The following is a 61,916-nucleotide window of genomic DNA, read 5'->3' as shown; positions in this document are numbered from 1 at the left end:
ACCTCAGTTATTCATTTATTTGATACCTATATGTTGAGGACTTATTTTGAATCAATTACCATCCTAGGAGCAAGAGATTCAACAGTGAGCAACAGAATCCTTGCCCTTATGAAGCTCTTGTTCTAGTGGGGGCTGACAATCCTGCCCTGGACTGAGACATGTCCTGCTTGAGTGCATTATGAGGGCTGCTCTGTGCTCCAAAGTCATGACCATCATTTGGTCTGCCTTATTCTGCTGATTCAGTGCAGGGACTGACCTTTAGGAGCTTCTTAACACTCCAGCTATGTTACCTAGTTTTCTTGGATCTCCTCTGGTGGGTCCAGAGGTCCTGGTCATCTTTTCTGATTGCTTGGTGCCCAGCAAAGCCAGATGCCTGCAAATCCTTCTTCCTGGGCAAATCCTTTGTTCTACCCAATTAAGTTTGCATTCTAATTCCTAACTGTGCCAATAACAGAGATGTTGAAAAAAAATCTCTGTATTATATCAGCTAGAAATATTTGGTTACAATTGCTCTGTTAGACCAGCAGAAGTTGAGACAATATTAAGCAACCCACTGTGTGTGTGTGTGTTAATCACTCAGTTGTGTCCTACTCTTTGCCACTTCATGGACTGCAGCCTGCCAGGCTCCTGTGTCCCTGGAATTCTCGTTAAGTATTGCAATTCTCCAATATACTCCAAAGTATAATGTTGTGGTAACTATTCCCTTCTCCAGGGGATCTCCCGCTTCAGGGATCAGACCCAGGTCTCCTGCATTGCAGGCAGATTCTTTACCATCTGAGCCATTATGGAAGCACCATGAGTAATAAAATTGACATAAGAGAAATTATTTACCTACAGAGTCTATATATTATGTAATGGCCATCAGTGAAATGGGAACAGCAGTAAAAGTTTTTAATGGTCCCACGTGTCAACTCTTAGCTCAGAAAAGTGACAATTGAACCCAAAAAAAGATTTTGATTTCTCAAATTAAAAATAATCTGGAAATCTAATACAACAACATCCGTGAACAAACAGGGCTTTGTCTGTCTCTCTGTGGCTGCTTCTAACAGGCCCCATCTTAGCTCCACTCTGCTGATAATGTCTGAGACTTCTTCTCTTGCAAAAACACTGGCCCCACAGTGTGCCCTCACCCCATCTACCCCCCACACCCGCCCCGCCACAGGGCTGAGTGCTGACTGACTCAGTGGGCAGATGCTGCGCTTCCCCAGCCTGCAAGCACTTCATCTCTCTCTTCTTCTCTCTCTCCACACACCTGGGCTGAGCATTCCTCCAGGTCAGTGTCTGTGCTGAGTACAGGGGTACAGGAAGGGGATGATACCTCAGCCCCAGGAAGCTCACAGCACACTGTATGAGGGAAGAATGCCCAGATAACCAGGTCCAATTTAAGGGCACAAGTCAAATATCAGCTCCCTTTGCTTAGAGGCCATCCTTGAGGCTGATCAGTCTGTCTGGGAATGTCAGTTTTAAGCAAAGTCCTGTGTTCCACAGAATCAAGCCAGTTGGCCCACTCTACCTGACATAACTCCCCATGCATCAGGTGAGCTTTTTTTCCTGTGACATGACACCATCTTAGATTCCTATCTGTTGTCTCCACACACAGTGGACCCACAGGGCTGACCCATCAGACTGATGTCTGCACTCCTAGGCAAGCTCAGGTCCTGGCAGGGAGGGTGGGATTGAGGAATAGGCAGGGAAGCATCTGGAAGCCTGTGAGAACAGCTGAAGGTGCTCAGCCTGGGGAACTGGGAGACTCAGGAAGGAACAGCTGTTGTCTTCTAAGGGCAGGGCTGCCAGGACAGCCTGAGATCTCCCTAAGGAGGGGGTGTCTGACAGACGCGTGGATACCAGCACAGGGCCTGGGAGGAGTGAGCTCCCAGGAGTGGGTGAGGGGTCAAGACCTGAGAGGTTAGCTGGCTTTTCCCTGGGAACCATGTGATTGTTACACAATAAGACTTTGTCCTGTGGGGTTGCTGACCATAACCATGCTCTAAGAAACTGGGCCATTCCTGCCCTCCCAGCCCTCTGTCTTCCCCCACCTCCTATCAACCTCCTGGTTGTGTCTGTGGCTAATTAACAACCCTTTAAGCACATTTTTATAATCACATTGCAATGACTGGTTAGTTGCTCAAAGCTTTTCTGACTCTTTTTGACCCCACGGACTGTAATCCACTAGGCCTCTCTGTCCATAGAATTTTCCAGCCAAGAATACTGGAGTCAGTTGCTATGCCCTCTTCCAGATGATCTTCCTGACCCAGGGATCAAACCTGGGTCTCCTGCATTGCAGATAAATCTTCATTGTCTGAGCCATCAGGGAAGCCCTATGATCACATTGGAATGATTGGTTTTGCAATATCAATACATAATTACTTCTCCTTTCAAATACTTGAGATTGTCAATGAAATTTTATCCTTGATCTTAATTATGATATTTTCCTACTATTAGTTTACTTTGAGCTGCACCAGAAAATGTGCTCACCTTGGACTACACACCTCACTTTCCATCAGCCATAGAGGATGCTACAGCAGTTTCAGTCCTACTTCACTGAAGTACTACACTTGTAGCAGGAGTAGTTCTAGTAATTCGCTTTATACGATGATAGAAAACAGTTATTTAATTAATGATTTTACAGTCTGCTTGGGAACCTTTAATACAGTTTGTTGCAATGTTTTCTTAAACAAAAAAAAATGATATTTTAAAACTTGCTGCTTTCTTCTGAGAAAACTTTAGCTAGACTCACTAAAAAAAAAAAAAGTTAGAATTGATACTACAGAAATACAAGGTACATAAGAGAATACTATGAACAATTACATGCCAACAAATTTGATGACCTAGAAGAAATGGTAAATTTCTAAAATCATTCAACCTACTAAGTCTGAAACATGGCGAAAAGAGAAAATTTAAACTTACTGATTACTAGTAAGGAGATTGAATAAATAATCAAAAACCTTCAATAAACAAATTTTCTAGGACCAGACAACTTCACTGGTGAGTTCTACTAAACCTTTGAAGAAGAATTCATACTGATCCTTTTGAAACTCTTCTTCTCAAAATAAATATGTGAAAACACTTCCAAACCCTTTGTACAAGGCCAGTATTACCCTTGTAACAAAACCAAATAAGGATATCTCAAGAAAAGAAAATTACAGGCCAATATCTGATGGACATAGATACAAGCATCTTCAACAAAATATTAGCAAACTGAATTCAATAATAACTTAAAAGGTGGAAGCATGAAAGTCCCTACATACCCAAAGCAATCTTGAGAAAATGAACAAATCTGGAGGTATGCTCCCAAACTTCAGCCTATACTACAAACTTGTAGTAATCAAAACAATACAGCATTGTTATAAAAATGGACACATAGATCATTGACATAGAACAGAGATCCCAGAAATAAACCCACACATATATGGTTGGTTAATTCATGACAAAGGAGTCAAGAATATACAATGGGAAAAAGGCAATCTCTTTAATAAGTGGTGTTGGGAAAACTGGACAGTAACATGCAAAACAATGATGCTGAACCACTATCTTACATTTAACTGAAAGTAGACTAGAGACTTGAACATAAGCTCAGAAGATCCTAAAATTCCTTAGAAGAAAACATAGGTAATAACCTCCTTGACATCAATCTTGGCAATGATTTTTTGGATTTGACACCAAAAGCAAAATAACCAAGTGGGATATAACATACAGGTCAAACTGAAAAGCTCCTGCACAGCAAAGAAAGTGATCAACAGAATAAAGAGGCAACCTACCAGATGGGAGAAAATATTTGCAATTCATATATCTGATAAAGGCTTGGTATACAAAATAGATAAAGAGCTCATAAAATTAGTAGCAGAATTATATATTTGATTAGAAATGGGTGGAGGACCTGGATAGGCATTTTTCGAAAGAAAACATATAGATGGCCCACAGATACATGAAAGATACTCAATATCAGTAATCATCAGGGAAATGCAAGTCAAACTACAATGAATGATCCCTTCACAACTGTTAAAATGCTTATTACCAAAAAGAGAAGAAATGTGTTAGCAAGGATATTGAGAAAAGGGAACTATAGTGCACTATGTGTGGCAATGTAACTTGGTGAAACCACTATGGAAAACAGTATGTTATTTATAACGGTCAAGATTCAGAAACAATCTAAGTGTTGATGGATGGATGAATAAAGAAAATGTTTATAAATGGATAAAACATATTTATACATATATATAACATGTTTTATCCATTTATAGACTATATATATACATATATATATATATAGAGAGAGAGAGGGAGGCTTCCCTAGTGTCTCAGCGGTAAAGAATTTGCCTGCAACGCAGGAGCCGCAGGAGATGTGGGTTCGATCCCTGAGCTGGGAAGATCCCCCAGAGGAGGGCATGGAAACCCACTCCAGTATTCTTGTCTGGAGAATCCCCATGGACAGAGGAGACTGGTAGGCTACAGTGTATAGGGTCCCAAGGAGTCAAACACAACTGAAGCAACAGAGCATATATAAACATATGCATATATACATACGTATGTATATATATAACTGAAATGTTATTCAGACATAAAAAAGAATGGAAATCTGGCTACTTGTGACAACATGGATGAAACTTAAGGGCATTATGCTAACTAAAATAAGTCAGGCCAAGAAAGACATCATCTCATTTAAATGTCTAATCCAAAATAAAATAAAACAACTGGACTTAGAAAAAAATGGAGGTTGCCAGAGGTGGGAGTGGGAGTTAGGCAAAATGGGTTGAGTCAAAATGTTCAAACTGTCAGTTGTAAAATAAGTAAATACTAGGGTGTAGGAGATGCAGTAGATTCTGGTTCAATTCCTGGGTTGAGAAGATCCTCTGGAAGAAGAAATGGCGACCCACTCCAGTGGGTTAAATTATGCTTTGTATCCTTTATTTATAATTTAAATAATGAGCAGAATCTGCAAAAAATAGGGTGATCATTTAAAACTCTGCCTATATGTTTGCTAAATATTGGAAGTCTAGCACTAACAGACATACCATTCCTGACAGGCTTCTATATTTAAAAAGGGCAACAGAATTAAGGTCGATCTTTTGAAAGTTTTTTATATTAAATAGGTGAAATCATCTTAATCAAAACAATACACTAGCTCTACTCCAAAATGGGTTTGTTAAGGTAGCAAAGCCTGGTAATTGTATAACACTTAAACCTTTCTATTCAGAGGGGCAATTCTTCTTAACAATATGTTCATTAGTAATGACATGTTATTAGCTGTCTGTGTGCTCCAGCGTGCCAGGTCACTCAGTCATGACCACCTCTTTGCAACCCCATGGACTATAGCCCTCCAGGCTCCTCTGTCCATGGGATTTTCCAGGCAAGAATACTGGAGTGGGTTGCCATTTCCTCCTCCAGGGATCTTCCCGACCAACAGATCAAACTTGTTTCGGGCCATCTCCTGCACTGGCAGGCAAATTCTTTACCACTGCACCACCTGGGAAGCCCTGTGACTCGCTATTCCTATTTAATTAGCCATAGCATTCCTAATATTAATGGTACAAAAAGTTTTTGGGTGTGCATAACTTCACAAACGATCTAGTTTATTGTCTTCTATGGAATACCAATACTAATTGCCAAAGCTATAAATTATTAAAGAATCCTTATACCCATGAGCTTCCTCTGTATTAATAATTATCATTGCATCAGTTCATTGCTTTCCATAATATTAACAAATTGAATTCTTCTACCCATACCACTTCCACTAATTAATATAAAGTTTAGGATGTGATTTCTTCTACCAACAATAAGTTAGCTCTGTACTTCCTCCTAAGGTCAGGATGAGCTTCAAATTGTAAATATGCCTACAACAGCTAGGGGGAGGGGGGGTGGTGCTGGGAAGGGAATGAATTCACCCTAGAGATTCCAAGGAGAGTATGGCCCTGACAATATCTTGATTTTGGCCCAGTGACATTGATTTCAAAATATAACCCCAAGAATTATAGCACAATAAATTTATACTGTTTTAAGTCACCAAGTTTCTGGTAAATTGCTACAGTTCTCCCACAAAATTAATAAAGGTAGGATGGTAATCCTTTCTCTGAATACCTCACACAATTATTCATTCATTCGTAGTCATTCATTCACTCAAAAATTAATATCTTTTGAGTTCACGGTTTAGTGCCTTAAGACAGAAAAATGAATTAATAAAATATGATAAAGGATGTACTGAAGGAATGAATAGTATGCTTGGGCCACCTAGGGAAGGAGAAAATTAAAAAATAAAAAGATCTGGAGGATGGATTGGAGAACACCAGTTGGCGACACTAGGAAAATTTTCCAAGTATTGGCAAATCCATGGATGTCATACAAGAAAAAGCAAGGGGTAAGGACATCATCTTCAACTCAACATGCCTCTCACTTTTCCCATGATTATCTCCTTCCAGGTCATCTTCATCTCAACATGGCTCTCACTTTTCCTATGATTATCTCCTTCCAGGTCATATCCAAGGCCCATAACACAGAAAGTAAAACACCATACATTTCAGGAAGAATTCTTTGGAAAGCTTTCCCAAAGGGGCCCCATTTCCTACGGACGTGCTCTTTTGAACTATTTAACCTGTTACTCCCGACACCCTCTTTCTTTGCCCATCCTCATGACAGGGGATTTATTACACAACCCGTGAGGTCAGAGTTCTTTTCTTTGTCCCCTAAATCCTGAGCTCTGTCCAAACTCCAGGGCATGTAACTGCTTACACTCATTCCTCTCCACTTTCACCTCATTCTTTGGTTGCCTCCCATCCCCCTCTCTGCCCCACACAAGGACTCTTGGACCCTGACTCTTTCCCTCACTTGGCTCAGCACTAGCTTTTCTCCACAGCATAGGGGCAATAAGGGAAAGAACTCTGAAGTGGGAGAAGCTGGATTTGAATTCTGGTTGTTACCCTTGCCCCCCGCAGTCCTTGGCTTCTATAGAGCTGGGCTCAAATGCGTAATAATAGCTAACGTTAGTGAGCTCCTACGTTCTAGGCACTAAACAAAGAACATTATATATGTTATCCCACAACGATCCTACAACGCAGATTAAAAAAACTCCCCAAGTCTAGACAAGAAAACGAAGGCACTAAGAGGCTGGTTGCTTGCCCAGGGTTACTCTGTTGGTAAGAGGTAGAACCAGGATTCAAACCCAGGCAGTCTGGCTCCAGGTGCTTTGCTGTTAACCATGAGCCTAAAAAGATAATGAGTGGGTTGAGCTGCTGTCCATACATGAATGCAGCCTAATTTTCCAAGGGCGTTTCTGTTTGATCTGTTTTCCAGTGTTCCAAGTAGCAGGAGAGTCTTTCAGGTTATCAACTTCATGTACTGGTGTAAACGCAGCCTCACTCCTCAGAGCTGCCTTTGTGAGAAAGTGTTGGCAAACTCTGTGGTTAGTTGTAGCAATCACTGAAAATGATGTTTATGGAGAATTTTCAATGAGCTTATTACAAAATGAGGCTATTCAACTGTAGAGTATGTGCTAAACTCTAAAAATACTTTGTCAGCTGTGGTTAATATTTATTAACCAGTAAATATTTTCCCCATTCATTTGGTTCCCACTTAACCCAACCAAGGACTCCTTGAAAGTTGTCACTAAGCATTCTATGTCCTTATAATTTCCATAACATGGACCAGAAGACAGTACCTACTGATGGTCCTCAATAAATACTTACTGATCCTCAATAAATAAATGAATGAAAGAGGAATGAAATGTAACTTTGGACTTGTTAAATCATCATCTTCAACAGACTGGGGTCAGGTTTTAGTGCCATATTTTAACAAGGAACTTAATATTTTTATTTCAGGATGCTTCCTGGTTCAGGTTATAGGCAGTAGAAAGGCGAAGAGAGAATGTAGTCAGTTCTCAAGACAGCCACTTGAAGCGATTACTGCTATGGGGAGGTCATAGGCACTTCTTGTTCTCTGCATTTGAGAAAGTTGGATTTGGTGCTGGTGCAAGTTATCATATCTTGTTTATTTTTGTGCTCATATAAAGACAGAAACTTCCAGGAAAAGTCTTTCAAGCCTATATATCTGCTTGCTTTCCCCATGCAGTGGAAGTCACAGAACAATTCTGTTTATTTAGCCTGGGGTCATATATACCACCCCCATTGGAGCTGGATTAAAACTCAGCATTCAAAAACGAAGATCATGGCATCTGGTTCCATCTCTTCATGGCAAATATATGGGGAAACAAAGGAAACAGCAACAGACTTTATTTTGGGGGGCTCCAAAATCACTGTGGGTGGTGACTGCAGCCATGAAATTAAAAGACACTTGCTCCTTGGAAGAAAAGCTATGACAAGCCTAGACAGTATGTTAAAAAGTAGAGACAGTACTTTGCCAACATCTGTCTGTAAAGTCAAAGCCATGGTTTTTCCAGTAGTCATTTTTGGATGTGACAGTTGGACCATAAAGAAAGCTGAGTATCAAAGAACTGATGTTTTGAACTGTGGTGTTAGAGAAGACACTTGAGGGTCCCTTGGACTGCAAGGAGATCAAACCAGTCAATCATAAAGGAAATCAGTCATTGAATGGACTAATGCTGAAGCTGAAGCTCCAGTACTTTGGCCACCTGATGTGAAGGACTGACTCCTTGGAAAAGATCCTGATGCTGGGAAAGATTGAAGGCAGGAGGATAAAGGGATGATAGAGGATGATATGGTTGGATGGCATCACTGATTCAATGGGCATGAGTTTGAGCAAGCTCCAGGAGATGCTGAAGGGCGGGTGAGCCTGATGTGCTGCAATCCATGGGGTCTCAAAGAGTCAGATATGACTGTGTGACTGAACAACAACAAATCTATATCACCACTTTCTGCCTGGAATGAGATACATAAATGATTCTGAGAAAGCGAGTTATCCTTACTCCTGCACAATGTAATCCTGTTCCCTGCACGATGCTGGCAGTAAAAGCAGTAAAGGTTTCAAAGCTCTCTCTTCAATGTTTACATAGCGCTTATACTTTCGAAAGCACAATCAGAACTACTCCTCAATTTACCAGGTGTTATTAACCTTGTTTTATGGACAAGAAAACAGGAATAGTGCACTTTTCAAGACACAAATGAAGTAAGTGTCAGAATTAAGACCATCACCTTAAATTTCTAACTCCAACTTTGCTAATATCTGACTCTCATTCGTTTTGTATCAGCTTGCTATGTGCTGGCATGGTGCCAGCTGTTTTCTCTGTCATCCTTTCTATACTCTCTGTCCTAGAACATACACCACCTTCTGGACAATCTCTCCAAACTTAAATCTCTCCAAGGCCACTGCCCCATCTAGTGGTAACTCCTGGGAGACACCACAATTTTTCCTACTCCAGACACTGCTTGCTGTTCCCTCTACCTGGAATGCTCTTCCCTTACTCTTCACAGGGTCAGCTCCGTTATCATCCTTCAGTTTGACCTTGAATGTCCTCTCCAACAAGACCCCATCCTGGATCCCCCTATTGAGCAGGGCCTCCGTGTTAGTCTCTCTCCCAGCACTGTGCTTATTTCCTTCTTAGTACTCACTGCAGTCTGTAGTCATTTTACTTCATTGTTTGCTTGTTTGTTATCAGTCTTTCCCTCACAGAATGAATGGGAAAGACCATGTTTATCTTATTCCCCAAGACATCTAGACAGTGCTCTGCATATAATAGGTCCTCAATAAAAATGTGTCTCATGACCTAACACAATTGAGACCAAGGTGGTTTCTGTATTGAACAATAAGCTGGAATTTTCTTTCTAATGAAAAACTTTGATGCTGAAAGAAAATCTCTTTCCGACTGCAGTGGAGATGGAGAATGTTGGCAGGTACCAGATGGAACTAGGTTGGCTAGTTTGGGATCTCTGAGCTCACCCAGGGGCAATAAGAGGCTGACTTGGATTTAGAGCAGTGGCTATGGGGCTGGAGGGGCGACTGAGCTCAAAGATGTGTAGGACTGTGACTGGCTGAGAGAGGTGAGAAGGAGGAAGGAGGGGTGCTCTTAGCATCTTCCCAGGCAGCCTCCTCTTTTCCCTGCTGACTTCACTGGTGACACTGTGTTCCTGAGTGGCCAGGCCTTCTGTTGCTCTTTCAGATCCAGCATACCAAGAGGTTGAACAAGGTACTGTCCTGGGCCCACCAGTTCCCCTACCTCCACCCACTCTGGTTTGGAGAGTTCCTTGGCTTCCTGAACATCTATGACCCTAACTATGCCCAAGCTGTATACCCTCGAGGAGGTGAAGGTTCCTAGGAAAGTTGAAGCTTCATGAGAGAAAAGGGCTCAGGGTGCCATGTGGGGAGGGGTCCTGGGCCTGCACCCAAAGTCTGGCCAGGTGGGGACCCACCCTATTTATCACCTGGCTTCCTCAGGGAATCCCTCAGTCCCTGCCTGACTCAGTCTTCTCTGTCTCCTGAAGATCCTAAGGCCCAGATATACATGACTTCTTCTTCCAGTGAACTGGTGAGTGAGCACCTGCCTTCCCTGCCCTTCCCACTCCCCTTTGGTGCTGTTTGAGAAGGACCTTTGCCTGGCCTGTCTCTCCCTACCCTGTTCCCACTCAATCAGTTACCTGATCCATCAGACTGCCTGGTCCCCATGTTCCTTTCTTAAGCCCAGCTGCTCAGCTTCCTAGTGGGATGACAGAGAAGGAGGCAGGAGAACTCATGGCTGGGCAGAGAAGCAGCACTCAGGCACCTTCTCCTGCTGTGTTTGTCTTTTGCTCTGTGTGGACATCTATTCTGCTAGTTCTGTTTCTCTGTTAGAACTCAGGCTAACTCGGATTTTGCTACCCATAATGTTGAAGAGGAGCAAAATCTTAGGGATGAGTTTCCTGAGTGGGCTTCTATGTGGAACTGGTTCTCTAATAGAAGCAGTTGGAAAGACACTAACGAGCATGTGGTCAGTGGTAAAGAAGACACAGGTGGTCTAGAGCATGAGGTAGCAATGTTGTTGTCGTTCCATTGCTAAGTTGAGTCTGACTCTTTGTTACCCCATGGACTGCAGCACGCCAGGCTTCCCTGTCCTCCACTTTCTCCTGGAGTTTGCTCAAATTCATGTCCATTGAATTGGTGATGCTATCCAACCATCTCATCCTCTGCCACCCTCTTCTCTGCCTGCACTCAATATTTCCCAGCATCAGGATCTTTTCCAATGAGTGTTCTTCACATTAGGTAATGGTACTACAGGAGCTTCAGCTTCAGCATCAGTCCTTCCAGTGAATATTCAGGGTTGATTTCCTTAAGGATTGACTGACTTGATCTCCTTACCATCCAAGGGACTCTCAGGAGTCTTCTCCAGCACCACAATTTGAAAGCAACAATTCTTCGGCACTCAGCCTTCTTTAAAGTCCAACTTTCACATTTGCACACACTGGAAAAACCGTAGCTTTGACTATATGGATATTTGTTGGCAAAATAATGTCATTGCTTTTTAATCTGCTATCTAGGTTTATCATTGCTTTCCTTCCAAAGAGCAAGCAAGCATCTTCTAATTTCATCACTGCAGTCACCATCCACAGTGATTTTGGAGCCCAAGAAAATAAAATCTGTCACTGCTTCCACTTTTTTCACTTCTGTTTGCCATGAAATGTTGCAATCAGATGCCATGATCTTAGTATTTTGAACACTGAGTTTCAAGCCAGTGTTTTCACTCTTTTTTTTCACTCTTATCAAGAGGCTTTTTAGATCCTCTTCACTTTCTGCCGTTAGAGTGGTATCATCTGCATATCTGAAGTTGTTATTTCTCCTGGTAATCTTGTTTCCAATTTGTGAGTCATCCAGCCCAACATTTCGCATGATATACTCTGCATATAAACTCAGTAAATAGGGTGACAATATACAGCCTTGACGTACTCCTTTCCAACTTGGAACCAGCCCATTGTTTCATGTCCAGTTCTAACTGTTGTTTCTTGACCTGCATACAGGTTTCTCAGGAGACAGGTAAGATGGTCTGGTACTCTCATCTCTTGAAGGATTTTCCAGTTTGTTGTGATCCACACAGTCAAATGCTTTAGCGTAGTCAATGAAGCAGAAGTAGATGTTTTTCTGAAATTCCCTTGCTTTCTTTATGACCCAGTGAATGTTGATAATTTTATCTCTGATTCCTCTTCTTTTTCTAAACCCAGCCTGTACATCTGGAAATTCTTAATTCATATACTGCTGAATCCAACTTGAATCCAACTTGAGCATAATCTTAAAGTGAGCATGATGGTATGTAGTTTGAGCATTCTTTAGCATTACCCTTCATCAGGATTGGAATGAAAACTAAGCTTTTCCAGTCCTGTGGCCACTGCTGAGTTTTCCAAATTTGCTGCATATTGAATGCAGTCCTTTTTAAAATTTTTTATTTATTTATTTTAATTGGAGGCTAATTACTTTACAATACTGTAGTGGTTTTTTCCATACATTGACATGAATCAGCCATGGGTGTACTTGTGTTCCCCATCCTGAAATCCCCTCCCACCTCCCTCCCCATCCCATCCCTCAGGGTCATCTCAGTGCACCAGCCCTGAGTACCCTGTCTCGTGCATCCAACCTGGACTGGCTATCTATTTCACATATGATAATATACATGTTTCAATGCTATTCTCTCAAGTCATCCCACCCTTGTCTTCTCCCAGAGTCCAAAAGTCTGTTCTTTACATTTGTATCTCTTTTGCTGTCTTGCACAAAGGGTCATTGTTACCATCTTTCTAAATTCCGTATATATGCCTTAATATACTGTATTGGTGTTTTTCTTTCTGACTTACTTCACTCTGTATAATAGGCTCCAGTTTCATCCACCTCATTAGAACTGATTCAAATGCATTCTTTTTAATAGCTGAGTAATATTCCATTGTGTATATGCACCACAGCTTTCTTATCCATTCGTCTGCAAATGGACTTAGAGGTTGCTTCCATGTCCTATCTATTGTAAACAGTTCTGTGATGAACATTGGGGTACATGTGTCTCTTTCAATTCTGGTTTCCTTGGTGTGTATACCCAGGAGTGGGATTGCTGGGTAGTATGGCAGTTTTGTTTCCAGTTTTTTAAGGAATCTCCACACAGTTCTCCATTGTGGCTGTACTAGTTTGCATTCCCACCAACAGTGTAAGAGGGTTCCCTTTTCTCTCCAGCATTTATTGTTTGTAGACTTTTTGATAGCAGCCATTCTGACTGGTGTGAGATGGTACCTCCTTGTGGTTTTGATTTGCATTTCTATGATAATGAGTGATGTTGAGCATCTTTTCATGTGTTTGCTAGCCATCTGTATGTCTTCTTCAGAGAAATATCTGTTTAGTTCTTTGGCCCATTTTTTGATTGGGTCATTTATTTTTCTGGAATTGAGCTGCAGGCACTGCTTGTATATTTAGATTAATTCCTTGTCAGTTGCTTTATTTGCTATTATTTTCTCCCAATCTGAGGGCTGTCTTTTCACCTTGCTCATAGTTTCCTTCCTTGTGCAAAAGACTTTTAGTTTAATTAGGTCCCATTTTTTTTATTTTTGCTTTTATTTCCATTACTCTGGGAGATGGGTCATAGAGGATCCTGCTGTGATTTATGTCGGAGAGTGTTTTGCCTATGTTTTCCTCTAGAAGTTTATAGTTCCTGGTCTTACATTTAGATCTTTAATCCATTTTGAGTTTATTTTTGTGTATGGTGTTAGAAAGTGTTCTAGTTTCATTCTTTTACAAGTGGTTGACCAGTTTTCCCAACACCACTTGTTAAAGAGATTGTCTTTTCTCCACTGTATAGTCTTGCCTCCTTTGTCAAAGATTAGGTGTCCATAGGTGCGTGGGTTTATCTCTGGGCTTTCTATTTTGTTCCATTGATCTATATTTCTGTCTTTGTGCCAGTACCACACTGTCTTGATGACTGTAGCTTTGTAGTATAATCTGAAATCAAGCAGGTTAATTCCTCCAATTCCATTCTTCTTTCTCAAGATTACTTTGGCTATTCAAGGTTTTTGTATTTCCATACTAATTGTGAAGTTATTTGTTCTAGTTCTCTGAAAAATACTGTTGGTACCTTGATAGGGATTGCATTGAATCTATTTATTGCTTTGGGTAGTATGATCGTTTTCACTATATTGATTCTTCTGATCCATGAACATGGTATATATCTCCATCTATTTGTCTCATCTTTGATTTCTTCCATCAGTGTTTTATAGTTTTCTATATATAGGTCTTTTGTTTCTTTAGGTAGATTTATTCCTAAGTATTTTATTCTTTTTGTTGCAGTGGTGAATGGAATTGTTTCCTTAATTTCTCTTTCTGTTTTCTCATTGTGAATGCAAGGGATTTCTTTGTGTTAATTTTACATCCTGCAACTTTACTATATTCATTGATTAGCTCTAGAAATTTTCTGGTGGAGTCTTTAGGGTTTTCTATGTGAGGATCACGTCATCTGCAAACAGTGAGAGTTTTACTTCTTCTTTTCCAATCTGGATTCCTTTTATTTCTATTTCTTCTCTGGTTACTATTCAAAACTATATTGAATAGTAGTGGTGAGAGTGGGCACTCTTGTCTTGTTCCTGACTTTAGGGGAAATGCTTCTAATTTTTCACCATTGAGGATAATGATTGTTGTGAGTTTATCATATATGGCTTTTGTTATGTTGAGGTATGTTCCTTCTATGCCTGCTTTCTGGAGTGTTTTTATCATAAATGGATGTTGAGTTTTGTCAAAGCCTGTCTCTGCATTTATTGAGATAATCATATGATTTTTATCTTTCAATTTGTTTATGTGGTGTATCACATTGATTGATTTGCTAATGTTAAAGAATCCTTGCATCCCTCTATGATCTTTTTAATATGTTGTTGGATTCTGTTTGCTAGAATTTTTTTAAGGATTTTTGCATCTATGTTCATCAGTGATATTGGCCTGTAATTTTCTGTTTTGCAGCATCTTTGTCTGGTTTTGGTATTGGGGTGATGGTGGCCTCATAGAATGAGTTTGGAAGTTTACCTTCCTCTGCAATTTTCTAGAAGAGTTTGAATAGGATAGGTGTTATCTCTTCTCTAAATTTTTGGTAGAATTCAGTTGTGAAGCCGTCTGGTCCTGGGCTTTTGTTTGTTGAAAGATTTCTGATTACAGTTTCAGTTTAAGTGCTTGTGATGGGTCTGTTAAGATTTTCTATTTCTTCCTAGTTCAGTTATGGAAAGTTATACTTTTCTAAGAACTCGTCCATTTCTTCCATTTGAATACTTTATTGGCATCTAGCTGCTGATAATAGTCTCTTATGATCCTTTGAATTTCTGTGTTGTCTGTTGTGATTTCTCCATCTTCATTTCTAATTTTGTTGATTTGATTCTTCTCCCTTTTTTTCTTGATGAGTCTAGCTAATGGTTTGTCTATTTTATTTATCTTCTCAAAGAACCCGCTTTTAGCTTTGTTGATTTTTGCTATGGTCTCCTTTGTCTCTTTTTCATTTATTTCTGCCCTAATTTTTATGACTTCTTTCCTTCTACTAACTGTGGGGTTCTTCATTTCTTCTTTTTCTAGTTGCTTTAGGTGTAGAGCTAGGTTATTTATTTGATTTTTCTCTTGTTTCTTGAGGTAAGCTTGTATTGTTATGACCCTTCTTCTTACCACTGGTTTTACTGAATCCCATAGGTTTTGGGTTGTTGTGTTCTCATTTTCATTGATTTCTATGCATATTTTGATTGTTTTTTTAATTTCTTCTATGATTTGTTGGTTATTCAGAAGCATGATATTTAGCCTCCTTATGTTTGTGTTTTTAATAGTTTTTTTTTTTTTTCCTGTAGTTGACATCTAATCTTACCACTTTGTGATCAGAAAAGATGCTTGGAATGATTTCAATTTTTTTTAATTTACCAAGGCTAGATTTATGGCCCAGGATGTGATCTATCCTGGAGAAGTTACCGTGTGCACTTGAAAAAAAGTGAAATTCATTGTTTTGGGGGTGAAATGTCCTGTAGATATCAATTAGGTCTAACTGGACCATTGTATCATTAAGTTTTTGTTTCTTTACTAATTTTCTGTTTAGTTGATCCTTCCATAGGTGTGAGTGGGGCATTAAAGTCTCCCACTATTGCTGTGTTACTGGTAATTTCCCCTTCCATACTTGTTAGCATTTGCCTTACATATTGTGGTGCTCCTATGTTGGGTGCATATACATTTATAATTGTTATATCTTCTTCTTGGATTCATCCTTTGATCATTATATAGTGTCCTTCTTTGTCTCTTTTCACAGCCTTTGTTTCAAAGTCTATTTTATCTGATATGAGTATTGCTACTACTGCTTTCTTTTGATCTCCATTTGCATGAAATATATTTTTCCAGCCCTTCACTTTCAGTCTGTATGTGTCCCTTATTTTGAGGTGGGTCTCTTGTAGACAGCATATATAGGGGTCTTGTTTTTGTATCCATCCAGCCAGTCTTTGTCTTTTGGTTGGGGCATTCAACCCATTTACATTTAGGGTAATTATTGATAAGTATGATCCCATTGCCATCTACTTTGTTGTTTTGGGTTTGAGTTTATACAACCTTTTCTGTGTTTCCTATCTAGAGAAGATCCTTTAGCATTTGTTGAAGAGCTGGTTTGGTGATGCTGAATTCTCTCAAATTTTGGTTGTCTGTAAAGCTTTTGATTTCTCCTTCATATTTGAATGAGATCTTTGCTGGGTACAGTAATCTGGGTTGTAGGCTTTTCTCTTTCATCACTTTAAGAATAGCCTGCCATTTCCTTCTGGCCTGAAGAGTGTTTATTGAAAGATCAGCTATTATCCTTATGGGAATCCCCTTGTGTGTTATTGTTGCTTTTCCCTTGCTGCTTTTAATATTTGTTTTTTGTGTTTGATCTTCGTTAATTTGATTAATATGTGCCTTGGGGTGTTTTGCCTTGGGTTTATCCTGTTTGGGACTCTCTGCGTTTCTTGGACTTGGATGGCTATTTCTTTCCCCATTTTAGGGAAGTTTTCAACTATTATCTCCTCATGTATTTTCTCATTGCCTTTCTTTTTGTCTTCTTCTTCTGGGGCTCCTATGATTCGAATGTTGGGGTGTTTGACCTTGTCCTAGAGGTCTTTGAGGTTGTCCTCGTTTCTTTTAATTCTTTTTTCTTTTCTCCCCTCTGCTTCACTTATTTCCACCATTCTATCTTCCACCTCACTTATCCTATCTTCTGCCTCAGTTATTCTACTGTTGGTTCCCTCCAGAGTGTTTTTGATCTCAGTTATTGCATTATTCATTATTGATTGACTCTTTTTTATTTTTTCTAGGTCCTGGTTAAACATTTCTTGCATCTTCTCAATCCTTGTCTCCAGACTATTTATCTGTAACTCCATTTTGTTTTCAAGATTTTGGATCGTTTTTACTATCATTATTCTGAATTCTTTTTCAGGTAGACTCCCTATCTCCTCCTCTTTTGTTTGGTTTCATGGGAATTTATCATGTTCCTTTATCTGTTGTATATTTCTCTTCCTTCTCATCTTGTTTAGATTGCTGTGTTTGGGGTGGCATTTCTGTATGCTGGAAGTTTGTGGTTCTTCTTTATTGTGGAGGCTCCTCCCTGTGGGTGGGATTGGACAAGTGTCTTGTCAAGGTTTCCTGATTAAGGAAGCTTGTGTCGGTGTTCTGGTGGGTGGAGCTGGATCTCCTCTCCTAGAGTGCCATGAAGGGTCCAGTACTGAGTTTTGAGGTATCTATGGGTTTGGTGTGACTTTTGGCCGCCTGTATTTTAATGCTTAGGGTTATGTTCCCACAATGTTGGAGAATTAGCTTGGTATGTCTTGCTCTGGAACTTGTTGGCTCTTGGGTGGAGCTTTGTTTCAGTGTAGGTATGGAGACTTTTAGATGAGCTCTTGTCGATTAATGTTTCCTAGAGTAAGGAGTTTTCTGGTGTTCTCAAGTTTTGGATTTAAGCCTCCTACTTCTGGCTTTCAGTCTTATTCTTACAGTAGCCTCAAGACTTATCCATCTATACAGCACCTAGATAAACTATCTAGGTTAATGGTGAAAAGGTTCTCCACAGTGAGGGACACCCAGAGAGGTTCACTGAGTTACATGGAGAAGAGAAGAGAGAGGAAGGAGATAGAGGTGACCAGGGGGAGAAGAGGGGGAGTCAAAAGGAGAGAGACAGATCTAGCCAGTAATCAGTTCCCTAAGTGTTCTCTACAGCCCAGAACACCCAAAGAGATTCCCAGAGTTGGGTAGAGAAGGGAAGGGGGAGGGAGGAAATAGAGGTGACCTGGGGGAGAAAAAGAAGAGTCAAAAGGGGGAGAGAGCAATCGAGCCAGTAGTCACACTCCTAAGTAAAAATGGGTACTGAAGATTGGATGCTTAAAGGTACAAAATTGATAACAAATACCAAAAAGCAAATATTAAAAATCTAGAATAGAGGTTAGACTCTCAAAAATACAATATGAAAGAAACAAAACAAAAACCACAAAAATTATAAAAATATATATATGAAATTTGCTTTAAAAATAGGCTTTTTTTTTTTTTTTTTTGCAAGGTAATCAGTTCAGTTAAGTTCAGTCACTCAGTCGTGTCCAACTCTTTCCGACCCTATGAATCGCAGCACGTCAGGCCTCCCTGTCCATCACCAACTCCCGGAGTTTACTCAGACTCATGCCCATCAAGTCTGTGATGCCATCCAGCCATCTCATCCTCTGTCGTCCCCTTCTCCTCCTGCCCCCAATCCCTCCCAGCATCAGGGTCTTTTCCAATGAGTCAACTCTTCACATGAGGTGGCCAAAGTACTGGAGTTTCAGCTTCAGCATCAGTCCTTCCAATGAACACCCAGGACTGATCTCCTTTAGGATGGACTGGTTGGATCGCCTTGCAGTCCAAGGGACTCTCAAGAGTCTTCTCCAATACCACAGTTCAGAAGCATCAATTCTTCGGTGCTCAGCTTTCTTCACAGTCCAACTCTCACATCCATACATGACCACTGGAGTAATAAAGAACTTAAAAGTTCAAAAAAATTTTTAAATGATAATAGTAAAATATATCCAGGAATTTCTCTGGAGCTGTTGAGGGCAGTGTGGGGTCAGTTCAGTTTCAGACAGCTCCTTGTTCCAGCTTATACTTCTTCTTAAGGTCTATAGGCCCCTTCCAATGTAGTCAGTGCTAACTACAGGGTTTTAATCTGTTGCACCTGTCACTTCCAAAGTGGTTACCTCTTCTTTGTTTATTTTGGCTTCCTCTGTTTGCAAGTCTCCTCAGTGTCTAATTTCCGCCCTGACACAAGGGGTTGAAGGCAGTCACTTATTTAGGCTAACTTGTTCGGTTGTGCTGTGGGGAGGGAGAAACACCGCAAACAAAGATCACTGGTGTGGGGGGGCAGGGCTCACAGTGTCTGGGCCACACTGGGTTTGCCCCCACTCATGACATGTGTGCTTTCCTGGTCTACAATGCTCAGGCTCCCCTGCTCTGCAGGGGAACTGTCTAAAGCGGGCCCTGGGTTGCATGCACTTCCCAGGCCTAAGCTGCTCAGGTTCAGGTTCTTGGCACTCCACAAAGGCACAGACTCAGTTGGGCCTGCGTTTTGTGCCCTTCCTAGGTCAGAGCAGCTCAGGCGACCAGGTGCTTGGCAAGCGCGCTCTTGCAGCTGGGCAGTGTGTCTTATCACTTCTCTGGTCCCAGTCGCTCGGTTTCCAGGGTGTGCAGCGGGAGCACCATCTCAAGTGTGCCATGTGTCTCCTCTGGGGAGCTGATCTCTGACTGCGACCCTCCTGGCAGATGTCAACTGTCCAGGATCCCAGGAAGACTTGGTTAGTAACTGGGAGCCTGCTCACAGTTTGGTAGAGGATGCCAGCTCTGGGGCAGAGATTGCCCCTCGCCTTCCGGCTCTGGCTGTCGCCTGCCTGCCTCTCTACCTCTGGCAGGGGGAGGGGCTGGTCCACAGCCAGCTAGCTCTCCTCTGATATTCGCTCAGTCCTTTGTTCTGTGAGCAGGCCCAGCGGTGCCTTAGGTTAGAGCTTTTCATGGGTAAGTTCTCTCTTTCTCTTTTCTTTTTTTTTCTCTCTCTGGCTCTCCCACAGTTTGGGTTTCTATCTCATGTTAGCTCCCACCTGTGCCTCCCTGTTCAGCCCCCACTAGCTGCTGGCAGACGCGAGCGTCTGGGCTACTTCTCTGCTAGGAGTTGCAGTTAGGTATGTAATTTGTGGGGGTTTTTTTCCCTCCCAGTTCTGTTGCCCTCTGAGATTCCAACTCCCCACAGACCCATTGGTGAGAGGGTTTCCTGGTGTTTGGAAACTTCTCCTCCTTTATGACTCCCTCCCCGGGACAGGTCTCTGTCTGTAACTCTTTTGTCTCTCTTTTTATCTTTTATGTTTTGTCCTACCTCCTATCAAAGAGAATGGGCTGCCTTTCTGGGTGCCTGGTGTCCTCCACCAGCATTCAGAAGTTGTTTTGTGGAATTTGTTCAGCATTCAGACGATCTTTTGATGAATTTGTGGGGGAGAAAGTGGTCTCCCTATCCTATTCCTCTGCCATCTTAGGATCGCTCCCAGGAAACCTTAGTGCCATCCTTTAAGAGCATCATCTTTTAGGATTTTAAATAAAGATACACAAAACATCATCATTGGATGTTACTAACCAAGTTTTTATAAAAAGCAAGATTCTGATGACCATATATTTGATATCTTAGAACTTTATAGTCAGATTAAAGAGTTTAGTAAGATCGGCTGGTTGTTCCTAGCTGTGCTGGAGAAAGTACCGAAGGAAATGGTTGAGGTTGGGGATTCAAATTCCCAGCCCAAACTATACATAAATGACCAGAAAGATTCTCATCCTGACCTGAAAGAAACCTTTGTTTCCTGTAACCACAGGGCCTCAACCAGGGCTGAGATATGTGAAAACTAAATCCAGAGTCTCATCCTTTCAGTGTCTGAATTAAATGCAAATTGACTTCCCAATCTTCTGCCAAAGTGTGAGCATTTATTGGAAAGTAATGGGAACCTGAAATTGGAATGGGGACATATGGGAAGATACCAGTGAAGTTGAAAACTTTAATGTTTAGCTAGCATTTAGCTAAGTTTAGCTGCCCCTAAGTTTAGCTCCATCTTCTTTACCAGTGATGCATTCCAGAACCAAAAAAATAATTTTAGGATGGTTTTGGGTATACAGCACCAGCTAGGTGGCAATAGCTTGCATATCTGAGGTAAGGTTCTTCAGGAGATTGTATATGCTATAAATTAATGGCCAGTATATGATGTTATTTTTTTATTGCCCTTTAGTTGATTTGCAATATTGTGTTAGTTTTAGGTGTACAGCAAAATGATTCAGATATATGTGTGTGTGTATATATATATATATATTCCTTTTCAGATTCTTCTCCATTATTGATTATCAGAAGATATTGAATAAAGTTCCCTGTGCTATACAGTAAATTATTATTATTTGTCTACTTTATATATAGTAGTGTATATCTATTAATCCCATACTCCTAATTTATTCCTTTCTCTCTTTCTCCTTGGTAGCCATATGTTTATTTCTATGTCTGTGAGTCCATTTCTGTTTTGTAAGCAAGTTCATTTGTATTGGGTTTTTTGATTTCACATATAAGTTATATCATATAATACTTGCTTTCTCTGTCTGACTTCCTTCATTTACTATGATTATCTCTAGGTTGATCCATGTTACCACAAATGGTGTTCTTTCATTCTTTTCATGTCTGAGTAATATTTCAATGTATATACAGAACATCTTTATCCATTCATCTGTAATGGACGTAGGTTGCTTCTACGTCTTAGCAACTGTGAGTCATGCTGCTATGAAAATAATGCTGTCTCTTCCATTGCCAAGATTCACATGTCCAGGAATCAAGGGATGGAAATAGAAGTGGTGCCTTTCATAATTACTATAGTGTGAAGTGATTGTATTAGCAAAATGTTTGCTTCTTGTCCCTGCAACCTAATGTTCTGTTAGCCTAGATGTCTTAGTTCTAAAAGGAGAGAGGCTTCCATTCAGAAACACAACAATGGTAACACTGAATTGAAATTAAGACTGTCATCTGGCCACTTTAGGCTCCTAGTGCCTTTGTACCAAAGGCAGTTTCTGTACTGGATTGATACTGAATACTGAAGTGAAATTGGTAGGTTCCTTACTAATGAAGGTAAAGAGGAGTATGTCCAGAATAGAGGTGATATTTTGGGTGACCCTTTAAAACTATTGGGTTGCCCAAAAAGTTCATTAGGGTTTTTCCATTCCATTTAATGGAAAAATCTGAATGAACTTATTGGCCAACCCAATATCGTGCCTGCTCATTAATGTAAATAGAAAAATGCCACAATGCAATTCAGGCAGGCTAGTTATGGTCCAGCTCTTTAAAGAATAAACCTTTAAGTCATCTCACCAGGTGAAGAACCATGACCAGCTGATGTGCTTTCTGAGGGCAAAAACAACATGGAGAGGGTGGTGGAAGAAGGTAGTTATAATATAGTTATGACCACATGTAAAGAATCTGCTTGCAAAAAAAAAAAAAAAAGAGAGAATCTGCTTGCAACACAGGAGACCTGGGTTCAATCCCTGGGTCAGGAAGATTCTCTGGAGAAGGGAATGGCTACCCACTCCAGTATTCTTGCCTGGAGAATTCCATAGACAGGGAAGCCTGGGGGGCTACAGTCCTTGGGGTCATAAGCAGTTGAACACGACTGAGTAACTAACACTTTCACTTTCTTGACCATGTGACCAGTTACAGAAATGAGGGCAGTAATTATTATGAGTATTTCTTCCTTATTTTGTTATGAATATGACTGTGTGTACACACTTGTATCAGTTTTTTTTTCTTCCTTTCCTCATTCCCTTCACATATAACATGAGATGTATTAATAACAGTTAACCACACAGCATTAAATTCCAGGATATCAGGGAGAAGAGTGACCACCAACCAATGACTTTCCTTTGTCTTGAGGGGAAAGAGTGAAGCATCTTTCAGTTATACACAGGATTGTTGGCAGAAGTATGACTTTATTTGCAGATTAAGTATGGTTTAAAGGGATATATAGGAATGCCGGGTGGAAGGGGTGGGATGTATTGTCTGCTTTTATGTGTCAACTTGAATAGGCTGTAGGTGCAGGTAATCAATTAAACCAAAGCTGTTGTTGTGAAGATTTTGAAGATATAGTTAACATTTACAACCCACTGAATTCAAGAAAAGGAGGTTCCCTTCATAATCTTGGGGAGCTTAATCCACTCACTGAAGAGCCAAAGAGCAAACTTCTAGAAGCTGAGAATGCACAAAGAGAGATTCTCCCTTGAGTTCCTCAACACCTTGGTTGTGGCTAAGTTAAATCAACCTCAGATTTGTGATCTCCTAAACTATCAGATTATGATTTTGTGTTGTTGTATGTCACTAGATTCCTGGTAAATTCTTGTAGCAGGAAGAAGAAACTAATACAGGGCAGACAGGCAGAAAGAAAAAAAAACAGGGAGAGGGCATACAGGCTGGAGTAGGGCAGGTAATGAAGAGTTAGATGGACAGTCAGAGATACAGGTGAGTAGGAGAAGGGGATAAAAAAAGAAGTAAGAAGCCTGAGAATGGGTGAGAGAGTCTGATGGGCAGGAGACAGTTGAAATGAACTGGCAGCCAAGCAGGTGGAAAGAGGGAAGTCAGCAGAGAGGCAGGCAGAGGAGAGCAATGCGAAGATAAGATGGCAGGAAAGAGTCCCTCACAGCTTGTCCTTGTCCTTGCAGATCTTAAGTGAGACTCCTGAGTTGCAGGTGGATCCTGTTCTTGGACTTCAGCACAATTCCTGGCATAAGGCAGGGAACCCTGGAGGGATCCGGTGACAGCTCAAGGCGAAGCAAGGTCAGGGCCACAGCCACCTTCATCTCATTCATCGCAAACTGCTTCCCGATGCAGTTCCTGGGCCCAGGAGGGAAAATGAAATGAGAAGTGGTCTCAAATCCTGTTCTGAGCTGGGTAGGCATTGGCCACTGACCAGAAACAGGATATTCAGAGCTGTCTTCCTTGTGGCCAAGCCCTGATCCCTTTCTTACTAGTCACACTAAACTTGCCAGCCAAACCTTGGTCCACCCTCTCCCTGTGACCTTTGACAAAGCCCATCTCTCTAATGACTCCTAACTCCTACTTCTTCTCTCACTAGAAAATCCTGTTGGTGAGGGTCAGCACTCCTAAGTCACAGAGTCAAGTCTAGTGAATCAGGAAATGTGAATTAGAACTTTGTTCACTGGCCCACAGGCAGTTTCTGGTTTCAGGCAAGGCAGGGCAGTGTAGGGGGTGGGGTAGGTCATATCTCAGGTCCTTGTCATGTATGGGGAAACACAAGGACCCGAATTTCCATACAGGACAAGACAGGATTGTTGTCTAAGGAAGTCTAAATGGCAACAGGGAGGTTTCCTGGAGAGGTCACAGGTTAGTGACCCTGAACCTGCTGGACCATTTGCCTCCCAGTTGATGATCTGGCCTCCTGTGTCCCCTCAGGTCCTCAGTCAATGTGCCTCTGGAACCTTCTCATTCTAATCCAGAAATGACCCATTAACCATCCCTTGGGCTCCTCAGCTGTCCTTTTCAGTCTCCCTGCTTCTTCTTCCTCTTCTAAAGCCACAGCATCTCCAGGCCTGCTATGTTCCCCATCACAGGCAGGAAAATTCCCAGTGCTTCAGCTGCATCACAACCCTCTCTGGATTGCTCCTCACTTATCTGGGGTCTGTCCAGCTCCTCTTCTTCACTCAGCTCCTCTTAAGATCCCTTCCCCACACCTCCTTCAGCCACAGGCTCAAGGTTCAATCCAGTGAACACCTGTCCTCATCCCTCTGCTGACCACACTCTTCTTCCCTGGACCCCAAATGCCATTAGTGTTAACCCAAGGACACATCACTTGTGTCCTGTCCCAGGATGGTGCCAGGAACATGGAACCTTCCACAGTCTGCTCAATGAATGAATGAATGAGTGATTGAGTGAAAGAAAGAAAGAAGGAATGACATCTGTCTTGAATAGAGGTGGGTTTTTTTTTTTTTTTGACCATGCCATGTGGCTCGTGGGGTTTTAGTTCCCTGACCAAGGATTGAATCTGGGCCCTCTGCAGTAAAAACACAGAGTTCTAACCATGAGACCACCAGGGAATTGCCAGAGTATTTGTTTCTTGATGGTGAGCTCTTGAAGTCAGGGACAAAGTCTTCTGTCTCAGTGTCCTCAACTCCTAGCCCAGGATTCCCAACACACAGAGACAGTCTCAATAGTTTTGTATTTAAATAAAGTTAATTGAATCTTTTAAAGATGGAGTAAAAGTAAATATTAATTCTGACCTAGGAATTGAGCTACCTAGTACTTCTTGTCCTTGAATGGCAGTCACAGGACATGTAGATATGTCTACAAGGAAGGACTCGATCCTGGCACAAACCAAATCCTAGAGAAAATTCTGGAAGACAGTTTGACTCAAACCTGTTCTGGGAAGGTTGATTCACTAACTGAAAATTTCACAGAATTGTAGATTCAGAAAGAAACTTGTTTCTACTAAGAACTCTAAGTTTATGGAAGCTAGTATTTCAGGGGAGGATTCTAGCAGCCTGGGAGGATTTTCCCAGCAGCTGATAGAGAGTGCTTTTGCCTAGCTCACAGCTCTTTCAAGTATGCTGTATATTTTACATGCCAGGAACTTTTAAAATGCATGTGTCCTATTCAAATTAGTGGATTTTTCTCTCAAAAGCACTTGACTGTCTCCTTTCTATACTTTTGCCGGCTTGGACTATTGGACTCAAAGTATAGTATCATGAAAAATAATCCCAGATCACAGGAAAAGTTTTGACAACTGGGGAAACTGTCATGTGTTTCAGACGTTAGTGTGCTGTCAAGACGTCTTTTGGACAGACCAGAAAACAAAGTGACACACATTGGTATCAAACTTTCTTGAAAGGCTGCCATAACTTTTCCAGTGTCTGGCTTCAATAGTTAAAACAGGTAGGGCATGTGAAAATGGAAACATGCAAACTACTCAAGATTCAACATGATGGAGAATGGTGATGTAAGTAGAAAAGGTGTGACTGAGAAGATGTAAGATAAAAAAAATCCACCCTTTAAATTTTGACAATCGAAATGGATGACATGAAATTTAACATTTAGTGAGTAATTCTCATTTTGTAGAGTCATCATCTTACAGTGAAGAAAACATTACAAACCACTAAACTTTTAAACAACATTAAAATGTTGCCAGCCATTGAGAAAGAGCTGTGGGTAGTCTGTGGTCTGCCCTAATAGCCATTTGTCTTTTGAATAGAGGACACACACTTCTATCCCAACTCACCAACATAAAAGGCATAACTACATGCACCACATGTAAATGTAGACAGTCACACACATTGAGTGGCACCCAATGACACCCTCTGTCCCAAGTACAGAGGCCTCACCTGGATCCTCCTGAAAAGGGCAGGAAAGCATGTCTGTGTTGATTAGAACCCGGTGCAAACCGAGATGGGTCAAATACCTGCAGAGAGAGCATCAGGAGCAGGACAGGTGGGATCAAACATCTTGCCCCAATCCACCAGGGGACAAGAATCTCAAAGCAGAAGCAGGAGGAGGGGTTGGTGTGGAGAGAGCATCCCATCCCCTTCTTCCATGGCCATTGTACCTCTGGGTTCGGCCACACCTTTGGGTTGTGGTGAAGTCCATAAAAGGAGAGGGCAACTTTGATTCCTGTGGGTAAGGGAGAGAGAAAAGCCTGATGGTCCCCATGTAGCAGAGGGCAGGTGTCAGCACAAAAATCCTGGGAGCCACCATGAGAACCACCCTCCATCACTCTGAATGAAATGATGCTCTTGCAAGACAGGTGGACTGGGCATGACAAAGCACATGAGCATGGATTAGGAGGAGGTAACCATGTTAAAAAAGGCTTATACAGGGATCTCTGTTCAATGTTACATGGCAGCCTTCATGGGATGGGAGTTTCGGGGAGAATGGATGCATATATGTGTATGTCTGAGTCTATTTGCTATCAACCTGAAATTATCACAACATTGTCAATCAGCTAAACTCCAAAATAAAATAAAAAGTTAAAAAGAGAAAAAAGAATTAGAGACTTACCTTTGGGACCAAATCATAAGACAACTCACATTTATCAAGTGCCATCCTGACCCTTGGGGAGTGTGAATTAACTAATTCTCACATAGCCCTCAAGGAAGGCACTCATAACCTCAGGTGCAGATGAAGCACCTGAGCCTCAGAGAGGTTAAGGATTGGGTCTACGATCCCACAACTAGGAGGAAACAGTGCTGGGATTCAGACCCACTGTGAAGTGAGCCAGTGGGTGGCCTCCAGCCATGGCAGGGCTCTCAGACCTCATCATCAGCTGTTCTCTGCCATCCATCAGAGGGCTCCTCAGAGACTGAACCATCTGACCCATGGCAGTGGAGTTTCTGAGCTCCCTCTTTTACTTAGACACCATATGGAAGAACCACGCCTCCCCCTGCTTCTGTCTGCTTTTCTCTGAAGCCTTCGCATCTCAAGGAATTAGAATTTTAAGCTCTATTACAAGACCACATTCAGGAGCGAGCATTTGCCCATTGAGCTTTTGCTGTGTTCAAGTTCTGTGTCAAGCATTTCACACACCTTATCCTAACTACAGAGTAAATAATTACCTTAAGGTAGATACAGTAGTCATGTCATCCCACAACTGAGAAAGCACATGTGGATTTCTGGTCTACAACGTGCTGTAGGAGTCTACAACTCCTACAGAGTGCTTAGGTGAGTGGTGAGGTGAAGTCCATACCTGCAGGTAAGGAGCGTCCATCAGGGAAGGTGATGGGCTTTCTAAGACTTCTGCCAATGATTGGCACTGGTGGATAGAGTCTCATGGCCTCCTTGATGCACATGGTGGTGTAGGGCATCTGGTCCAGGTTGCTCCTGAAAGGAAGCCCATCTGAGAGCAGACAGGACAGGACAACCAGGGATTCTCTCTAGCTCAGGTGGGACAGGGTTCTTCCATCTCCTGAACACTCACCAGGTGATGGAGGTGCCACCCCCCAGGAGGCTCTGGATCTCTTCCTGACACCTCTGCTGATGCCCAGGGTGGGAGGCTAGAGCATAGAAGATCCAGGAGATGCCACTGGCTGTGGTGTCATGACCCCCAAACATGAACGTGTTCACCTCGGCACAGAGGTCCTTGTCAGACAAGCTGCTCCCATTCTCCATCTGTGGAGGCAGGGCCAGAGTGCAGGTTCTGCCCTTCCTGTGTGCATCCACTCAAAGGCTCAGGCCTCTCCTGCTCACACTCACTCTGGCAAAGAGGAGGATGTCCAGGAAGTCCAAGTGCCTCCTCCTCCTCTCCTTCCCCAGCTCTCCCTCCTTCTGCAGGTGAGCCTTCCTCTCCTTGATCACTGCGTCTGTCTCAGAACAGTGGTTCCCAGCCAGAACTGAGGATTCTGGGGGCCCAGATGCAGCACCCACCATAGCCCCATCTGCCCCTCAAGCCCAATCTGGGTGCCAGGTGGATGAGGTGGGTGGGACTGGGTGAGCACGTAAGGATTGAGGGCTCCAGCGTCATCTACTCCAGGCAGCAATTCCCACAGTAACACAGCCCGTGGAGACTCTGCCTGAATGCTGCTGGGAGGGGTCTCACTCAGTGATCAGCAGCCTGGTGACTCCTGTAAATCCCTACACAACACCTGACACCCTGACCTCGGGGTTCCCAGTCCCTGCAACAGGTGCATGTGTGCCAGTTCCTGAAGAGAAGGCAGGAGTCTGGACTCTGCCTGAAAGGTCAAGGTCAGGCCCTTTCACATGAGCCTGATGAATGTGGGGGAGCAGCCCACGAGAAGGAGGAGAACCTGTGTGTTGATGGGCGAGCTGGCAGGCCTGGTGGTTCCAGCGGCCTTCAGGGGTCAGCCTGTAGATGAGGTCATTCTGGTAGAAAGCATTCCTCACTCAGGAAGAAAACAGATTGTTGAGGTCCCTGATGGCCTGGATGTAGGACTGGGAGTTCCTGAAAGGGAGAGGGTGCAGAAGAGACTGGATTTGAGGGAGCTTCTGACCTGGAGAGGGAGTGGGTCTCTGGGTGGAGGATTCCTCAGTCAGTGGGGACAGGCAGAGCGGAGGCATTGCCATTTCTGCCTTAGCCTCTGAAACCCTCAGTATTTACAAGTGTCGTGAGGGCCCAGGCTTCTCCCTTTGTTGTGATCAGGGATGTGACTGTGGTCCATGTCTCTCTGCAGAATGTTACTTTTTGTGCTGATAAGCATCCCTGCTGCTCTTCCTGCCTCTCAGGTAAGTCTTCCCCAGCTGATGAGAACAGGACCCTGCTCTTGAAAGGCTGTTACTGACCTGTCATTCCTGATGCTGCCCTGGTGGCTGCAGGCGCACTTCATAATGGTGTCCAGGGTCATCAAGGAGATGTCTCCAAGGATCTCCAGACATGAGTCCTGGCTGACGAAGTCCTCCCACTTGTCCTGTGGAGGGAGGGTGACATGGACCCTGCTCTACTCCCCCAGAAGGCCTGTGCTGCCAAGGCCAGGCTTTCTTTCTGTCTCTACACTGTCAGATGAGATTTCCTCAGTTTCTAAGTCATTATGTTTTAGCAACTGGGGGCTGTAACACACAGGGGTATGTAAAGTGATGCTTATTTTCTCAGAATTTTTGTTATAGAATTAGTCATATTCTCTCATAATATTCTGAATTAGTTCTGAATTTTATAAATTATAATAATAAACAACTTTTTGAAGGCCAAAATGCATCATTTCTCAGGAGACATAGGGGGAATATTTTGTGTCCTGATATTGGACCTAATCAGGTGATGTCCAAGACTGGTAAGCAAATCTCTCAAGGCAAGATAGAGAATAAGAGTACAGTACTAGTGCCTCCAAGAAAGGGACATCAAAGACTTCCTTTCCTTTCATTCATTAAGCGTTAGCTGAGACCAGTTGGTGAGAAATCAAAATCCTAATTGGTGGTCATGCAATAGGACTCAGCTCTGTGACTGTAGACTTTGTCCCATTTTCTCCCATGAAGAGCTCAACTCCATGCAGAACTCCTGGGCCCCATGCCACAGCCCACCTGAGTGGCATCCTGGGATGTCTACCCTACCCCTGAAACTGTCATTGCCCAAACCAGCCAGGGGCAACACTTGGGTTGCTTTCGAGGGGCATGACTCCTGCTCTATTCCACTGTGTTGAAGATGTGGAGATGGGAGAAGAGTAGACCCTGAATACACCAAGGCTCTGTTTTCCCTTGTTGAGGAGCAAATTGTGGATCCAAGCTGGTGCCTGCATGCTCCTCTGTCCAACCCAGGTTTGGAGAGGGTTGTCTCATATTAAGTTATGAATGTATCATTCTGGGAGGCTGTGTCTGATTGATGTGTAAGGACACAAGTATCCGAGAGCGGACTTTGCCAGCTGTGTTGGATGTGAGCACGTTCAGGTGACCAGGGATGAACTCACCAGCATCCCTCGGACAGAGTCGGCCACGAGACCCAGGTAGGGCTTCAGGATGTCATAATGGAAGGCTGGGGTCAGCATCCGCCGGTGCTGGGACCACGTCTGCCCCTCCAACAGCAGCAAACCTGTCCCTGAACCACAGATGGGTGTGTATGGGAGTCAGGGAGTGTGGATCAGAGGAGCAACTGGGTACAACTGGGAAACCAAGGGTGTCAGGAGAAGGCACATCATGGACAAAGGTAGAAAAGGCCATATTTTCTATTTGTATATATAGAATATAATATATATAGTATATTTCAGGAATGTGAATTTCCAATATGTCTGTCCATAGGATTTGATTATGACAGCAGTGAGATAGAGGTCGATAAAAGTAGGGGGGCAGGCCATAAAGGACTTATCTAGAAGTCAGGCTGCAAACATTGGAAAGGACTGAGAAGCAATGTGGAAGAGGCTGAACTTCTCCGCACCATTACGAAGGATGAGGGTTTTATTGGAAGAAGAGAAATGAAGCTTGATTCAGAGATGAGGATGATGACAGGGTGCTTGGCACTTGTTGTTCTCTGTGAGTCAGAAAGTCAACTCTTGGTAAACCTAACTGGGAATGTATCAGAGTACTAGTTTAGATGTACTTACCAATTCAGGGGACCAAGAATCTGTAGTTATCTTCAGGCTTAGGGTCTGAAAGGTAAGGAAAGCATAACAGGAAAGTGGACTAGACCAAACAAGGCAGGCAGCCCCCAGAGTAGCTGTGTTCCAGACCACTGGTTGCCTTCCCTTCCTGATGCTTGTCAGATGGCAGTCTGTCTCAAGCCACCTTCCACTTGCCTCCCATCACTGACTCTCTATATCCTGATCATCACTGTGGGTCTAGGAAGGCAGATTCAGTGTTCCAGCAGCAGAACACCAGCCAAACTAACACAGTGAATGGGCAAGAAATATAGGCTCTGTTTAGTGCCACAGAGTAAGACAGAAACCTGTGATTTTCCTGCAATATACAATGGTATAGCCATCCCATGACCCAGGATAGGCAAATGCAAGTCAGAGTAGAAAAAAAATTGTCTTTTAGATCTGGGACTATTTACATAAACAGTATCTCAATAGGGTTAAGGGAGAAAGAAGGAAAATACGCAGTCTCAACCAGCTGTTTCAAGTTTAGAGTAAATGAACAATGTTGTTCTTATACTGGAATGTGGCCTGGGTGTTTGGATGGTAATGAGTTCGGGTATTGATGACTGAACTACCAGTCTCTTCTGGAATTTCAGACCCAGGAGGATGTACACAGATGGAAAAGAGACTTCAGCTGGGATCATGTTTTGTAGTCGCCAGATCTCCACAGGACCACCTTCATGTAGTCAGGGTCATAGACAACAAGGTGAACATCGCCCCCTACATCCAGCGAGGATAGGCACAGGGGAATTCCTCTACCTTTTTCAGTAGCTCTTGTAGCTCCTTTTCCTTTGAGAACCATAACAGAGGGCAAGATCAATCAGTAAAGTGTTCCCTTTAGGATCAGTGATGGGAGCAGTGCTGGCGACAGGACAAAAATACGGAAATAGTTCTGGATCTATCAGCAGCTATTTAGGACTTTGGAACTGCTTCTGAGAAGCTGGGATCTGATCTGGATTCCTGCTCTCTCTCTCTTTTTTTTTTTCATTTATTTTTATTAGTTGGAGGCTAATTGCTTTACAATATTGTAGTGGTTTTTGCCATACATTGACATGAATCAGCCATGGATTTACATGTATTCCCCATCCCGATCCCCCCTCCCACCTCCCTCTCCACCCGATTCCTCTGGGTCTTCCCAGTGCACCAGGCCCGAGCACTTGTCTCATGCATCCAGCCTCAGTCATTAAGACATGCTCTCTTGTAGTGACTTGGCCTAAGGCCCAATCCTGGCTTCCAGTTGGATCCTTTATAGGCCCTTACCCAGAACTGCCTTTAGAATCTTAAACATAGCAGGTGCTTGATAAGTGTTTAACAATGGATTCCATGGTGTACTGGTTAACTGCACTGGAGAAGACTGTTGAGAGTCCTTTGGACAGCAAGGAGATCAAACCAGTCAATCCTAAAGGAAATCAACCTTGAATATTCATTGGAAGGACTGATGCTGAAGCTGAGCTCTAATACTTTGGCCACTTGATGTGAAGAATTGACTTATTGGAAAAGACCCTGACCCCAGGAAAGACTGAGGGCAAGAGGAAAAGAGGGAAACAGAGGATAAGATGGTTGGATGGCATCACTGACTCAATGGACATGAGTCTGAGCAAACTCCAGGAGATAATGAAGAACAGGGAAGCCTGGCATACTGCAGTCTATGGGATCACAAAGAGTCGGACACGACTGAGCGACTGAATAACAACAAATTAAGTTTAAGTGAGGTCATTAGGTACACCCAAATCCAATGTGACTGATGTCTTTGTATAACAGGGAAAATGCAGACACAGAGACAGACATTCAGAGAAACAAGATGAAGTAAAGAGACCTATGGAAAAGATATGATTTACCATCTTTACCAGGAGAGAGTCCTGGAACAGGTGCTTCCTGCACCTGCTGAAGAAATAAGCCAACTTGATTGTCAGCTCCTGTCTCTAGAACTGTGAGAAGCTAAATTATTTTGTTTCAGTCATCCAGTTAGTGGTACTTTGTGGCCGGCCTTATACACTATCAGGGTTTCCCAGGTGGCACTAGAGGTAAAGAATCCACCAGTGAATGCAAGAGATGCTAGGGATGTGGGTTCCATCCCTGGGTTGGGAAGATCCCCTGGAGAAGGAAATGGCAACCCACTCCAGAATTCTTGCCTGGAGAATTCCATGGGCAGAGGAACCTGGTGAGCTACAGTCCAAAGAGTCAGACATGACTAAGCAACTGAGCATTTACACGCTATTACAAGTATGCACGTATGTGTGCTAAGTCGCTTCAGTCACGTCTGACTGTCTGTGACCTTATGGACTGGAGTCTGCCGGTTTCTCTGTCAACAGGATTCTCCAGGTAAGAAAACTGAAGTGGGTTGTCATGCACTCCTCCAGGGGATTTTCCTGACCCAGGAAATGAACCCATGTCTCTTCTATCTATTGCACTGGCAGGCAGGTTCTTTACCACTAGCGCCACCTGCAAAGCCCTATTACAAGTATAGGGTTGGCTGAAAAGTTCATTCGGGTTTTCCATAAGATGGTAGAGAAAACCCCAAAGGAAATTTTTGGCCAACCCAATATGTAATATTCAAGGCAAACCTATATAAGGGAGAGATTATTACTTGATTTTGTCTCACTGAAGAATGAGGAAACCCATGTAAAGAATATATACCCACGTGAGCTCCATTTAAACCCAAACCTGCTGACCCCAAGATGTCCCTCTCCAGGGTTCCCAAGGACCCTTGGGTGACTACATTGTCACATTTCAACTCAACGTCCTCCCATCCAAGTGCTAATCAGGCCCGACTCTGCTTAGCTTCTGAGATCAGATGAGATCAGGCATGTTCAGTGTGGTACGGCCATAGACGCAACTTGATGGGTGGCATGTTGACAAACTTCCCTTTAATATCTGTCATTCCTGTGTTTTCAGAGCTAGCATAGAGCATATTCATAGGGATTATGCCTCACTTTTCAAAGTTTCAATGAACAATAAGTTCATGAAGAAGGAATGAGTGCATGTAGGAGTGATGAGTGAGTTTTAATACAAAATTCTGGTTGCAAGTGTCAGATAGAATCAGAACAAATGCAAGAAAGAGGGAAGCCAAAAATAAAGCTAGGGCTCAGGGATGTCTCACAGAGCCCAAGGGCAGGGGAAGCCAGGGTGTGGAAGGGGAGAACCAGGGACTGGAGGGCTGCCAGGACTGCATCTCCCATTCTTTCTCTCTTTACATCCATGCAACCATCCCTCTGCAAGTGTCTATGGAGCCTCTACCTTGAACCAAACACTTTATAGGTGTTGGTGATACAGTCATGAATCAACAGACACAGTCTCTCTCCTTGCACAGCTGGGTCTGGGCAGGGGAGAAGGGAATGTCTACCCTTCTGGGGTTGGCACATTTCCCCATTTTGCCACCATTAAGCCTGAGGGGACCTATTGAATCCTATTCCAAGACTCTGATTCTAATATCATGGCCAAGGTGTTCACTTGCTACAATCAACTGTGGCTGGGGGTGAATAGGCCTTCAAAGGCATACCCTCTGTGAAGGATGAGATCTCAGAGCAAGTGAGCTGGGCAGACATCCCATAATGTTTCCACCACAGTGAATGTCAAGTACATGAATGAGTAGGTGGTTAGATGCACTCAGTTATTCATTTATTTGATACCTATGTGTTGAGTACTTTGGGTCAATTGCCATCCTAGGAGCTCGAGATTCAGCAGTGAATGACAAAATCCTTGCCACCAAGGAGCTCCTATTCTAGTGGGGGCTGACAATCTTGCCCTAAACTGAGACACGTCCTGCTTGAGCGCATTATGGGGGCTTCTCTGTTCTCCCAGATCTTGTCCTTCACTGGGGCTACCCTGCTTTATTAGTCCTGTGCAGGGACTGATCAGTGGGAACCCATTTCCTCCCCAACTGTATTACCTAGTTTTCTTGGATCTCCTCTGGACTGGCTAGTAGGGGACCTGGCAAGGGTGAGGACGTCGTATTTCTACACAGGAGCATGCTTCCTTTCTTATTACCAGTCAGTTCCGCCAAATCCTGCCCCTGGGCAAGAAGTCAAAGTATGTTCTACCTGTCCATTCTCCTCTCAGGGTCATCCCGATGCCCACTGGTCTATGAGCCCACCTGTCACCTGGCTGGGGCTGCCATCTGTCTTGAGCATGTCTGTCCAGAGCCAGTTGAGACTCTCATAGAGGCCATGGTGCCCATGGTGGCCGTGGTGTCGACCCTGCTGGCAAAAACCCAGTGCCATCTGGCCTCCAGGCTGGTATAGGCAGGGCTTCTGTGGAATGTCCTCTCCTGGTGGCTTCTGGGAACTGTAGCCACAAAGGAATTTCCCCAAAGAGAGGCACAAGGTGAGTAGGTGGACAAGTAATAATGCCATCTGATAATGCAATTGTCCGGTGTATGGGCTCTGTTGGCATGCAGGTACATCTGAGATAGGATGGAGAACATGAGGAAAGATGGAGCAGTTTGGGGCTATTTGAATCACAAAGTTGTTAGTTCCCCTTTTCATATTGTTGGATTTCACCCCTATATCCCTTTTTAATGCAGTGAGTTTGTTGAACTTCCAAAATGTTTGTCCTTCACAGGAATTAATGTTATTTTAAATTCATACAAATTAGAGTGAGTATAACTGTGGCCTTTGGTCTGTGCCAGGCACCATTCTAAGCTTGTATAGTACTTCACTTAAATACTGTAAGTATCATCGTCATCCTGTATTACAGATGAGGAAACTGAGGTGTAGGGTGGGTGTTTAAAGTGTGTGACAGAGGTAAGATGCGAATCTAGGTGACTTAGCACCAGAGCCCATGTGCTTCACTGCCCCTGTCTGTCACTTTGTCCCGTGTCATCTGGTCTGAAAGACTAGCTTCAACCTAATTACATGTGGCATTCCTAACTTAGCCAGTAACGGAGGTATTGAATAAATGGAAATCTCAGACCATATTAGAAGAGTAAGACAAATTTGGCTGCAATATCTCTTAGATCAGCAGCAGTTGAGAGATGATTCGACACCCTGAGGAATATTAGTTATGTAAATAGAAACCATCTACTCACTGAAACTACATATCATCCAATGACCGTTAGTATGACGAGAAAGTCGTTGGAGGAAATTTCGGTTGTTCCTTATATCAAGTCCTAGATCAGAAAGGTGACAACTGCATCAATCAAAAGGTAACAATTACCTTGAATCAATAAATAAGTGGGAAGTCTTTAGTACAACAACATGCATGAACAAACTGAGTTTTGGTTACCTCTCTGGAGTTGATATTATTTCCTCTGTCTTTGGCTCTACTCTGCTGAACATTGCTTGGCCTCATTCTTTGAGAAATAGAAGCTTCAGCTCCCTGCAATGCCCTACCTCCTGAGATTTGTTCAGCCCACCACCATTAATGAGCCCCTCTCCATGTGGCCCCTCACCTTGTCCTGTGCCATCCTCTCCGATCAGGGCTAACAGAGCTACCTGGTAGGCACTGTCCCTCACCAGCAAGCAAGCAGCTCCTTTCTGTCACTCCACACACCCTGGGCCAAGCATTCCTTTGTGTCAGGCTCTGTGCTGGGTACTAGGGAACAGGATGGGGATCATATCCTCAGCCCCATAGAGCTCACAGTCCAGGGGTTTGGAGGATGGGAGCTGAGAGGTAAACAGATTCTGTTTAATGTTGCAACTCAATTGCCAGTACTCCTTACCTGGCACCATCCTGGAAATCTCGCTCATGCAATTCAGCTACTAGTTTTTGCATTGAAATCATCAGCCTTGAAAAATCCCTCAGCCTCAAGCAAATCGAGCTGGTTTTGTCCTACCCCTGATTTCACCACCACCGAGTAGGTGAGCCTCATTTCCTGTGACCTGACACCATCTTAGATTCCTGTCTGTTGTTTCCACACACAGCGAACCAACAGGGCTGATCCATCAGACTGACATCTGTGCTCCCAGGCAAGCTCAGGACCAGGCAGGGTGGGTGGGATTGAGGAATGGGCAGGGAAGCATCTGGAAGCCTGTTCTAGGAGGACAGCTGAAGGTGCTCAGCCTGGAGAGTGGGGAGACTCAGGAAGGAATAGCCATTGTCCTCAAGAGGCAGGGCTTCCAGGACAGCCTGAGATCTCCCTGAGGAAGAATGTCTGACAGACCTGAGGATACCAGCACAGGTCCCAGGAGGAGTGAGCTCCCTGGACAGGGTGAGTAGCCAAGACCTGAGAGGTTAGCTGGGCTCTTTCATGAGGTCAAGTGCTGGTCACAGAGCGAGGCTTTGTCCCATGAACTAACTGACCATGCCCATGCCCTAGAGCCCTGGCCCTCCCTTTCCTCCCACTCCCCCATCCTGCTCCATCCTACCTTCAAGCTGTGCCCACAGAGCCAGTGGGAAGGAGGAGAAGGGAACTGCTGAAATACTTTGAGCAGCCACTGTCTGCGCAGGTAGAACTGTATCGCCTTGAGCAGAAGTAGAACCAGGCTGAGAAGAGAGACCACCTGCAGAAGCCCAGAGACACCGCCCAGGGCTCTGGTGAGGCTCAGTGCAGAGACACTCATGGTGCAGTGGGTTCTGGGTTGCTGACTGTTCCTGATTGTGGCTGACCCTTCCTGAGCACCTAACTTGGTCTGGGAGGATCTCCCTGCCCACCTGGGGGAGGGTGAAGGTGAAGGCAGAGCTCAGACCTAAGCCTCCAGAGTTAATTAACTGTGGAGGATACACCTTGGGTGGGCCCTCCAAAAGGTCATGGAGATCAGATATAGAAAGAAGAGCAAGGGATGAAGATTTATCCTCAAGTCTCTCACCCTCATTTTTTCATATTTATCTCCATTCAGGTAGTCCGGCTTCAGAGACTTTGCTGTTAACCACAAACTTAAGAGACAATTATTGGGTTGAGACTCTGATTCATACACAGCAGCCCCCAAACTTTCCTGGGGATGTTTCAATTTGATCTGTTTTCCAGTGTTTCCAAGTAGCTGTAGAATATTTCTGGTTATCAACTCCATGTACTGGCTTGAGTGCAAGCTTCACCATCTTCCAGGGCAGCTTTTGTGGAAAAGTGTTGGGCAAACCACATGGTTAGATGGAGTAGTCATTGAAAATGATGTTTATGAAGATTTTTCAATCATCTGAGAGAAACTTATAACAAAGTGGTCAAAGAAGAATGTACAACTAACTGTCTGTAGAGTATGAGCCTAACTCAGAAAAACTGTGTCAGGTGTGGTCAACATTTATTAACCAATAAATGTTTTTTCCATTCATTTGGTACCCACACAATCCAATCAAGGATGCCTTGAAGGTTGTTACTAGGCATTCTATGTCATTATACTTTCCATAGTCTGGAACAGAGGCTTCTGCCCTTCAGTTCAGTTCAGTTCAGTTCAGTCGCTCAGTCGTGTCCGACTCTTTGTGACCCCATGAATCGCAGCACGCCAGGCCTCCCTGTCCATCACCAACTCCCCGAGTCCACTCAAACTCATGCCCATTGAGTCGGTGATGCCATCCAGCCATCTCATCCTCTGTCATCCCCTTCTCCTCCTGCCCCCAATCCCTCCCAGCATCAGGGTCTTTTCCAATGAGTCAACTCTACACACGAGGTGGCCAAAGTACTGGAGTTTCAGCTTCAGCATCAGTCCTTCCAATGATCACCCAGGACTGATCTCCTTTAGGATGGACTGGTTGGATCTCCTTGCAGTCCAAGGGACTCTCAAGAGTCTTCTCCAACGCCACAGTTCAAAAGCATCAATTCTTCGGTGCTCAGCTTTCTTCACAGTCCAACTCTCACATCCATACATGACCACTGGAAAAACCGTAGCCTTGACTACATGAACCTTTGTTGGCAAAGTAATGTCTCTGTTCTTTAATATGCTATACCCAATAAACACTTACTGATTGGATGAATGAATGCAGGATGGAATGAGGATAACTTTGGATTGGTTAGATCACCATCTTGAACAGACTGGGTTCAGTTTTGGGTGTCATATTTTAAAAAGGAAGTTAATATTTTTATTCCAGGATGCTTCCTGGTTCAGCTTATAGGCAACAGAAAGGCAGAAGAGGGAGCAGTCTACTGCTCCCTATCTACTAGAGTAGTCTACTCCCTAGACTACTTTATCCCCCAATGTGGCAGCTCAAAGCAATTACTCCTGTGGGCAAATCACCCCAGATACTTATTTCTGGGTCTGATAAACTTGGGTTTGATGCTGATGTGACTTATCCTAGTTTGTTTTTAGAAAAAAAAATTTTATCGAGGTGAAATTCACAAATTATAAAATTAACCATTTAAAAGTGCATATTTCAGTGGCATTTAGTACATTCTCAGTGCCGTGTAAACACCACTTCTATCTAATTTCAGTTTTTCCGTGGCTTCAGCAGCAGAATCCCTAGCCATGAAGCGATTTCTCCCACTCTCTTCTGATAATCCCCTGGAAACCAGCAACCAGTATTCTGTAGTTTACTATACTGTATTTACTTTTACTCCTCTACAAAAACTGAATCTGCCATATAGACAACTTTTATTTTTTATTTTTTTTTTTCATTTGTTTATATTAGTTGGAGGCTAATTACTTCACAATACTGTAGTGGTTTTTGTCATACATTGACATGAATCAGCCATGGATTTACATGTATTCCCCATCCCGATCCTCCCTCCCACCTTCCTCTCCCCCCAATCCCTCTGGGTCTTCCCAGTGCACCAGCCCCGAGCACTTGTCTCATGCATCCAACCTGGGCTGGTGATCTGTTTCACCCTTGATAATGTACATGTTTCGATGCTGTTCTCTGGAAACATCCCACCCTCGCCTTTTCCCACAGAGTCCAAAAGTCTGTTCTGTACATGTGTCTCTTTTTCTGTTTTGCATATAAGGTTATCATTACCATCTTTCTAAATTCCATATATATGCATTAGTATACTGTATTGGTCTTTATCTTTCTGGCTTACTTCACTCTGTATAATGGGCTCCAGTTTCATCCATCTCTTTAGAACTGATTCAAATGAATTCTTTTTAATGGCTGAGTAATATTCCATGGTGTATATGTACCACAGCTTCCTTATCCATTCATCTGCTGATGGGCATCTAGGTTGCTTCCATGTCCTGGCTATTATAAACAGTGCTGAGATGAACATTGGGGTGCACGTGTCTCCTTCAGATCTAGTATCCTCAGTGTGTATGCCCAGGAGTGGGATTGCTGGGTCATATGGCAGTTCTATTTCCAGTTTTTTAAGAAATCTCCACACTGTTTTCCATAGCGGCTGTACTAGATTGCATTCCCACCAACAGTGTAAGAGGGTTCCCTTTTCTCCACACGCTCTCCAGCATTTATTGCTTGTAGACTTTTGGATAGCAGCCATCCTGACTGGCCTGTAATGGTACCTCATTGTGGTTTTGATTTGCATTTCTCTGATAATGAGTGATGTTGAACATCTTTTCATGTGTTTGTTAGCCATCTGTATGTCTTCTTTGGAGAAATGTCTGTTTAGTTCTTTGGCCCATTTTTTGCTTGGGTCATTTATTTTTCTGGAATTGAGCTGCAGGAGTTGCTTGTATATTTTTGAGATTAATCCTTTGTCTGTTGCTTCGTTTGCTATTATTTTCTCCCAATCTGACAGCTGTCTTTTCACCTTGCTTATAGTTTCCTTTGTTGTGCAAAAGCTTTTAAGTTTCATTAGGTCCCATTTGTTTATTTTTGCTTTTATTTCCAATATTATGGAAGGTGGGTCATAGAGGATCCTGCTGTGATTTATGTCAGAGAGTGTTTTGCCTATGTTCTCCTCTAGGAGTTTTATAGTTTCTGGTCTTACATTTAGATCTTTAATCCGTTTTGAGTTTATTTTTGAGTATGGTGTTAGAAAGTGTTCCAGTTTCATTCTTTTACAAGTGGTTGACCAGTTTTCCCAGCACCACTTGTTGAAGAGGTTGTCTTTTTTCCATTGTATATCCTTGCCTCCTTTGTCGAAGATAAGGTGTCCATAGGTGCGTGGATTTATCTCTGGGCTTTCTATTCTGTTCCATTGATCTATATTTCTATCTTTGTGCCAGTACCACACTGTCTTGATGACTGTGGCTTTGTAGTAGAGCCTGAAGTCAGGCAGGTTGATTCCTCCAGTTCCATTCTTTTTTCTCAAGATTACTTTGGCTATTGGAGGTTTTTTGTATTTCCATACAAATTGTGAAATTATTTGTTCTAGTTCTGTGAAAAATACTGTTGGTAGCTTGATAGGGATTGCATTGAATCTATAGATTGCTTCAGGTAGTATAGTCATTTTGACAATATTGATTCTTCCAATCCATGAACACGGTATGTTTCTCCATCTGTTTGTGGCTTCTTTGATTTCTTTCATCAGTGTTTTATAGTTTTCTATGTATAGGTCTTTTGTTTCTTTGGGTAGATATACTCCTAAATATTTTATTCTTTTTGTTGCAGTGGTGAATGCTATTGTTTCCTTAATTTCCCTTTCTGTTTTCTCATTGTTAGTGTATAGGAATGCAAGGGATTTCTGTGTGTTAATTTTATATCCTGCAACTTTACTATATTCATTGATTAGCTCTAGTAATTTTCTGGTAGAATCTTTAGGGTTTTCTATGTAGAGGATCATGTCATCTGGAAACAGTGACAGTTTCACTTCTTCTTTTCCTATCTGGATTCCTTTTACTTCTTTTTCTGCTCTGATTGCTGTGGCCAAAACTTCCAAAACCATGTTGAATAGTAGTGGTGAGAGTGGGCACCCTTGTCTTGTTCCTGAAGGTTTATTGGCATGCAATTTATATACTATTCAGTTCATCCACTTACCAGAAATGATTTTTTAATATATTACATCTTGTTTTTTAGTTAATAAAATATACATAATATAAAGTTTTCACTTTAACCTTTTAAAATATACACTTCAGTGACATTAATTATTTTCATTTTTGTGCAGCTATTACAACTAACTATTTCCAAAATTTTTGCATCATGTCAAACAAACTCTGTAGCCATTAAGGATTAACTTTCCATTCTGCCTGCCTAGAATCACTGGTAGTTTCATTCTTTCTGTGTCTATGAACTGAACTATACTAAATTCTACATGTAAGTGGAATCATACAACATTTTTCCTTTTGAATTTGGCTTCTTTTACTTAACATAATGTTGTCAGGTTTCGTCCATGTTGTAGCATTTATCAGAACACCATTCCTTTTTATAACTGTATAATATTTCATTATATCTAGCTCCCCAGATGGCACTAGTGGTAAAGAACCTTCCTGCCAATGCAGGAGCCATAAGAGATGTGGATTCGATCCCTGGGTCAGGAAGATCCCCTGGAGGAGGGAATGGCTACCCACTCCAGTATTCTTGCCTGGAAAACCCCATGGATAGAGGAGTCTGCAGGCTACAGTCCTTAGGGTTGCACAGAGTCAGACAGGACTGAAACAAATTAGCAGTCACACATACACCACATTTTGTATACCCATTCATCTATTGATGGACGCTTCTATTCTTTCTACCGTTTGTCAATTGTATGTTGCAATGTACATTGCCTTACCATTATTTGCTTGAATTCTTTCAATCCCTTTGACTATATCCCTAAGAGCAGGATTACTGGATCATATGACAACTCTGTTTAGCTGTTTAAGAAACTGCCAAGCACCCTTTCACATTTACCAGTGATGCACAGAAGTTCAATTTCTCCACACCCTGTCCAACATTTATTCCTTTTTATTTGCTTTCTTACAAAATTAATCATAACTATCGTAAAGGTCATACCTGAATGGTCTAGTGGTTTTCTCCACTTTCTTCAATTTCAGTATGAATTTGGCAATAAGGAGTTCATGATGTGAGCCACAGTCCACTCCTGGTCTTGTTTTTGCTGACTGTATGGAGCTTCTCCATCTTTGGCTGCAAAGAATATAATCAATCTGATTTCGGTGTCAACCATCTGGTGATGTCTATGTATAGAGTCTTCTCTTGTGTTGCTGGAAGAGGGTGTTTGCTATGACCAGTGTGTTCTCTTGGCAGAACTCTGTTAGCCTTTGCCCTGTTTCATTCTGTACTCCAAGACCAAATTTGCCTGTTACTCCAGGTGTTTCTTGATTTCCTATTTTTGTATTCCATTCCCCTATAATGAAAAGGACATCTTTTTTGGGTGTTAGCTCTAGAAGGTCTTGTAGGTCCTCATAGAACTGTTCAGCTTCAGCTTCTTCAGTGTTACTGGTCAGGGCATCGACTTGGATTACCGTGATATTGAATGGTTTGCCTTGGAAATGAACAGAGATCATTCTGTTGTTTTTGAGATTGCATCCAAGTACTGCATTCTGGAGTCTTTTGTTGACTATGATAGCTACACCATTTCTTCTAAGGGATTCCTGCCCACAGTAGTAGATATAATGGTCATCTGAGTTAAATTCACCCATTCCAGTGCATCTTAGTTCACTGACTTCTAGAATGTCGATATTCACTCTTGCCATCTCCTGTTTGACCACTTCCCATTTGCCTTGATTCATGGATCTAACATTCCAGGTTCCTATGCAATATTGTTCTTTACAGCATCCCACCTTGCTTCTATCACCAGTCCCATCCACAACTGGGTGTTGTTTCTGCTTTGGCTCCATCCCTTCATTCGTTCTGGACTTATTTCACCACTGATCTCCAATAGCATACTGGGCACCTACCAAGCTGGGGAGTTCCTCTTTCACTGTCCTATCTTTTTGCCTTTTCATACTATTCATGGGGTTCTCAAGGCAAGAATACTGAAGTGGTTTGCCATTCCCTTCTCCAGTGCACCACAGTCTGTCAGACCTCTCCACCATGACCCGTCCGTTTTTGGTGACCCCACATGGCATAGCTTAGTTTCATTGAGTTAGACAAGGCTGTGGTCGATGTGAGTAGATTGGCCTGTTGTGTGTGATCGAGGTTTCAGTCTGTCTCACCTCTGATGTCCTCTCTCAGTGCCTACCGTCTTACTTGGGTTTCTCTTACCTTCAGTCAGTTCAGCTCAGTCGTGTCCTACTCTTTGCAACCCCATGAACCACAGCACGAAAGGGCTCCCTGTCCATCACCAACTCCTGTAGTATACACAAACCCATATCCATTGAGGCACTGATGGCATCCAACCATCTGATCCTCTGTCGCCCCCTTCTCCTCCTGCCTTCAATCTTTCCCAGCATCAGGGTCTTTTCGAATGAGTCAGTTTTTTGCATCAGGTGGCCAAAGTATTGGAGTTTCAGCTTCAGCATCAGTCCTTCCAATGAACACCCAGGACTGATGTCCTTTAGGATGGACTGGTTGGGTCTCCTTGCAGTCCAAGGGACTCTCAAGAGTCTTATCCAACACCACAGTTCAAAAGCATCCATTCTTCGACACTCAGCTTTCTTTATAGTCCAACTCTCACATCCATACATGACCACTGGAAAAACCATAGCTTTGACTAGATGGACCTTTGTTGGCAAAGTAATGTCTCTGCTTTTTAATATGCTGTCTAGGTTAGTCATAACTTACCTTCCAAGGAGCAAGCATCTTTTAATTTCATGGCTACAGTCACAATTTGCAATGATTTTGGAGCCCCCCAAAAAATAAAGTTTGTCACTGTTTCCACCATTTTCTCATCTATTGGCCATGAAGTGATGGAACCAGATGCCATGATCTTAGTTTTCTGAATGTCAAGTTTTAAGCCAACTTTTTCATTCTCCTCTTTCACTTTCATCAAGAGACTCTTTAGTTCTTCACTTTCTGCCATAAGGGTGGTGTCATCTGCATATCTGAGGTTATTGATATTTCTCTTGGCAATCTTGATTCCAGCTTGTGCTTCATCCAGCCCAGCATTTCACATGATGTACTCTGCATATTAGTTAAATAAGCAGGGTGACAATATACAGCCTTGGCATGTTCCTTTCCCTATTTGGAACCAGTCTGTTGCTCCATGTCCAGTTCTAACTGTTTCTTCCTGACCTGCATATAGATTTCTCAAGAGGCCAGTCAGGTATATCAAATTTCTTTACATCAATTTGGGGGGTCAAGCAGAGTGATGTGGTAAGTGGAAGTACATATATGCACATGTTTTCATCTGCTTAGCCAGTCTGTGTCTTTTGGTTGGTGCATTTAATCCATTCACATTTAAGGTTATTATCAATATGTATGATCCTATTATCATTTTCATAATTGCTTTGGTTTTATTTTTAGTAAGTAGGTCTTTTCCTTCTCTTGTTTCCTGCCTAGAGAAGCTCCTTTAGCATTTGTTGGAAAGCTGGTTTGGTGGTGCTGAATTCTCTTAACTTTTGCTTCTCTGAAAAACTTTTGATTTCTCCATCAAATCTGAAGGAGAGTCTTGCTGGTAGAGTACTCTTGGTTGTGCGTTCTTCCCTTTCATCACTTTAAAAATATCATGTCATTCCCTTCTGGCTTGTGGAGTTTCTGTTGAGAAATCAGCTGATAGCCTGATGAGAGTTTCCTTGTATGCTATTTGTCATTTTTCCCTTGTTGCTTTTAAACTTTATCTCTGTCTTTAATTTTTGTCAGTTTGATTACTATGTGTCTCGGTGCATTTCCTCATTGGGTTTATCCTTCCTGGGACTCTTTGTGCTTCCTGAACTTGTTTGACTATTTCCTTCCCCATGTTTGGGATGTTTTCAGCTATTATGTCTTCAAATATTTTCTCAGGTCCTTTCTCTCTCTATTCTCCTTCTGGGACCCCTATAATGCAAATGTCGGTACATTGAATGTTTTTCCAGAGGTCCCTTATGCTGTCTTCATTTCTTTTATTCTTTTTTCTATGTTCTGTTCTGCAGCAGTGATTTCTACCATTCTGTACTCCAGGTCATTCATCTGTTCTTCTGCCTCAGTTATGCTGCTATTGATTCCTTTTAATGTATTATTCATCTCTGTCTCTTTGTTCTTCTAAGTCTTTGGTAAACATTTATTACATCTTTTCAAACTTTGCCTCTGTTCTTTTTCCAAGATCCTGGATCATCTTCACTATCACTGTTCCGAATTCTTTTTCTGGAAGGTTACCTATCTCCACTTCATTTAGTTGTTTTACTGGGGTTTTATCTTCTCCCTTCATCTGGGATGTAACTTTCAGCCTTTTCATGCTGATTAACTTTCTGAAATGTCATTTTTGTTTTAGTCACTGTGGGACTGTGGTTCTTCTTGCTTCTTCTCTCTGCCCTCTGAAGGAGGAGGCTAACAGGCTTCTGTAAGCTTCCTGATGGGAGGGAAAAACTAGGTCTTGCTCTGATGGGCAGGTCCTTGCTCAGTTCAGTTCAGTTGCTCAGTCATGTCCAACTCTGCAACTCCATGGACTGCAGCACACTAAGCTTTCCCGTCCATCACCAATTCCCAGAGCTTGCTCAAACTCATGTCCATCGAGTCGGTGATATCATCCAACCATCTCATCCTCTGTCGTCCCTTTCTCTTCCTGCAAAGGAGATCTTCCCCAGCATCAGGGTCTTCTCCAATGAGTCAGATCTTCACATCAGGTGGCCAAAGTATTGGAGTTTCAGCTTCAGTATCAGTCCTTCCAATGAATATTCAGGACTGATTTCCTTTAGGATTGACTGGTTGGATCTCCTTGCAGTCCAGGGGACCCTCAAGAATCTTCTCCAACACTTCGGTTCAAAAGCATCAATTCTTCAGTGCTCAGCTTTCTTTATGGTCCAACTCTCACATCCATACATGACTACTGGAAAAATCATAGCTTTGACTAGATGAACCTTCATCAGCAAAGTAATGTGTCTGCTCTTTAATATTCTGTCTAGGTAAAGCTTTAATCCAATTATATGCTGATGGATGGGGTTGTATGCCCCCCACCCAGGGGGGGAGTTTTTTGGCCTGAAGCAACCCAGCCTTCAGGTCTACGGGCTCTATGGTTGGCTTAATGTGAGCTCCAAGAAGGTTTACACCAAGGGGGATCTTCCCAGTCTGCAGCTGTCAGTAACCCCATCCCTGTGGTGAGCCCCTGCTGACCCACATCTCCACAGGAGATCCTCCCACACTAGCAGGTAGTTTTGATTTGATCAACTGTGGGTTCACTGCTCCTTTTGTCTGAGTCTTGGTGCATGCAAAGTTTTGTTTGTGCTCTCTAAGACTGGAGTCTCTGTTTGCCCCAGTTGTTTGGAAGTAGTATAATCAAATCCCGCTGGTTTTCGAGGTCAGATTCGCTGAGGATTCCCAGTCCCTTTGTCAGATCCCCAGGCTGGGAAGCCTGATGTGGAGTTCAGAACCTTCACAACAGTAGGAGAACTTCTTTGATGTCATTGTTCTCCATTTTATGGGTCATCCACCCAGTGGTTATGGGATTTGATTTTATTGTAATTTTGCCCCTCGGTGCGGCTTCTTCTTTGTCTTTGGACATAGGATATCTTTTTTGGTAGGTTCCCGATCCTCCTTTTGATGATTGTTCAACAACCAGTTGTGATTTTGGTGCTTTTGCAGGAGGAAATGACCACATGTCCACTCTGCCATATTGAACCAGAAAGAAAAAGCTATCACTTTAAGTTCTCTCTTATCTGGGAAACCATTTCAACCTGTGGGAGCCAGAACAATTTGTGTTGGCCCCTGAATGATGAAAAGCAACAAATCAGCAACTGAAATACTTAACTCCAGCCTTGGGAGGACAATGCTTGCCTAACTGGCTCTAGCAAGTCGCGCTGGAAACACATGCCACTGTCCCCACAGCTACCTGTCCTGGAGATAGCAGTCTCTAATGCAAGAAAGCTGAAACTGACTGAAATCTACCAGCACCTTCATCAAGCTTTCCCTTAGATGCTTCAAGTGTTCTACCAGACTCAGAGTTCCAAAACAGTTTCTTAAGACAGCTTCTGCTAGTTCAAGTGTTTCAGTGCAAATATGAATTCCTGAGGTTTCCTACATTGCCATCTATCCATGTCATTCTGGAAGAGGGCCTTCTAATATTCAAAATTTGCCTGCTTTTCCTATCCAAAGCAAAGCACAGAACTTTCAAGATTGTCTTCAACTGAGCACGTTATCACCAGTTCCTGCCGGGAATGAGAGTCAGAGGCAAGTTCTAAGATAGTGCTGGCACATAGTAGAGCAGGAAATAAAAAAAGTCTACTCCACTTTTATCTAGTGCTTAAACTGTCCGAATGCATAGTTGCATCTACTCCTCAATATATCAGGTGTTATTAACCTTATTTTCCAAATAAGAAAACTCAGGCCCAGAGATATCAATTGACTTTCTCAAGGTTGCAAAGCAAGTTTGTGTAGGAGTCAGGACCCACATTTGAGAAAATCCCTGGGAGATAGTGGAGAACAGAGGAGCCTTGCAGACTGCAGGGCATGGGGTTGACACCCTAAGAGTTGGACATGACTTAGCGACTAAACAACAACAACAGGACCCACACCTCAGATTTCTAACTCCAGTTTTGCTACTACCTGCCTATCATTTATTTGGCACAATACTATATTCTCAGCAGTGTACTAAACTAGCTTCCTTACTACTTATATTATCCTGTAAGGTGGTTTTGGGGAAGTTCTCTATGGAACAACACCTATGAGGAAGCAAGGGCAGCAAGGATTGTCAGGGAGAGAATATGAACTGTGATGCACTTGAATTAGTGGTCTCAGGCAATCTCATGGTAAGCACTGAATCTGGGGTGTCCTTTAGAGTTGTTCTGAAAGGAGGTGAGGGGAATAACCATTGTATCTTTATACTGTCCAGCCATTGGCTGCAGACTACCCCTAAAGGAGGAAGCTTGCCTTGAGCAAGCAGAGTCATGTGGCCCAGGGAGTGCCCAGAGAGGAACACAGGTGTGAGCCATCAGTAGCTAATACTTCTAGCAGCTGGGGTAACATGTACCTCATTCCTAAAAGGGGAACTCTATGGTGTGCCGTACTCTGCTTTACAATCCACACTGTTCACTTCTTGGATCCACTTGCTTCATGTAGTGATTTCCTCGGCAAACTTAGAAGACTAATGATATGACCGTTTGTGGCCTCAGAGTCACAAATGATATTCACTATCTTCCTTCTCTACTCCTAAATTTTCCTCTCTTCAGCTGGTATCTCTCCTGGTCTGGATGGGGTGATCCAGCTCCTTATCCCTGAGGGACTGAGCCCTTGATTACCATGATCATCTCAGGATGCACTGTCCACCTATGGTCATAACTGTGTAGGGGAATGCCCAGGTACCAAAGTAATTACCCTGCTTCCATTGGGAATAGCAGCTATACTTCCTGCTAATGATCAGGGTCAATTACCCTTTACAGAGATGGGATTCTTTCTCTTGCCTTCTTGTCTGTTGGTAAAAAGGAATGTGAAGTAACTGGGTGGAAGCCTTAGCCTAGTGTTTAATGGGACTTTGTTGGGCCTCTGGTAGAAATATCTCCCCCTTGGAAAACAAGTCTTTAGCTTCACAGAGCCTATTGTTGTGCATAAGGGGAGCACTAATTCCCCAAACTGAACCACTGAGAGTGATAGTGAGCAGAGTCAATTTTTTTCCACCCTTTGGTTTCTAGATTCATGTAGTCTATCCACTGAAAATACAGAACCTTTAGGACTTAGCACACACAGGTCTGTATTAGGTCTGAGTACATTGTGTATAACATCCATGGGACCCCACCTTCCCAAGATACTGTCTCCAAGTTGGAGACTTAGCTCTGCTTTCAAAAGGCCATTTCATTACCTTTTCAGGACAAGCTTTTTGACAGGCAGTTTATGGTGGATCCCATGGTTCTATGATCACTACCATACCTCCTTTCCTGTAAGGGGGTAGGGGGGTGGGGACATCTCAGAGTTCAAGGTGATGTTGTGTGAGATCTTGTGTTACTGGGTCAAACCCTGTGTAAGCCTTTGGACAGTGGTATTGTTATTCAGTCACTCAGTCATGTCCAACTCCTTGCTACCCCATGGACTACAGCATGCCAGGCTTCCCTGTCCTTCACCATCTCCTGGAGTTTGCTCAAACTCAATTTCTTTGAGTCGATGCCATCCAACCATCTCATCCTCTGTTGTCCCCTTCTCCTCCTGCCTTTAATCTTTCCCAGCAGGCAAGAATGGTAAACCAATAAGTGGAACTTGGCCAAATCCTGTTAAGTTCAATTGTGTCTCTTTCAGGATGCAAGAATCCAATACGTTTGTCTTCTCAGAGGATGACCCCAGGGGCTTAGCATTGATATCTTTTGTTGTCAGGTTGAATCTTTCACCTGCCAGCTATAAAGCTATAAATGTTTCACCTGCTCAGCCATAAAGAAAACTGAGCGCCAAAGAACTGATGCTTTTGAACTATTTTGTTGGAGAAGACTCTTGAGAGTCCCTTGGACTGCAAGGAGATCCAACCAGTCCATCCTAAAGGAAATCAGTCCTGAATATTCATTGGAAGGACTGATGTTGAAGCTGAAACTCCAATATTTTGGCCACCTGATGCGAAGAGCTGACTCACTGGAAAAGACCCTGATGCTGGGAAAGATTGAGGGCAGGAGGAGAAGGGGACGACAGAGGATGAGATGGCTGGATGGCATCACCGACTCGATGGACATGGGTTTGGGTAGACTCCAGGAGTTGGTGATGGACAGGGAGGCCTGGCGTGCTGCAGTTCATCGGGTTGCAAAGAGTCGGACACGACTGAGCGACTGAACTGAACTTTTCACAGTGACAGTAGCTAGGTCAAACTTCATGAGTAGGAGGGAGTCCATGTTATTGGGCCCATTCATAGCCTCCTTCCCTGTTACTATGGCTACCCTGCTCATGTACCCTTTGTGCCAGTACTAGAACACATGATGCAGGAGGCTGGCTGATGTCAACTTATTGAGTCACTTTGTCTACCAGTTTTCCCATGTCTCATTTGTGACAGAAACTCTTGGGTGGGTATTAGGGTGCAATACAAAGGTCTTCACACCTCACGCCCATTGCCACTTTTCCATCCACATGTCTGTTTCCCAGACCTTCTTGTCTCCTATTTTCTAATCTTTATCCCTCTAGGTCCTAGTCAAACCACCAAGCCATTCACCACTGTTCATGACTATAAATTTTTATCCTATTTCTCATCAAAAGGATGATCAGATGCACTTCCTAAAGCGCTGTCTGTTGGAAAGATTTCCTCTCACTACTGTCCTTCAGAACTGCTCCTGAATGGGGCTGGAGAGCAGCAGCAGTCCATTATCAATTAGCACTCACACACTGAACCAATCCATATGTGCTCCACACTCAGCCTTTTTTCTCTTACTTCAGTGAGTCATAAAGGACCAGACCTGCAGCCATTGGTATGAACTGAGGGAAAGTTTTCTAGGTTATAGCGGTGGACAACATGAAGGTCTTTTTCTTTAATTTCTTATTTACTCATTTGACCATGCTGGGTCTTCATTGCACACAGACTTTCTCTAGTTGTGGTGAGCAGGGATTACTCTCTACCTGCGGTGCTCAGGCTTCAAATTGTGGTGGCTTCTCTTGTTGTGGAGCACATGCTGTAGAGTGTGGGCTCAGCAGTTGTGACAGATGGGCTTAATTTGTCCCATGGCATGTGGAATCTTCCTGCACCAGGGATCAAACCCATGTCCCTTGCATTGGCCTTACCACCGGAACACCAGGGAAGTCCAACAACATGAAGGTTTGAGCCACTTGATGATGATGCTATTCAGTCACTCAGTTGTGTCCAACTTTTTGCAACCCCATGGACTGCAGCATGCCAGGCTTCCCTGTCCTTTACCATCTCCTGGAGTTTGCCCAAACTCATGTCCATTGACTTAGCTCATGCATAAAATAAAGCTCATGAAACTTATTTGCTTTCTCTGGTCCTAGTTGCACCTCGTCCTGGGTGCACCACTTCCATCTTGTGATCTATTGCTGCTGGGCCTGTCCAAACTTATGACTTAGTAGGTCTGACACAACCGACTCAAACAAATGTCTGTGACTACAAGGTCACTCATGCTCCATGGTTAGGTAACCTATCTCCATTTGGGCACAGTAGTATGACAAGAATTGATTTTCAAATGGCTGGAATCATTCAAGGGAGGTTGGGGACCCAGACTTTTTTTTTTCCCCAAATACTGAGATATTTATTGGCTTTAAAAGATCATTTTTTTTCCATTTATTTTTATTAGTTGGAGGCTAATTACTTTACAATATTGTAGTGGTTTTCGCCATACATTGACATGAATCAGCCATGGATTTACAAAAACAGATTTTTAAATGTATTGACTCAGATGTTCTATCTCATGTATTAGGGTCCCATTCTTCCCAATTGCTACCCTGACTTTGTTGTGGCAATCCTGTTGAAGTTGAAAATTTAATCTCCTCTGAAGTTTGCTCTTCTTAGAATTAAGTCCTAGAGCTGATCTGCAGTCCTTTCTGCTCTTTGGCTGCTGCAGGGCAATCACTAGAAAAGGATGCATCCTTTTTAAAATTTATTTTGAATTGAAATAATTGCTTTACAATGTTGTGTTGGTTTCTTATATACAACAATGTAATTCATCCATAAGTATACATGTATCCCCTCCCTCTTGACCCTCCCTCCCACCTGCCCCTGGTCCCACCCCTCTAAGTCAAGACAGAGCTCCAGGCTGGGCTCCCTGAGTTTCACAGCACCTTCCGACTAGCTATTATTTTACATGGTCATGTATATGTTTCAGTGCTACTCTCTCAATTCATTTCATGCTCTTTTTCCCTCGCTGCGTGCACAAGTCCATTCTGTACATCCATGTCTCTATTCTGCCCTGCAGACAGATTCATTAGTACCATTTTTCTAGATTCCATATATATGTGTTAACATATTTGTTTTTTTCTCTTTTTGACTTACTTCATTCTGTTTAACAGACTCTAGGTTCACTCACCTCAGTTCAACTGACAGTATGAGGATTCCTTTAAAAACTAGGACTAAAACTACTGCATGAACCAGCAATCCTGCTAGTGGGTGTATACCCCGAGAAAACATAATTCAGAAAAGCACGAGTACCGAAATGTTCATTGCCACACTACTTATAATAGCCAGGACATAAAAACAACCTAGATGTCCATCGACAGATAGATGGATAAAGAAGTTGTGATACGTATACACAATGAAATATTACTCAGCCGTAAAAGGATGCACCTTTGATCCCTTAGCAGCCAACACACCAAGGAGCTAGAGGAATGAGTGCCTTGATTCTGCAGGGGGATCTTCAAGGTGAACCAGGGCTTTTGCAGCAAGCCCTATGAATAAGTACTGAAAAAATGCCCATTTTATGATAGTCTCCAAAGCAGTAAAATAACTTGCTCAAGGCTACACGGATAGCAAATAGTGACCCAATATTCAAAACTGGTTTGTTCTGAATATTGTGCCAGAACTCTTAAGCAACATGTTGTATTATATTTCATGAGTGTATTTGCCAAATATCTCAGTTTCAGAAACCTGCTTAGTCCCTTGAAAAAAGCTCTTAGTTAACTTTTGTATTATTTTCTGTGATAGGCAGAATGCCCCTCCACATATGCCCATGTTCTTATCCTCAGAACCAGTACATAAAACTACAAAGTGTCATTTTTAGTGAGAATCTGATACATTACTTGGGAGTTTTATTGTTGTTGTTTATTTATGTTTTAGTGAAAAGTAGTAGAAACCTAACTTGAGACTTTACTGATTAATATAACCAAGACATGAGATGCCATAGGCCTGGAGTTAGAGATTCCAAGTAGGCCACTTTCTCTCCACCTCTCATCTTGGCTTTTCTTTTCTTTAATTAATTAATTTTTATTGAGGTACAGTTGATCTACAATATTACATGTTTCAGATGTACAACACAGTAATTGACAATTTTTAAAGACTATACTCCATTTATATTTGTTAGAAAATATTGGCTACATTCCTTGTAGTTTATTTTATATATAGCGGTTTCTATCTCTGAAACTTCTACCCCAATCTTGTCCTTCCCCATTCCACTCTCCCCACTGCTAATAGCTAGTTTCTTCTCTATACCTGTGAGGTGTTTGTGGGTCCTTCCTTTTATGGGATTTGACAAGAACTGTGTCTCTGAGTCAAAGTTCTTTACACAGACAGGTACAGAAGGGACAAATACTCCTTCCTCAGCTGCATAATTGCAAGTGAGGGAGATTTGGGAGGATCAACAACATGCTCCTGACAATCTCAGTGGCAGGGGATGACAGTGATTCCATTAAAATTAAATTACCTTGTGCAAAGGGACGTTCTAGACTAGGCACTACATTCAACATGAGGCCCTAGGATTTTTTTAAGGGAAGGAATGGTTTTTGCCTTGGTTTGTGGCTGGTTCTAATAGCTTTCCCTGGTGCAGTGCTTTGAGGCACAGTGGTTGAAATGTGAGGCGGTGTCAACTATAAGGGCTGCCCAGGTGGCTCAGTGGTAAAGAATCTGCCTGCTTATTTATTGATTGATGGGATATGTTTGTTTAGTATACATATTATTTGTTTAACATATGTGCGTTTAATGGCTGAATGACATGCCCCTTCCTTCACTTCCTTAGGTCTCCCTGGCTAGAGCCCTGGTCTCTCTGATAGTCACAGTATTTAAAACACATGTGTGAGCCACTGCTCCAGCGCAGTGCTCAGTGCTGTGCATTTAATTCTTACAGTAACTGACAGTGGTAGGTGCTCTCATCACTGCCATGTCTTACAGTTGGGGAAACTGAGGCTTAGAGAAGTTGCCACTGGTTTAAGTACCATGTGAGTCCAGGAGCTATGTTTCATCCACAGAACAGTGTTTTGCAGGAAGTGGGTCAGAATTTGATCTGTAAGTAGATCCAACACAAAGCAGGATAATTTTTGGAGATGTGAATCCTCATATCCCTTTTTCCTGCTTCCATTTACCGGCTCGGTTGTTTCTTATCCTGGGGAAGGTTTAATGCAAGGCAGGCAGGCTGATTTCTTCTCTTGCTTTGTTTTCCTCTGGGTGAGATCCAGATGCCATGTTCCTAACTCTGAGCAGTTTTAGGGAACAGGATTATAAAGCATCATTTTTGCTACACAATGGATGCAATGATTGCTCAGCAATTTAATATTTCAAGAACTAACCTACTGATGCTGACATACTTGCATTTCTTCCTCCAACCCAATTATTTCAAGTGGAGGAAAATCTATTGTAAAAAATATACAGATTGCAAAAACAAAAAAAAAATCAATTGACCCATCAGAACTATTGCCAATACAATGAAGGCTTTGAATAAAATCATTAAAAATGAAATAGGAAAAAAATATTTCTGCAGATCTGCTGAGATCATTATCATAAATACAATATATGTGCAAGTTTTGCAGAATAGGTTCTTAATTAATTTTATTTTGACAATTTCTATCTTTGTCTCTACAGTAGAATGTCTTTCTCCATCTTAAAAATTAAAAGCCATTTAAGTAACACAATGGGATAACCATGATTAATAGAGCTACTGCTATTAACCATGGAAGCTAAAGCAACTGAAAAAATGGAAGCAGTAACATGTTTATAATTTTGCTAATGTCAGATTACAAGATAGAATATTTTAAGCTTATTAAAAATTTTAAATTTGCTTGTAAAGGCAAAATCTTTAGTCTTCATCAAGTTTTTCCTTAAAGTTTTAAGATTCCATATTTGCTTATATAGTGACTTTGTTTATCAAAATGGATATCATTTTATGAATAAAGTTATGTGATATTTACTGATAGAAAAATAAGCTCTTCTTATTGTCCATAGACAAGATTAGGCCTATTTTATAAGAACATAGGAACTTGAATATATTTTTCTAATTTTAAATAAGTTCCAGAATTCATTGTAGTTGGTGTAGGTAACTCTACTCTAACTTTCAGGAATTTAAGGAAATATGAATAGTGGTCATGTGGGAAGATATTTAGAAATAGATTTTTGAATTTGGTAATATCAAATACTTCAAAATGTATATTTCAGGCCGATTTTCCTTTTTGTTTCTTACCAGGGTAAGATGTTTCTATTTAGTCAATAATGAATGCAGGTTAATATTAGAAACTTTTGGTCCACTTACGGCTCACTGTATGCCTGTGTAATGAGAAGAACTGGCAGGGGAGGGGGTCTTATGATACCCTGGAGGCACCATGTGATACAGAGGAGAGATTAAGATCATGACTTAGCTTCTCTAACCTTCAATTTGTTCATCTGTAAATTAGGGATGGTAAGTCAGACCTGCTTAGGAGAATGGAGACAGTGTATATAAAGTACCTGGCATGTAGTATAGTTCAATATCATTTTATGTGATTATTATTCCAGGTGAAAGTCTATCCTGGCATAGGCTGTTATGCCCCATAGTTACGTTACTCATCTAATTGCACAAATAAAATTAATATTTTTTGAATTTTACCCAGTTCAAACAAATATGAAGGATTGCTGAAGGCATTTGTTTAACTTACTGTTGACAGCAGCCGGTTATTTACCCTGATATTAGGCAAGTATACTTTTGATCAGATGACTTCAATATACTCTGAAATTCAAGTATTTTGAATTTAAAATAGTTTTGAAATTATTTCAACATTTATGTTTTTTTAAAAAAGGAGATAGAGACTGGATCTTGAAATTGTAAATTTTAGTGATATGGATACAATTTAAAACTATCCATGATCTGGAGATTTTTTCATGGGATTTTTATGAGATTTACATTTTGTGCTGCTCTCTGTTGTGGTCTGAAATAACACAAAATGTGAAACTTTTGGTCTACCCTAACCTTTCCTTCTTCCTAGTTCAAGGCTAGTGATTGCACCAAGGATCCCAACCCCTCTCTCTTCTAGGAACAGGGGTAGTGGGGAGACCTTAACTTCCTGCCTCAAATCCCCAGGTGGCTGTGTGCTCAGTCATGTCTGACTCTTTCTTTGTCACACTATGGACTGTAACCCACCAGACTCCTCTGCCCATGGGATTCTCGGTGCCCCCCACCACCAGATTGTGAGCTCTGCCAGGACAAGGCCTCCCCTTGATCCATCTTTGTCTCCTGGTGTCACTCAGCACTGGCTGGTGTAGAGGACTGGGTTGCCATTTCCTTCTCCAGGGGATCTTCCCAACCCAGGGATCGAACCCATGTCTCCTGTGTCTCCTGCACTGCAGGCAGATTCTGTACCACTGAGTCACCTGGGAAGCCCCCCACCCCTACACATGGGTAACATCAAAATTTTTTCCTTCTCAGAGCCAGACTTTTCAGGGTGGTTAATGCTTTCTCCACTGTCTCAATGAATTGCCATCATATTCACTTCTCGACCCACATTATTTTGGCTTCTATAATTTTAATATATCTTCTTACAGTTAACACTGACTTCTGTGATGCTAATCCCAAGACACACATTTTATGTTTGGTCCTCATTGTCTCATGCGCCCAGAATCCATCTTTCATTTCAAGTGTTGTGAAAATCTCTCCTTGTGGAGAGTGCTCCTAGTTTCCCTCATACTTCTCTGTGGCTCCTTTTCCTCCTCTGGAGCCTCACACTTCTTACCCAGTTTTTAAAATATTGGTATTAGTCATGGTAACAGAGTACCATGACTAGACACATTCAAAAGTCTCCCCTTATGGCAGAAAGTGAAGAAGAACTAAAGAGCCTCTTGATGAAAGTGAAAGAGGAGAGTGAAAAAGTTGGCTTAAAGCTCAACATTCAGAAAACTAAGATCATGGCATCCAGTCCCATCACTTCAGGGCAAATAGATGGGGAAACAGTAGAAACAGTGGCTGACTTTATTTTTCTGGGCTCCAAAATCACTGCAGATGGTGATTGCGGCCATGAAATTAAGACACTTACTCCTTGGAAGGAAAGTTATGACCAACCTAGACAGCATATTAAAAAGCAGAAGCATTTCTTTGCCAACAAAGATCCTTCAAGGCTGTGGTTTTTCGAGTAGTCATGTATGGATGTGAGAGCTGGGCTATAAAGAAAGCTGAGCACAGAAGAATTGATGCTTTTGAACTGTGGTGTTGGAGAAGACTCTTGAGAGTCCCTTGGACTGAAAGGAGATCCAACTAGTCCATCCTAAAGGAGATCAGTCCTGGGTGTACATTGGAAGGACTGGTGTTGAAGCTGAAACTCCAATACTTTGGTCATCTGATGTGAAGAGCTGACTCATTGGAAAATACCCTGATGCTGGGGAAGATTGAGGGCAGGAGGAAAAGGGGAAAACAGAGGGTGAGATGATTGGATGACATCACCGAAACAATGGACATGGGTTTGGGTGGACTCCGGGAGTTGGTGATGGACAGGGAGGCCTGGGATGCTGCGGTTCATGGGGTCACAGAGTTGGACACGACTGAGCCACCGAACTGAACTGAACTGAAAGGTCTCCCCGATTCACTGGTTGTATCATTCAAAGGGACTGGGGAGACCAGTGCAACTGCTGTGTCACACAGGAGACAAAGAGAAAACGAGAAGGGACCTTAAAATTCTCAGTCTGGTGATAAGGGGCTTAGGGCAAGTCCCTTCCCCTTTTTTGGATTTAATTTCCTTATTCCAAGGACAGGACAAGGTCTAAATAATCCACATGGGTCCTTCCAATTGTGGCATTTACCCATTGTATTGTATCTCTTTGCTTATCAATCTGTCCCCCCCACCACCAGATTGTGAGCTCTGCCAGGCCACGGCCTCCCCTTGATCCATCTTTGTATCCTGGTGTCGCTCGGCAATGGCTGGTCTACAGGAGGCAACAGTGCCCGTGGCGAATGGGTCTATGCTTCCTACCTGAACATTTCCTTTCTCTTACCTCCAGGCTCTTGTGGAAGGAAGTAATGGAACTCTGTGTCCTTGGCCCTCTGCATGGAACTTGCTATGTAAATCCCACTGGTTCCTGTCTTTTCGCATCTTATGTGCCTACGTCCTCACATTAACCATGGTGGCTGTCCCAAATCACCACTCTGCTCAGGCACTCAATCCTCCCCGTCCCTGCCAGAGCGAACAATGCCTCAGAACCTTTTAAGAAAATTGAGGTTATTTGGCATCAGAAATCTAATCTACCCACTCCCTCCCTGTTTCTCACCTCTCACACTTCTCACATTTCTTCCCAGTTGCACCCCTTCAAAAACTATAACTTCTGTGTTAAATTAAGAGCAGAATGCAGTGATTTCTACCCAGCCTCAATATTTTCATGAAAATATCCATCTATAAGTTTCTGAGCCACATCCCACCGGCTCATTCATTCTATTCAATGCCCCATTCATCCGCTGGCCCTATTTTTTCTCTCTTATTGCCCCCTCTCAGCACTTTGCAACACCATGTCCGTTATGAACAAGCACCAGACTCCCTGTCATGAAAATAACTGCCACTTTAATTTATTCTTCCTCTTCTCAACTCCCTTCCCCACTCCCTACGTTATGCTTATTCTCTTAGTATACAAACTGTTGGACCTGGGAAGTCTCCAGTTCTTTGTCTTCCATTTGTTTTGGAGATCATTATTCTATATTCCTCACTCTGCTCATTCCGAAATCTCCCCCTTCCCCCACATGTCTCCTTAGTTCAAGTGAATTAAAGAACTATTTTTAAAACATCTACTGTGTGTCTAGCCCAAAGTTGGGCTCCAAGAGAATCCAAGAGATGAAAAACACAATATTTGAACCACTATAGAGTTTCAAAACCTAATTAGGAAAGCAAATTGCATATATAAAGAGGTACATAATGAGGAATACATAATGAGGCTGCATAGGATTGGTGATTGTGAGATGCACAATAAATGAAAGCAGGAGCAAAGTGTCAAATGAAAGCTATAAAAATGTGTTGGGACGTCCCTGGTGGTACAGTGGATGGGAATCCACTTGCCAATGAAGGGGACATGGGTTCAATCCCTGGTCCAGGAAGATTCCACATGGTGTGGAGCTGCTGGGGTTGTACACCACAACTACTGAGCTCCCACACTCTAAAGCCTGAGAGACACAACTACTGAGCCCATGTGCTACAATTACTGAGCCCGTGTACCTAGAGCCTGTCCTCCACAAGAAGAGAAGCCACTGCAGTGAAAAGCCTATGAAAAGCCTGAAGAGTAGACCTCGCTCACTGCAACTAGAAAAAGTCTGCGTGCAGCAATGAAGATCCAGCACAACACAAAATAAATAAAAATGAATGTGTTGATTGTTCACAGGATAGATTCCCATGGGCTGGGGCTGGTTAGAGAAGCATTTATAGAGGCAGTGAATCTTGAAGATGAGTTTGAGATGAGCACAAGACACACAGGACAAGGATTGGGGGGTGTCAGGGAAGAGGGACGTTAGGGAATATTAATTCTTCTTGCTTTGTCTATCTCAAGAATAGAAACATAAGGATCATCCTAGATTTCTTCCCTACTGTGTCCACATCCAGTCAGTTACCAATCCCCATAAAAACTACATCAGTATTTCTCCCACTCATTCTGCCTCTCTGTCCCATGATACTGGCAGTCCAGGCCATTTTCACTTCTTACCTGAACACAAAAATAGCATTTGAACTGTTCTCCTAGCTCAGGTCCTATATCCCTCTATTTTTGTGGCTTAGTGCCTAAGTTGTGTCCAACTCTCACAGCCTCATGGACTAGAGCCCACCAGGCTCCTATCTACAGGACTTCCCAGGCAAGAGCAGTGAGTAGGTTGCCATTTCCTTCTCCAGGGCATCTTCTTGACCCAGGGATCGAATCTGCGTCTCGTGTCTCCTGCATTGGCAGGAGGATTCTTTACCACTGAGCCCCCTGGGACACCCATATCCTTCTATATGCACACATAATTTGCTCCCATAAATGTTAAGATCCTGAGACCTGGATTCTTGGGATTGCCTCCTTACCCTCTAGTGTCCTTGGGCAAATTGCATAATTTCTCTGTGTCCCAGTTTCTGTATACATAAAATGAGGATATGTAAAATGCTAAAACCAATCTCAGATTTTTAATTTGATAATTAAATAAGCTACGACTTCTAAATCACTTTAGAATAGTACTTGGCACTTAGTAAGCACACAATAAATATTTACCTGCTATTATCATCCAAATAGTCATCAGAGTGCTCTACTATCTAACCCATGTAACTTTCCATCTTAAATCCCGTCAGTGGATTCTTATGTCCCAGGCAAAGCCTGAAGTCCTTACTTATTTGGACCTGCCAAGCATCATTGTCTGTGTTGCTGGGGGCTTTTTCAATGACCCCTGTCCCCTGTACTGCAGCTGAGGAAATTGAATTCAGTGGCTATTTGCATAAGAATGCCAACAGAAGGAAGGGACTGCTCCCCCAAAAATGGGATTTTTGAGTGCCAGTAAGTATGGAAAGCTAGTCTTTAGCCAGAACAAATTTCTAAGTTTCTCTACTTCCCCACTGTTGGAGTGAATGGTAGATCTTCACTCTCAATTGAAGGTAGACAGAACACAGGCAACATCATAAGGAAAGTTCTTCCTACATGAAATGGAGGTTGTGGAAAAGCCACCTCTTCCAACCTACTGGGCTGGGGAAAGAATGGGCAGAGGTCAGGAAGCCAGTGGTCAGGAGAGTAACTAATTTCTCTCATCTAGTCTAAAATCGAGGGAAGGCAAGTTTTGGATAGATGACAGAAAAGTTGATAGCACAACAGTTCCTTTTTGGGAGGAAGCAGAATGAAACTGGCAGTGAAGGAGAAAGAAGGCCTGAGCTAGCACCCTCATGCCTCTTAGGGTATATTGGTAAAAAGCCCAAAGTTCCTTTGTTCTGCAAGGGAGGACATGGAATGCTGAAAATAGGCTGGCCAGGTCTCAGAGAGCTAACACTTCCAGCAAGAGCCTGGGTGGGACTGGGTCAGGTAAGCTGTCCTCAGGCCCTGACCCTGCTGAGAGAACTAACTAGAAGTTCACCAACCCAAGGACCAGACCAGACTAGATCTCACAAAGCTGAGACTACCCAGGACCTAGGTATGAATCTGAGGTCTTCAGCCAGACCACTACGATGCAGTTTTATGAAGGCCACCATACACTTACCATGGTCTAGGGAAAGAGCAGGGCACAGAGGAAGAATCAGAAAAATAAAAATGCTATGACTCTCCCAGGAGAGATTGTAAACCAGCAGATTCTGATACACTGTTAAACAGCAGTTTCTGGTTGAGAGAGAGAGATAGGCGGGAGGTGGTAAGGTCTGAGAAGAGGCAACTGAAACACTTCATGTGTGGTGCACAGTGGATTTAAGGGGCCGGC

General features: G+C 42.7%; 1 pseudogene; it reads right to left on the bottom strand.

Annotated features, from left to right (window-relative positions):
- Positions 1-26,279: 26,279 nt before the first annotated feature.
- On the bottom strand, positions 26,280-37,466 carry LOC122678017 (annotated as a pseudogene).
- Between the last annotated feature and the right edge of the window lie 24,450 nt (positions 37,467-61,916).

The sequence above is a fragment of the Cervus elaphus genome, chromosome 20 (genome assembly GCF_910594005.1).
Source record: "Cervus elaphus chromosome 20, mCerEla1.1, whole genome shotgun sequence".
Lineage (NCBI taxonomy): Eukaryota > Metazoa > Chordata > Mammalia > Artiodactyla > Cervidae > Cervus > Cervus elaphus.
Note: the sequence above shows the minus strand (reverse complement) of the source record. Positions and strands in the feature narration are given on the sequence as shown.